The sequence below is a fragment of the Carcharodon carcharias genome, chromosome X (assembly GCF_017639515.1).
Source record: "Carcharodon carcharias isolate sCarCar2 chromosome X, sCarCar2.pri, whole genome shotgun sequence".
In the NCBI taxonomy this organism is placed as follows: domain Eukaryota; kingdom Metazoa; phylum Chordata; class Chondrichthyes; order Lamniformes; family Lamnidae; genus Carcharodon; species Carcharodon carcharias.
Window position 1 is genome coordinate 24,711,766 of NC_054507.1, and position 72,089 is coordinate 24,783,854.

Sequence of the window (72,089 nt, forward strand, 5' to 3'; positions counted from 1 at the left end):
CACTTGTGTTTCCGGGTCATTCGTACACCCGGAAGGCCAAGCCCCTATAGCTTGCTAATTGGTCAAACTACTTGCGATCGCCCATTTCCGGGTGGCTCTTTGTTGCTCCTCCAGAATTTGGATTTTTATGTTTCTCCAGAGATACCTAAAGTTGTTAACAGCGGATTATGGCAGTCTATATTATTGATATCCATCAGTGCTCGCCGCATGTAAAATAAAACTGTCTTTTGGACACGCCGATGGGTTTCTCCATAATAGATACTTGTCTGGCCAAAAAAAGTTTTCAAACCCAAATTATTGAGACATTTGCGCGGGTAAATTTTGTATTTGATTTATTATAAATTGCACAATCCACTTGAAGGTTCATGCTAACCTTAAGTACGTCCAAGGAGCTGAGGTATTTTCTGGCAGAGCCTAGTCTTGGGGACCCTCACCCCAAGAACTACTGGAGCTTTAACTAGGTAAAAACTGCAATTTATCACCTCACAGCACTGGTATACTTCTCACTTTTTGTTCAGCCAAGACCACCCTGGTGGGGTGTTGGGGCACTAGGGTAGTTATTTGGAGCATCCAGATCCGATTGATAGATCTGTCTCTCCAAGCTATCTAGTAAGTCCTGGCTAATAAGAAGTTTGACACCATCCAGGACAAAGCAACCCACTCGATTGGCACCCCACCCACAAACATTCACTGCCTCCACCACCAACACACATTGGTAACATTGTGTGCAAAGTACAATATGCACTGCAGGAACTCACCAACCCTCCTTTAACAGCGCCTTCCAAACCATGACTGCTACCACCTAGAAGGACAAGGGCAGCAGGCAGATCGGAACACCACCACCTGCAAGTTCCCCTCCAAGCCATTCACCATCCTGACTTGGAAATATATTGCCATTCCTTCACTGTCGCTGGGTCAAAATCCTGGAACTCCCTCCCTAACAGTACTGTGGGTGCACCTACACTACATGGACTGCAGCGGTTCAAGAAGGCATCTCACCACCACCTTCTCAAGGGCAATTGAGGATGGACAATAAATGCTGGCCGAGCCAACAATGCCCACATCTCATAAATAAATTTTTTTAAAGTGCTCAGGAGTACTGCAGACCTGACTAGATCAGGTATCAGACTACAGAATCTGCCGTAAAAGACAGCAGCAATAGTGATGTAATTAATCAGTGACCCAAGTCCAATCTACAATTAATGTACTTATTTCTGAAGAATAATGTTTGTAAGAGACATAAAAATGATAGATTGATGACTCAAGTCTATGCTAATTTTTTTTCTAATTTCTTCAGAATCGTGTCATTTGCTTTTCAGCACAACTTAGCTGCAAGTTGCAGAGCAACTTGGTGGAATACTGGGAAATGGTTCCACCTTTATTCTGGACTGGGTGACCAAACAACAGTAAGGAAGATAGAATTAGAAATACAGTGAATCATTGATTATGATAAATGGCTGTACACTCAAGGTCTATAATTTAAATCTTTTCCCTGCCTGTATATCAACAATCACTGCCCTTCACATTTCCCTCCAGAATCTCTGTTCATTCATGAACAATGCCCTTGCCATCCATGACCTCAGTGCAGATGACTGCTTGGACATTAACACACAGCTTATTTTCACCTACTCACACCTTTTAACAATCACCAATTTACTATACTTCCGAGTCCATTTTGTGAATAATCATTTTTTTTTACTCATTCATGGGATGTGGGTGTTGCTGGCTAGGCCAGTATTTATTGCCCATCCCTAATTGCCTTTGAGAAAGTGGTGGTGAGCTACCTTCTTGAACCACTACAGTCCATGACATAGTGCATGTTGTCAATCTGCTTCACATTTTGGGGAAGGATGCCATCACAGCCAATACAATTAATGGCAATTTTATATTGTGGACTCACACTTACCAGTTATTGGGTTGAACCAACCCAATTATTTTCACAGAGAGGAGACTTTCATATTACTAGTCTGGAATTTAAAACCAGCACTTAGAAGTGAAAGAAAAATGTGCCACCCATTCCTCCAGGGAAAATCTGAGATTACATTGGTATACTGGGAAATATGTTTTAATATACTTATGATTAAGTTATATGCATCAGCACTATGGGTATACCCACACCATATGGACTGCAGTGGTTCAAGAAAGTGGTTCACCACCGCCATTTCAAGTGCAATTAGGGATGGGCAAGAAATTCTGGCCTTGCCCACATCCCATAAAACAGGCCAACATAACCACTATTGTATAGATAGGTCTGTCATACTGGGTGGGAAAAGGAACTCCTTCTCCATCTGGTGGTTTAATTACTTGAATGTGCATCATGTGAATGTATTTTTCTTCCCAACTGTGTCTCCAGATCATACACTATGCAAACAGGCTGGAGTCTGGTTGCTCCCATATCACATCAGAATTGAAGCATCTGCTAGGCAATCTCAGAACTCTCGATCACAGGCATGGGAAAGTTCCCAGCTCAGATCACTGCATCAACTAAATGGAGAAGAATGATTGTCAGTGAGCATCCTGTAAGGGAAGAATATCTAAACTATCTGCTACCTTAGCTGAGTTCAGCCAGTTAGCAAATATTGAAAATCAAAACTTCAATCTTCCTCACCTACGTGGCTCAGTACCAAATTGCACACTACCTCTGAACTATCAAACAAATCAGTTAGAACATTTAATATTAAGCTCTTCAGGCCACAAGATCAGAATCCATTTGATTTAAATGCTGAACTTCCCTTCTTATTAAGGACTTTTTAAAATTTCGGATCATTGTTTTTACAGCAGCTCTTAACAGAAATATATTTTTGACCAGGATAAATCATAATTATGAGATTTACATCACATTAGTTTGGACTGGTTTCGAACCCAGCAAAAGAGTGTAATGGCAGTCTACCATCTCACTGATTGCACAAGCATTATCTAATGAGACAGTAATATACTGAATTGCTGTACTTTGAAATGCATTGTAATATGTATATGGTTAAATTACAGTTGTATTTGCAACAGGCCGACACGGCCACTATTGTACCCATGGATGTGTCATTCTCCATCAAATTGCAGCAAGAACAAGCAGTGACAGATTTGTATAAATTCCCATAATGTCAGCACTATAGCTGGGCAAACACAATGTGTGGAAATCAGCACTGTCATCATGAGGAATCAAACATATTAAAGGGCTATTGTAGTCAGGAATGTTTGGATCCCAAGACAGAATTTCCTAACTGCATTATTTAAAAGGCAGTGGACAAGAAGATTGAATGCTTTAATGTTTGGGATACATTGGCTACTAGTAGGCTATTGATAAGAGTTTGCTGTTAGGGAGAGAATTGGCACCAATCTTAGCCTCACGTGTAATTGCTTTCGCTAGCATTGCTCCAAACTGAATATGCTAAGTCTTGCCTCACCGAGGGAAACAGTGGTCATTACATCTCTCCTAATATTTACTCATAAATGTATGTCTCCTATTCATGGGGTACCTGTCCAAATATAACTTGTATATTGTGGTTGCTATTGTTTTGCTGAGTTGACAGAGGGTTGATTTATGCATAAATGTGGTTGCTATTGTTTTGCTGAGTTGACAGAGAGCTGATTTATGCATAAAAAGACAAATTGACTGTAGATCTTAAGGTAAACCTACATTTCACTAGGAAATTGAACAGTTAATTTTGTTCTGACCCAATGCCTCACTGTTTTTCTTGAAGATACTGACTCTGATAGATATGGTTCCATGGGCACCAACTGCCCTCTAGTGTCTTGCCCAAACAGCCATTCATCATGTGTGCACTTCGATAGTGAATAAGGGCACATATTTATATTTTGGCTCTCTAGCACATGATTTATTGGTCAAATTCTTTTAAAGAAACTTGGCCTTCCTCTTCCACAGTACACGCTTCATTTCCAGCTACACACTTTCATATCCCCTCAACAACACTCGATTGTTTTTAAAGTCCCAAGTTTATCAACAATTTCAATGCTGCTCTTATATTCAGAGATGCTGGTTAACACCTTGCTCCTGGACAGGAGAAATAAAGTTTCTGTCTGACAGGTGATCTCTCTCTCTTCAAAGCAACCTTTCTTTTATCTCTGCAGAATTTTGCTCCTTTGCTACTCTTAAGCTTCAAATACGCTATTTATGTCCTTCCTTGGGCAAACGAAGTGCAGCTGAGTGGGGGGGGGGGGGGGGGGGGGATGTTTGTTTCCTCTTTCTTATGTCATAGAAATTGGTTCTTGCTCTACCATAGGGATACTCTTTGGTGAGTATCTGGTAAGTGGGTAAGTTCTTATTCAATCCCTAAAGTTTAAAAGATGTAGGGGACAGTATAGTAAGGGGGATTGATACTGTTCTCTGTAGCAAAGAGCAGGAGTCCAGATGGCTTTGTTGCCTGCCTGGTGCCTGGTTCAGTACATCTGTTCAGGGCTGGAGAGGAACTTGCAGTGGGAGGGGGAGGATCTGGTGGTTGTGGTCTGTGTAGGTACCAATGACATAGGCAGAATGAGGAAGAAGGCTCTGCATCGATAGTATGATGAGCTAGGTACTAAATTAAGAAGCAGAATGTCAAAGGTAATAATTTCTGGATTATTACCTGAGCCACATGCAAATTGGCATAGGACAAATAAGGTTAGAGAACTGAATGCATAGCTTAAAGACTAGTGTGGGAGAAGTGGGTTCTAGTTTGTGGGGCACTGGCATCCAGTACTGGGGAAAGTGGAATCTGTATTGTTGGGATGGTCTACACCTGAACCATACTGGGGCTGGTGTCCTCACAAGATGCCTAACTAGGGATATAGAGAGGGTTTTGAACTGAATAGTGGGGGCAAGGATCAAATTTGGGAAGATATGGTAAACCAAAGAGAAGATACAAGGCAAGAAAGACAGGTATTAATATGGGAAACGATAGACTCATGGATGTTTACTGCACAGAAAGAGGCCATTTGGCCCATTGTGTCCATGCCAGTGAACAAAGATCTGACTACACTAATCCCATTTTCTAGTCCTTGGACCATAGCCCTGGAGACTATGGCAGCACAAGTGAATATCTAAATACTACTTCAATTTTATGAGGGTTTCTGACTTAACCGCCCTTTCAGGCAGTGAGTTCCAGACTCCCACCACCCTCTGGGTGAAAAAATTTCTCCTCAACTCCCCTCTTAGCCTTCTACCTCTTACCTTAAATCTACGACCCCTGGATAAACAGACTGACAAGAAGGGGCAGAGTACAAATCTAAGAGTAAATCAGCAGACAAGACTAGATGCTATAAAAATAAAAATTCTGCATCCCAAGTGCATGTAGCATTTGAAATGAAACAAATGAACTGATGGCGCGAATAGAAATAAGTATGATCTGATTGTCATCCTGTAGCCACGTCTCTCTAATGGCTTTGATTAGGACCTGACTATTGAAGGGTATGTGACATTTAGGAAGTACAGGGAGTTGGGGAAAAGGTGGAGGTGTGGCTCTGTTAATTAATGATGGTAATTGCATATTAGAGAAGGATGACTTAAGTTCAGGAAACCAGGATGTAGAAGTGGTTTAGGCTGAGATGAGGAATGATAAAGGCAAGAAGTCAGTTCTAGGAGTGGTGTATAGGGCCCCCTAATTGTAACTACACAGTAGGACTGAGTATAAAAGAAGAGATAATGGGAGCTTGTCAGAATCCTACAACAATAATCATGGGGGATTTTAAGCTACAAAGGCTGAAAAAATCAGATGGGCAAAGGTAGTGTAGATGAGGAGTTCATAGAATGTTTTTGGGATAGTTTCTTAGAACAGCACATTCTGGAGCCAACCAGAGAGCAGACTATACTAGACCTGGTATTGAGCAAAGAGATAGAATTAATTGTTAACCCCCTAGTGAAGGCACCCCTAGGTAGCAGTGATCATAATATGATTGAATTTTGCATTCATTTTGAGGGAGAAATGAGTGTATCCATGACTAGTATTTTAAACTTAAATAAGGGCAATTATGAAGACATGAAAGCAGAGCTAGCCAAAAGTGAACTGGCAAATGAGGTTAAGGGATATGTCAACAGAAGTTCAGTGGCAGACACTTAAAGGGATATTTCAGAATACACATAATATATATTCCAATGAGAAATTCCAAGGGGCCCACCATCTGTGGTTAACCAAAAAAGATAAAGACCGTATCAAACTTAAAGAAAAAGCATATCATTACACAAAGACACATGGCAGGTCAGAAGATTGGAAAGAATGTGAGAGTAGCAAACGATGACAAAGATTCATGAGAAGGAAAAAATTAAAATATGAAAGAAAGCTAGCTAGTAATATAAAGACAGATAGTAAGAGCTTCAATAAATATTTAAATAAGAAGACTTAACAAAGTGAGTTGACGTTTCGAGTCCTCATGACCCTTCAGCAGAGGACTCGAAACGTCAACTCTTTTCTTCTCCGCCGATGCTGCCAGACCTGCTGAGTTTTTCCAGGTAATTCTGTTTTTGTTTTGGATTTCCAGCATCCGCAGTTTTTTGTTTTTATATATTTTTTAACAAAGTGAGTGTTGGTCCTATAGAGTGTCAGGGGAAATAATAATGGAAAGTAGGGAGATGGAGGATGAGTTAAACAGGTATTTTACGTTCGTCTTCACAATAGAGGACACAAGTAACATCCTGGAAATAGCTGTGAGGCAGGAACTCATGGAAAATGACAATCACCAGTGAAGTGGTATTGAGAAAATTGTTGGGGCCGTGGGCTGACAAATCCCTAGGTCTGGATGGACTTCACCCCGAGGTCTTGAAAGAAGTGGCTAGTGAGGTAGTTGATGCACTGGTTTTAATTTTCCAAAATTCCATAGATTTGGGGAAGGTTCCATTAGATTGGAAAATAGCAATTATAACTCTTTAGTCGAGAGGGACAGAAAGTAGGAAACTATAGGCCAATTAGTGTAACATCTGTTATAATAGAAGCAAAGATGTTATAGCAGGGCACTTAAAAAATTCAAGGCAATCGGACAGTCAATATAGTTTTGTGAAAGGGAAATCATGTTTATTGGGATTTAAGGAGTCACATGTGCTGTGGATAAAGGGGAACCAGTGGACGTACTGTACTTGATTTTCAGAAGGCATTTGATAAAGTGCCACATCAAAGGTTATTACAGTAAATAAAATCTTATGCTGTAGAGGGTAATAGGGGGTAACATATTGGTATGGACAGAAGATTGGCTAGCTAACAGGAAGCAGAGTTGGCATAAATGGGTCTTTTCAGGTTGGCAGGATGTGACTAGTGGTGTGCCACAGGGATCAGTGCTAGGACCTCAATTTCTTGCAATTTATATAAATGACTTGGATGAAGGGACTGAAGAAATGGTTGCTAAATTTGCTGACAACACAAAGAAAGGTAGGAAAGTAAATTGTGAAGAGGATGTAAGGAGGCTGCTAAGTGAGTGGGCAAAGATCTGGCAAATATGAAATTATTCATTTTGGCAGGAAGAATAAAAAAGCTTATTATCTAAATGGTGAGAGATTGCAGAGCTGAGATTGAGGGAATTGGGTGTCCTAGTGCATGATTCACATGGTTAGTCTGCATGTAAATCAGTTAATTAGCAAAGCTAATAGAATATTATCATTTATTGTGAGGAAAATTTGATTACAAAAGTAGGGAGGTTATGCTTCAGTTGTACAGGGCGTTAGTGAGACCACATCTGGAGTATTATGTACAGTACTGGTCTCCTTTAAAGAAAGATCTAAATATGTTAGCAGTTCAGAGAAAGTTTACTAGACTAATACCAGGAATAGGTGGGTTGTGTTATGAGGAAAGGCTGGACAGGTTAGGCTTGTATCTACTGGAACTTAGAGCAAGAGATGACTTGATTGAAACTTTTAAGATCCTGAGGGGTCTTGACAGGGTGGATGTAGAAAGGATGTCTCCCTCTTGTGGGAGAATCTAGAACTAGGGAGTCCCTGTTTAAAAATAAGTGGTTGCTCATTTAAGACAGATGAGAAATTTTGAGTATTGAGTGTCTTTGGCACTCTTCCTCAAAAGGTGATGGAAGCAGAGTCTTTGAACATTAAGACAGAGCTAGATAGATTCCGTGATTAACAAGGGGGTTAGGTTATCAGGAGTAGGCAGGAGTGTGGGGTTAAGGTTACAATCGGATCAGCCATGATCTTATTGAATGGCTGAGTAGGCTCGAGGGGCCAACTGGCCTGCTCTTAATTCATATGTTCCTGCAGCTTCACTGTGCTTGAACCCAAGTTTCACTGTAGCATCTGCTCTTGCTCATTCTTTCCCATTAACTCAATATTGTGGAATCCTTTTCCTCCTTTTTCTACAATCTACATTTAAAAACCCAAGCAAGATGTTAGCTATTTCCTTCGTTCCCCTAATCTTTCAATTTGATGGCGTCTTGCACTATGGAGCTTGAATAACTTTACTAGACAACTGGGAAATCTGAGACTGCAAGTCTGAGGCTAATTTGGGTACTAGTAGAGATCAAATCAAAATTCTACTTGAACCATAAAAGTTTTTTTTCTCTTTTATTCATTCACAGGATGTGGCTTCACTGGCTGGGCCAACATTTATTGCCCATCCCTAGTTGCCCGTGAGGTGGTGGTGGTGAGCTGCCGCCTTGAGCTGCTGCAGTCCATGTGGTGTAGGTACATCCACAGTGCTGTTAGGGAGCGAGTTCCAGGATTTTGACTGTGACAAATGAAGGAACAATATATTTTCCACTCAGGATGGTGAGTGACTTGGAGGTGAACTTCCAGGTGATGGTGTTCCCATCTATCTGCTACCCTTGTCCTTCTAGATGATGATGGTGGGTTTGGAAGGTGCTAAGAAGCCCTGGTGAATTCCTGCAGTGCATCTTGTAGGAGGTACACACTGCTGCTACTGTGCATCAGTGGAGGGAATGAGTGTTTGTGGATGTGGTGCCAATCAAGTGGGTTGCTTTGTCCTGGATGGTGTCAAGCTTGTGTTGTTGGAGTTGCAATCATGTAGGCAAGTGGAGAGTATTCCATCACACTCCTGACTTGTGCCTTGTCCATCATCAGGAGTGTGATGGAATACTCTCCACTTGTCTGGATGAGTGCAGCTCCAACAACACAAGAAGCTTGACACTGACCAGTGTCCAATGCCCATTTTCTAAAGCTTTTAAGAGGCTCACAAGCACACATTAAAGGCAGCAATATTTCATGTAATTTCTCATTTAAGAGATGCCTGAACAAAGTCTGTGGTATGTCACAGTAAAGACCACTTGACTGTATTTGGAAGCAGAAATTGCTTTCACAAGATTTATTGCACACTTGGGAAGGCTACTGCTGCGCCATAACCAATTAATCTCAGACTCAAGTTTCTATAGTTTTCTCAGTAAAGCAGTTCTTCATTCAGTTTTAAACACTGCCACAGAAACTGGGCTTCAAAGTGTGATAAATATGGATCATTCCATAGATCTTGGATTCTGTCACTGGTAACCTGTGTATTGGCTGTCAATCAGCTGACCTATTAACACAAAATACTGTGGATCCTGCATATCTGAAATAAACACAATTATGGAAAAACTCAAGATCTGACAGCATCTGTGGAGAGAGAAACAAAGTTAACATTTCAAGTCCATATGACTCTTCAGAGCAGTGGAGGCTAAGGAGATTGACAAATACATCATGCACAAAAAGGCAGAGTTAATGGCAGTAGTAAGGGCTAAAGAAGGTGCTGATTTTGGCATAAAGGTAAGAAAACAATGTGTGAATAGCAGAACAAGGGTCAGTACTCTGTGAAAGATCAACTTGGAACAAGTAACAGCCCTTTTTTTTGGGGGGGGGAGAGGATAGAAAAAGGGATAAATGAATAAAAATAAGTAGATAAAAAATAAAAATACATTTAAGGGGCAGAAGATAGAGACATGGTCTGAAGTTGTTGAACTCCATGTTTGAGTCCAAAGGCTGTAAAGTGCCAAATCAGAAGATGAGGTGCTGTTCCTCCAGTTTGCGTTGGGCTTCACTGGAACATTGCAGCAGGCCAAGGATCAACATGAGAGCAGGATGGTGTTAAAATGGCAAGCGATGGGAAGGTGTGGGTCATGCTTGTGGCCAGACTGAAGGGATTCCACAAAGTAGTCTGCCTTTTGGTAGCCCCAGTGTGGAGGAGGCTGCATTGGGAGCAGCAAACGCGGTAGATCAAATTGAAGAGGGTGCAAGTGAAGTGCTCCTTCACCTGAAAGGAGTGTTTGGGGCCTTGAAGCTCTGAAGGTCATATGGACTCAAAACATTAACTTTTTCTCTCCACAGATGCTGTCAGACCTGTGTTTTTCCAGCATTTTCTGTTTTTATATTATATAAGCTAACCGATGAAAGTGTGTAAAATTATTTCATTCTGAATAATTATTTTTCAAAGTCCTGCACTAACATGATTCTGTGACACCCCTCTCCCTTGTCCCATGATTGAATGTAAATCCTGGACGACCATACCTACCTTAACTATATTTAGAATAGTTTCAAGAACAAAAAAAATCACTGGAAAAACTGTCATGAAGATAATAATGTATGTTACTTGAAAATTATTTTATTAGGGTTTATTTGTAGTAGGGTCTGTCTGTGGGTGAGTGTCTTAATTGGATTAGAGCCAGCTAGTCTGGTTGCTTTGATGTATGGTAAGTTTAGAGATGTTAAACAGCAAAGTATAGGGTATATTTGCATTTTGTTAAAAAAACCAAATGAGGACTAGGGGTGAAATCTTGCACCTAGCGAAGAGACATTTATATTACTAATAAAACTGGTACTATGAAACTGGTTTTATTGTTAGAGGTGGAGTTCAAAAGGCCTGGTGATGCAATGAGAACTTACATTCAAAGGGAAGGCTAGGTATATACAGAAAAAGGGTTGCGTTCGAGTCAGGTATATAATATCAAAGGTTCTGTCGAAGGGTCATGAGGACTCGAAACGTCAACTCTTTTCTTCTCCGCCGATGCTGCCAGACCTGCTGAGTTTTTCCAGGTAATTCTGTTTTTGTTATGTAATATCGAAACAGCCTGTAAACCTTAGTACTGGCTGTGAAGGACCAAATTGAAAGCAACCTCATTTTGAATTCATAAGATAAAATGTGCCTTGCCTGGTGTCTAAGTCTATGGGTTATCGTTGCCTTCAGGAAGATTACCTGGGAGTGATTTGGGGAATTGTTTAAAAGTTACTATGGTAGTAATTTGTAGCCATGTGTTTAAATTTGTTGTAAATAAATTTTTAATAAAAAAAAACCTCACGGCTTGGTGGTTTCAATTCTGAACTCAGAGCTGCATCGCAAACATACAAATTGAAAAAATAGGTTATGACAGCTGTTTAAAGTTTCCCTCTGCAGTATTAAATAACTCAGGCTTTACCAACTGCTGTCATAACAATCAGGGGTTTGTCCAGGATAATATTTCTAATTCCTTGATTGGTGAATTTTGAGGTTGAGTACAAGAAGCACTTTGAGTTCAGGAGTTGGTGAGATTTTTGGAAGTGGTGAGACTGCAAAATGGTTTTGGCAACTGCTAAGACATGTCTGGGAGTAGAAGATATAACTCTGGGTTACAAAAAATAACCAAGAGTAAGTTGAGAGTTAGCAGATACTAAAATTTGGGTTACCTGCAAGGGTGGGGGGGGCAGGGGGCGCGGTAAGAAAGCAGCTAGAAGTATAGCGCAGCATTTGAAGTTGGAAATGATACCTGACACTTGTGTGTTCAGCTGGAGGTAGTGAGACTTCAGTTTGAAATGAAGAAGCTTGAACTTGACCAAGCAAAGGAACTGAAAACTTGAATTCGAAGCAAAGAAATTGCTTTTAAGAGGGAGCAAGTAAAGGCAGGAGAAAGAAAGGAAGCTGGAACTGGAATTTCAAGCAGAGAAAACTTCCAGCCTTTTAAGCAGGAATTCTAAAAAAGATCTTTGATTCGGAGGAGAGTTCTGATGATGAAAAAACGTTTAAAGAAACCCAGTGGGGAGATGTTTAGATTTATACAAACTCTTCCAAAGTTTGAGGAAAAAGATGTTAAGTGTTCTTTCCTTTGAGAAGATAGTTAAACAGATGAAATGGCTACAGGAAAACTGGACATTATTATTAGTCTTAAGTTGCTGGGTAGGGCATAAGAAGTATATGCTTTGTCTGAAGAGGTATTGGTGAATTATGATGTGGTGAAAAAGGCTATTTTGAGTGCATGAGTGCATACAACAAAAGAAGAAGTTGAGATTTCTGGGCAAGAGTGGGTTTTAATGGAAATTTGTACTAAATTTTAGCAGTGTGGTTGTTCCACTGATTGAACTAAGTCTTTTAAAAAACAAGAAGTTTCAATGGACACTGGAGTGTCAGAAGTCATTTGATAGTTTGAAAACTGTATTAACTACACCATCAGTTTTGGCAGTACCCAATAATGCCAAGTAATTCAAGTTCGCTTGTTGACACAAGCAATATAGACATTGGGGCTGTGTATTGTTACAAGAAAACTGGAATTGAAAAACCAATAGGATATTTTTAATGGAAGTTGAATGTACAACAGAATATTCAATATCAAAAGAGACCTTGGGTTTGGTGTTAGCATTGCAGTATTTTGAAATTTGTTGCCAACAATTCATAAAACAATTATTTTATACAGACCACAATCCTTTGAAGCTTTTGGACAAATTGAGACAAAAGTGCAAGACTTTCCAGGTGGAATCTATTACAACCATTTAATCTACGGATTATACATGTTGCTGGTACAAATAATCTGTTCACGGATGCATTATCAAGAGTTTGAAACTTAAAAGAAAATTGGATGTTTTAAAAACCTGGACACTGAACTGAGTTTCTGTTGATAGAAAGGACTTGTGTATATGTATCTGATAGTGAGACAGGTTATTAAAAAATGAAGCCATCTTTTTGAATTGGTGGTTCATTTTTCAATAGGGAGGGGATGTCAAAGATATTAAAGTATATAATATTGTAAATTATTTTAAATTGGACTTATAATAGGGCCTGTGGGTGAGTGTGCATTAATTAGATTAGATCAAAGCCAGCTAGTTTGGACGCTTTGATTGTATAATAGTTTTGAGATGTTAAATAGTAAGATATAGGGTACATTTGCATTTTGTTGAATAAACCATTCAAAGACTGGGGGTGAAAGCTTGTACCTAGCCAGGAGACACCAAGCAATATGTTTATATTACTAATAAAATTGGTACTATGAAAGGGGCTTTATTGGTAGAGGTGGAGTTCAAAGGCCTGGTGATACAATGAGAATTTACATTCAAAGGGAAGGCTAGGTATATATAGAAAAAAGGTTGTGTCTGAATCAGGTATGTAATATTGAAGCAGCCTGTAAACCTTAGTACTGGCTGTGAAGGACCAAATTGAAAGGAACCTCATTTTGAATTCATAAGATAAAACGTGCCTTGCCTGGTGTCTAAGTCTATGGGTTATTGTTGCCTTGGAGATTATCTGGGAGTGATTTAATTTGGGGAATTGTTTAAAAGTTATTATGGTAGTGATAGACATGTGTATGTGTTTAAATTTGTTAAATTTTATTTAATTTATATTAAACTTCTGGAGGCTTGGTAATTTCATTTCTGAATTCAGAGCTGCATCTCAAACATACCAATTGAAAATATAAGTTATGACAGTTGTTTAAAGTTTCCCTCTGGCATTTTAAATAACTCAGCCTTTACCAACTGCTGTGTCATAACACAGGTAGCATCATCAACTTGAAACATTGGCTCTGTTTCTCTCCACATATGCTGCCTGACCCAGTTTTTGCAACATATTTTGTTCTCGTTTCAGGATTTCCAGCATCTGCAGCATTTTAGTTTTGTTTAGTCTCCTTTACCATGTACTGAATGCCACCTTTTCAGTTTAATGAGCCTCCAAACTAGATTGCAACCAAAAAGCCCAATGCAAAATAAGTAATCAAAAACTAGCTTATGCAGAATAAAAATAGGTCCTTGTTGAATAGATATGCTGCCTGACATTAGCTGGCAATAGACACTGCAGGTATCTGTTCAATGGACTGCCTGATTGTTCAAGCAAAATGACCTTGCAGTTTTGCAAAGTACACATTTTCAGTCAGTCTCTGGACACTTCACCGTTGACCCTCAATGTTTCTTTTTTCCAATTTTGCACCCCAGCTCTTGAAGATGCTGATTCTGACTGGGGTATGGGTCCACATGCCAGTAGTTCTCCAGTCCTTTGCCCAAGTGGCTATTCTTCATGCACAAGCATAAAAACATTGAGGTATAAGGGAACATAATGTTGTAAATGAGGAACAGTTAATTTAATACAAGTTTTTTAAAAAAATGCACAAAATAATGGGACACTAGATAAATCTCCAGAAACTAATTATTTCCACTCAATATGTATTAAAAGAAACAGGTGGGGATATAAACAGAAGGACACTACGGCAGATGGAATTCAAGATGGGGAAATGTGAGGTTATCCACTTTGGATCTGAGAAAAGCAAATTAGAATATTTTCTTTATGGTGAGAGACAGGGAGGTGTGGCCAAGAGAAGGCCGAGAGGAGATTTGAGGTATTCAAAATCATGAGGGGGTCTGGACAGTAAATAGAGAGAATCCATTGGTGGATGGACTGAGCCAGAGGGTACTGATTTAAGCTAATTGACAGAAGCAGCAATGGTGACAAGGAAATTTTTTTAAAATGGAGTGCTTAGTTAACATCTAGCAGAGGCAGATTCAATCATGACATTCAAAAAGGAATAACTGGATCATTATCTGAAACGTGGTCAAACTTGCAGGGTTATGGGGAAAAAGATGGAGTAGTATTAGGTGAATCAGTCTACAAGAGTGCCAGCACAGACATGAAGGGCCAAATGGTCACCACCTATGCTGTAATGAAGCTGTAGTTTGGGTGTCCAGGTTCACAAATCACTAAGTACATAGTACGAAAGGCAATCAAAAGAGGCTAATGGAATGTTAGCCTTTATCTCAAGGGTACTGGAATTCAAAAGTGAGGAAGAGATGCTGTAGTTTACAGAGCCTTGGCAAGACTCCACCTTCAGTGCTGTGTTCAGTTTTGGGCACTGGAACCTTAGAGGAGATATTGGCCTTGGAAAGAGTACATCACATTCACCAAAATTATACCAGCACTTAAAGGGTGGCATAAACTTGCCTTGTATTACCTTTGGTTTGGAAGGATGAATGGTGATCTAATAAAGCTATTTAAAATCATTAAAGGTTTCCATAGAATAGATACAGAGAAAGATTGATTGATATTTAGTTAGGCAAGGCTATCAAGTGATTTAGAGCAAAGGCAGGCAAATGGAGTTGAGCCACGACACAAATGAAGTTGGAACAGGCTCAAGAGGCTGATTGTCCTATGTCTCCAAGGGGGTTCCACCCTTCCCATACAGCCAGCCCAGAATAACATCATGACATAGGAGTTAAGGGTAGTGGCTGGATGTTAAAGGAACAGCTTGGGGAGTGGAGAAGAAACAATGCAGGCATTCTCTGACGTTTGGAGAATAGTGAGCTGTACTGCTGCCCCATTTGAGATACTTGAGTCAGCAAAGGTCAAGGATCAAATCTGGGACCTTACTGTCTCCATGTCTCAATACCTTGGCAAGTACATTTACCAATTGAGTCATTAGGAGAACTCAGCATTTCCAACACAATTTTAAAAGCTGATGGGTAGGTCGAGTCAATGTAAAATAAAACCTACTGCTAGGTTTACATCAAGGGAAGAAAATGAAGATTGATAGTAAAACAAAAATCAACAAATAACTGGTTAGTTAATTTATAGATTAAATAGTCTCCAATGACATTGCTAATGACCAAAACCCTCTCTTTTCAGGCTTCTCTCTGGACTTACTCTTGAATCCCTGGTTCCCCAGGGTCCTTGGCTTGACCTCCACCTTAATTACAAAATTCATGCCTACAATTTAATTATAGTTTCAGTTAGACACACAACTGTTGAAATATTTGTTACTTCAGATTGGTTAAATTTTGTTTGAACTTTTAAATGCTTTTAACCTGCTTCACCTTAAACATTTCGGGTGTCATTTTTGCCTCGCATTTGTTGTGAGGTGTGACTTGTGATCTAATTGATCCTGATTAACCACAAGGCAAGCAGGAATCCATAAGAAAAATAAAAGGGATCTTAGAGACAAAGTAACACAATGTATGTATATATATATATATATATATATATATATATATATATATAGCTGCTATTAGATACAAAATGATTACACAAAAACCTCAGGTAGGAAGTCTGAAACAAGTATTCCACTGGCTTTCTCAGTTGAAGGCTATTCAGAGCTGATAAAATGCAATTTGGTATACCATGAAGAACATTTAAATCTTCACTGCAGCTACGGAAGTGAAGTCCAGAAGGCAGTCACTGGTTCCAGGTTTTACAATCAGATGATGCAAGACAACATACGCCAAAATGCCTTTGGAAAAAGGAACCCACTCATTGCCGACATCAAAAATCTCCTCCTCTATCTGGAAAAAATATATAAATGCTTAAACAATGAATCAAGCAGGCCCCTTAAATGAAAGTGGCAGATACACCAATTTTCTCATTTCTGGCTGTGTTTTTTTGAAAAGAATCCTCCATGTCATGCCCTATTCCCCAACCAAATTCTGAAAATTCTCCCAATTTGCACTTGCCTCTTGAACTGCCCTGCTTCCCCTCTCATAGCTACCTTATGGGAAATGACTTCTTGCTCAGATATCAGCACTTGCATTGGCTCCAGGGCTTAGGCGTGAAGTTGCAGTACTGAGCAGTGAACTGCACTGTGTGTAGGACCGAATGGCCTACCCCTGCTCCTATTTCTTATTACCTTATGAAACTGAATACTGAAGAGAAAGAGTGTGACACAGAATGCAGTGCATATGGATGAATAAATTCCTTTAAATTTCTCTGCACCCAGATTAAAGAAAAGAAGCCTTCTGGGGCCGATCAAGATTTTTGAACAGTTTATAGAAAAAATAGATGTCATGTTCAGTATTCTGACAGTGTTGTACGTGTTGGGGATCCATTCTTTGGAGATGATGTTAAGCCACCTCTCGCCCACTCCCTCTAATTTCTCTTCTGCCTCCTCAAGAATTGTCAAGACTTTTAATGCCACCCTGAAGAGCAGGGGGCTGTCCCAAGTATCTTGGCCAACATTGCTCCCTCAGCCAATACCATCTAAATAGATTGACCAGCCATTCATCTCTGTTGCTGGGGGGACACTGCAGGTCCAGAATGACTGACGTTTGCCTACATAATAGCCACTTCAGCCCAAAAGCAATTAATTTGGTGAGCACTATCAAATGTTGATTTTAAGTGTATTTCATTTTTTTCATAATTCAGGAAGGGCTTAAACCTCTAGTCCGTCACTTCACAAGCAATATTTTTCTGAATTCCAAGTACAAGACAAGAATTCAAATATGAAAAAAAACGCAGCTCAAGCACATCTTCACTCTTGACTTCTAGACTTAACTCAAAGCAAACTTATGGTTCAACTCTAAAATAGAAACATTCCAAATTAAAAAAAAACCAGAAGATTCCCAGTAAAAACAATGGTCCTTTCCAGGAAAAACTTACTAGACCTGCATTGGCTTTTTCAAAGCTCCACATTTTGGCAAGTTCATGCTATAACATTTTTTGTAAAATATCCCGAATGATACTCACCACTCTGTTTCAGTAGCTGTCCTTTTCGTGACTGCTCCATTTTCTCTATAAACTGTTCAAAAATCTTGATCGGCCCCAGAAGGCTTGTTTTCTTATAATCTGAGTGCAGAGAAATTTAAAGAAATTTGTTCACCCATATGCACTGCATTCCATCGCATACAATTTCTCTTCAGTTTCATAAGATAATAAGAAATAGGAGCAGGAGTAGGCCATTGAGACATTCGCGCCTGCTCAGTCATTCAACAAGAGCATGGCTGATCTGATTGTAACCATTACTCCACTTTCCTGCCTGCCTGCCCCCCCCCCCCCCCCCCCCCCCCCCCCCCCGCACCCCCCCACCCTCTCTCTCAAATGACCCTCAAAAGAAATTGCCCCTCATCTCCATCTTAAATGGGAGACCCCTTATTCTGAAACTGCGGCCCCTAGTTCTAGATACTTCCACAAGGGGAAGACATCCTCTCAGCATCTACCCCATCAAACCCCTTCAGAATCTTATACTTTTCAATAAGGTCACCCCCTTTCTTCTAAACTCCAATCAGTTATCAGTCGAACCTGATTAACCTTTCCTCATAAGACATCCCAGGAATCAGTCGAATGAACCTTTGCTGAACTGCTCCCAATGCAATTATATCCCTCCGTAAGTAAGGAGACCAAAACTGTACACAGTATTTCAGATGACATAATCACATGCTAGTTACCCCTTGGAATGAGGCCCCAGCAGAAATCAGGACCTTCAGGGCAGAAAGATGGGTAATGAATGGTTTTAGGAGAAGTGATTGGATGATATATTAGACCCGCAGCACTAAAGGAGTGCTCTCACACAAGAGACAGCATCATAATGATTCTGTCACTGGACTAGTAATCCAAACGCCCAGGCTAATAACATGGGTTCAAATCCCACCATGGCAGCTGGTGGAATTTAAATTCAAATTAATAAATGCAAATTAATTTTTAAAAATCTGCAATTGAAAGCTTGTCTCAGTTGTGGTGACCATGAAACCATTGATTGTAAAAATCCATCTGGTTTACTAATGTCCTTTAGTGAAGGAAATCTACCCTTATGTGGTCTCTGTATGACTCCAGACCCACGGCAACACAGTTGATTCTTAACAAGGGCAATTGGGTTTGGGCAACAAATACTGGCCTCGTCAGCAACACCCATGAAAGAATAAAAGAAAGAATACTCATGACTGTGCGTAAACATTTACCTCTGGTGCGACGCTTCATGTCTGGTTCCTCACCACTCTCAGCACTTGTATTCTCCTGCTCTTCCTTAGTTTTCCTATCAAGTTCCTTGCAAAGAGAACTGAAAGACAACACAGAGTCAAGGGTTTATCCTGCTGTAAATTACAGCAGAACGCACTGTCCCTCAACTTTCTTCCCATTCCCCTGAGAGCCATTATTAGGTTACATGGATGGCGGGTGCCTTTGGACACCCAACCAGTTACTCATGCAAGTTAAGATAGATTGTGCCAGCATGCTGTCTCATGGTGAAGGCCATCATAGCTGAGCACAATGCTGCCCTCAACGTTGTTCCCCCTAACTTCTGCTTGCTGTGCGCTTGTTGTGCTGTGCAATTCCTTTAATATTGATGCGCAGCCATGCATGCACACATCTTGAAGGGAACGTTGCTCATGGGCAGACTGTTTGCTCCCTGCATATCATGTTTGTTCCTAATTGCTGCATGGCCACACACTCGCACAGTTTAGACGGAACATTAGTCACCCACCATCCAAAGATGCTATGCTTCCAATAAGGCGGCTGGTACTGCAACCAGGCAGAAACTTTAGATAATTTTCCTCGCCCCTTAAATGCCAGCCTGGATTTTTTTTTCATTCATTTAGAGGATGTGGGCGTCGCTGGCTGGGTCAGCATTTATTGCCCATCCCTAGTTACCCCTGAGAAGGCGGTGGTGAGCTACCTTCTTGAACCACTGCAGTCCATGTGGTGTAGGTACACCCACAGTGCTGGTGGTGGTGTTCCCATCTATCTGCTGCCCTTGTCCTTCTAGATGGTAGCAGCCGTGGGTTTGGAAGGTGCTGCCTAAGGAGCCTTGGTGAATTCCTGCGGTGCATCTTGTAGATGGTACACACTGCTGCTACTGTGTGTCAGTGGTGGAAGGAGTGAAAGTTTGTGGATGTGGTGCCAATCAAACAGGCTGCTTTGTCCTGGACGGTGTCAAGCTTTCTGAGTGTTTTGGGAGTTGCACTCATCCAGGCAAGTGGAGAGTACTCCATCACACTCCCAACTTGTGTCTTGTAGATGATGGACAGTCTTTGGGGAAATCAGGAGGTCAGTTACTCGTCGCACTATTCCTAGCCTCTTGACCTGCTCTAACCACAGTATTTATAATGGCTAGTCCAGTTCAGTTTCTGGTCAATGGTAACCCCCAGGATGTTGATAGTGGGGGATTTAGTGATGGTAATGCCATTGAACATCAAGGGGCAATGGTTGGATTCTCTCTTATTGGAAATGGTCATTGCCTGACACTTGTGTGGCGCGAATGTTACTTGCCACTTGTCAGCCCAAGCCTGGATATTGTCCAGGTTTTGCTGCATTTGGACATGGACTGCTTCAGTATCTGAGGAGTCGCAAACAGTGAACATTATCATCAGCGAACATCCCCACTTCTGCCCTTATCACATAAGGTAGGTCATTGATGAAGCAGCTGAAGATGGTTGGGCCGAGGACACTACCCTGAGGAACTACTGCAGTGATGTCCTGGACCTGAGATGGATGGCCTCTAACGACCAAAACCATCTTCCTTTGTGCTGACTCAAACCAGTGGAGAGCTCCCCCCCCGGCCGCCGATTTCCATTGACTCCAGTTTTGTGAAGGCTCCTTGATGCCACACTCCATCAAATGCTGCCTTGATGTCAAGGACAGTCACTCTCACCTCACCTAAGGTCTCCCAAAGGAATAGACTCCTTGCTGGGCTATAGTTCCGTGGGGCCACGTCAGCTTCTCATACTTTGCCCAACTGACCATTGTCCACATGGGAGTTTTGACATGGGATCTTGTGGGCTTTTCAACCACATGGAGCATCATGACAGAGCCCAATCCTGTCCTCACCCATCACTGACATACATGTTCTTCCAGCAGGGCTTGCTAGACAGCAATCTGGAGCAGAAGCCCTGGCAATTTCTCCTTCCTTAAAACAACGATGCTCCGACCAGTTAATGGCACCTCCCCAACACAACGATTGGGGCGTCACTGTGAGAGGTATTATGCTGTAAACTAGCCTCAGTATGCTTGGCAAGGGATGACGAGATGAAAAGCAAATGCAAGTAAGCGTAGCTCCATTCAATACCTCCCAGAAATGTGTTATGGTGCCAGACAAGCACCAGTTGGGATGCTCCCTCACAGCTTCCAAAGAACTAGTCTGACGACACTCTGACTACTGGCTGAACAATGGGCTACCTTCAAGGAGGTAGCATTGCAAGCAAAATCAACGTATATTCCCTTGATAGGGAAAACGTAGGACAGATAAGTCTAGAACACCCTGGATGACGAGAGAGATAGAGGTGAAGATGAAAAGAAAGAAGTTCATGTATGACAGATGTCAGATAGAAAATACAATGGAGAATCAAGCTAAATATAGAAGGACCAGAGGGGAAGTGAAAAAACTAATCAGAAAAGCAAGGAGGGAGCATGAAAAGAGACTAACAGCAAAAGGGAATCCCAAGGTCTTCTATAAGCATATAAATAATAAAAGGGTGGTAAAGAGAAAGGGTAGGGCCAATTAGAGATAAAAGGGAAGACTTGCATGCGGAGGCAGAAGAAATAACAGAGGTATTAAATGAGTACTTTGCATCTGTCTTTACAAAGGAAGAGGATGCTACCCAGGCTGAGATGAGAGAGGAGTTAACTGGTAGACTCGAGGAATTAGGGCTGGATGAGATGCATCTGAGGATACAGAGGGAGGTGAAAGTGGAAATTTCAGAGGCGCTGGTGATAATCTTCCAGTCTTCCTTAGACACAGGGGTGGTGCCTGAGGACTGGAGAATTGTGAATGTTCAAAAAGGGTTGCAAGGATAAAGCTGGCAACTACAGACCAGTCAGTTTGACTCCATGGTAGGGAATCCTCTAGAAACTATAGTTGGGGACAAGAATTAAGACACTTAGACAGGAGTGGGATAATTAAATAAAACCAGCATGGATTCATTAAGGGAAAATCATGTTTAACTAACTTGGAGTTTTTTTTGAGGAGGTAACAGAGAAGGTTGATAAGGGCAATGTTGTTGATTTTCAAAAGGCATTTGATACAGTGCCACACAATAGACTTGTGAGCAATAAAAGGGAAAGTAGCCAATTTCTTATCCAAGTGCCTGAGTGACAGGAAACAGAAAGTAGTGATAAATGGTTGTTTTTCAGATTGGAGGAAGGTCTGTAGTGGAGTCCCCCAGCGATCAGTGTTGGGACCCTTGCACTTCTTGAGATATATTAATGACCTAGACTGTGATGTGCAGGGCATGATTTCAAAATTTGCAAATGACACAAAGATTGGAAGCATTGTCAACTGTGATGAAGATAGTCTTGAACTTCAAAAGGACATAGCCATTTTGCTGGATTAAGCAGACAACTGGCAGATGAAGTTCAATGCAGGGAACTGTGAAGTGATTCATTTTGGCAGGAACAATATGGACAGACAATATAAAATAAACAGAGAAACTCTAAAGGAGGTGCAGGAACAAAGGGACCTCAGTGTAGATGTTCATAAGTAATTGAAGGTGGCAGGGCAAGTTGAGAGAGCAGTTAATAAAGCATATGATATCCCATGTTTTATTGATAGGGGCATTGAGTACAAGAGTAAGGTGGTCATGTTGAACTTGTATAAGACACTAGTTATGCCTCATCTGGAGTAGTGTGTCCAGTTCTGCTCACCACACTTGAGGAAGGATGTGAAGGCAGTGGAGAGAGTACAGAGGAAATTCACAAGAATGATCTCAGTGATAAATAACCGTAGCTATGAGGATAGATTTGAGAGATTGGGTCTGTTTTCCTTGCAGAAAAGACGGCTGAGAGACTTGATAGAAGTATTCAAGATCCTGAGGGGTATGGACAGAGTAAATAGTGAGAAACTGTTCCTACTCAAGAGTACATCAAGAACTAGAGGGCACAGATTCAAAATAATGGGCAAAAGGAGAAGAAGCGATGTGAGGGCGGTTGGAATCTGGAATGAACTTCCTGAGAGGGTGGTGGAGGCAGGTTTGATTGAGGTATTCAAAAAGGAATTGGATTACTATCTGAAAAGAAAGAAAGAATGTGCGAGCTTATGGGGATAAGGCAGGGGAGTGGGACTATGTGGAATGCATTTTCAGCAAGCCAGTGCAGACTTAATGGGCTGAATGGCCTCCTTCTGCACTGTAAAGATTCCGTGACTACAGATACTGAAAAAAAACACTTTTTTTTGCTCTTGCATTTCTCCATTTTTGTTCAAAAGGCACTTGTCTGGGCAGGAAACCCTCTATAGAATGTGAAATTCAAACAGGCTGTACCAACATTTAGTTGGCATTGTAGTGCAATATTCACAAGGTACATGAAAATAAGTTAGGGATAAATTAAGTAAAATGGAAATTTTTTAATATTTTGGGATCAATTTTTTGACATCTTATGGAACCCTAGCCAATGCACTAAATTAAATTTACAAATACCTGGACACTCATGTTTCAATGTCATTCTATGGAGTTCCTCCCCTGCCTTATCTAGGCTTTAAAGAACCCTGATGCATGGCACCAACATAGTAAAATAGAGAAAAAAATCACATGGTTGAGTCGCTTTCTACATATGTAAAAAATCATCAATGCCAATGTCCTTCCTACCTACCTTATTGTAGGGACACTAAAGGGATCAAACTTATCCAAATTCTTCACATCCATAGGCACTGAAATGCGACCTAGAACAGCAACAGACATGATGAGCAGAATATAATACTTGCACGCAGAAAACTTGCAATCAATGACAATGGCGCTCAACAAAAATTATGTAGCAACACTATAAAACACTCGTGACAGAACAATTTTTGATACAGCCTTTAATATAAAAAAAAGGGGGCTGAGGGAACAACTTTTATTTATATAGTGTTTTTAATGCAGCAAAATGCCCATGGTCTTCACAGAAGACTCTTAAAGGAGGAGAGGGGTTTAGGGAGGGAATTCCAAAGCTTAGGGCCCAGGCAGCTGAAGACACAGCCACAAATGGCGGAGCATTTAAGATAGGTGATCCTCAAGCAGTCAGAATCAGAGTACAGAGATCTAAGGGGCAAGGCTGTGGAGGGATTTGAAAATAAGAATGAGAATTAAGATGAACAGCTTTGATGCATTGTCATTTTACGAGGCCTAGAGTTCAAATCTAGCCCCGAATGGATAAAAGTCTTTGCTTTTCCAGTCTCAAAGGAACCTTGCAAGATGAATTTGGGATGCTTCAAACCAAATCTCTATGTCTGAGCTCACAAAACAGCCAATGATGACAGGAATCAACTCCGAATGACTACAAGGGTAAAATGAGAGTGGTAGCAGTAGAGGGCACTCAAGGTTGACGCTAAGGCACATTGCTGAGGGATAGGAGAGGGAGCTTCATTTAACTCTAGATCTCACTTATGCTATATCAGTTTTGGGAGTAATTGATACTGGATGACAAAAGGAGCAAGCGTTTCAGCATCCAGGGCTAACAATCTCGACATTTAAACACAAAAGGCTATAAAGTTAAAACAAAATTAAATACTTGCGCACAGATTTATTCAAAATCCAAAACAAACAAGCTATCAACTTCAGCTGCGGGGTCGGGAGGGAAGGAGGCGCCCAAGAGACCAGATGTTTCACCATAGGGAAGATTAAAATAAAATGTACTTATTCACCTATAAGCTGAAAAGTAGCTATAGACCTAGAATTATGTCTCCTAACTACTTGTTGACCTGGATTGGTGCAAAGCACAGTCAACATTTGGGAGGAAAGGAAATAAAAGACAATACCTGTTTTGGGATGGACAGAAAAGGGGCTTTTCAGCAGATGGTTGATGCCTTTACTGACATTCACGTCCAAACGAGGATAGCAGTACTGCAGCTTAATCTCTGCTAAATGGTTGGCGTTCACACTTCTGGTCAACTGTGGAAAACCATTTAATAAATGACAAATTCTGTTCCAAAGACAACATAAGCAGCTTGTGCATCGTATGTCCAGCAGACTTCCAAGTCTCTTCAACTGTTATTTCAATAGCAAAACTGACAATGTCCATCAATGTTTTGAACAAAACCATCAACTAATTTTCAAGACTTAAAATGCTCAAGCATTCACTCATGCAACTAAGTTTCAGCTATTTGCGACAAATAAAACCCACTATTTTTCTTAGAATCCTATTAACCATCATTAAGCAAGCCTTGGAAATTTATAAACACATTGGCCACATAAAACCCATTATGTGACTATGAAAAGTATGAGACCACATTACATTCCATACTACCTAGCTTTTCATTCCCCTAATAAGGCACTGATTCATACAAGAGTACAGTTACCACAGACATGGGCAGTTTGAGAGTGACTCATGAGCTAGTGGGAGTAAGTGTGAAATGACGAGACACAGCTGAGCCTCATCTGACATTCAAATGCACAAACTCCAAAACTGTAGCATCAATACAATACTCGAGGTTGATCAGAGGACCAATTCCTTGTAACTCACTCATTTGTGGTCTAACGTTGAGATGGATTAAAAATCCATCGGGACTAAGCCATACTCACCAGAACCAGATTCAATTGTTAGTTTGTGTGGAGCTGGCTATTCTCAGCCAAGGTGGCAAAGGAGCACAGTAGAGGGTGGTTATGTGAGGGCAGGTTAAGGTCTGCAGTAATGTACTGCTTTCGAATAACCGGTTGACACTTGTCTTGGCACATACACGAATGATAATTTGGATGAGGAACCCAAGGTTTCCAATACCATTCCAGAACTGTACTCTAGCACAGCAGTGCTGTATGAGGGGAAAGTGGGAAATATTGAAAGATTCAATGCATCAGTTTAATGTTGCTATCCCATTTCCTCAATCACACCATTCGTTTGAATCACTCCTCAGGTATGCTATGTCTAATTAAGATTGGATTGTGAGACCACTTACAGTGCGTTGTATCAATTTCCAGCGTTCAGCTGAATTTCGCATTTTGACAAAATCTATTTGCAATCCCTCTCGAAACTGTGCACCGCTGTTAAAGAAGATACCCCCATCGTCTCATGTAAATATTTGAACAGATTTTAACCACAGCATGGAAGTTTAAAGGAAAGAAACAAATCTTATCACGAGATCAATTCTCGTAAAGAAGTTAACATTCTGCTCCTTTGCAATTTTAAGAACAGAGCACTTATGTAATACTAACCTAAGAAGTTGCTTAACATTAACTGGGTCAATGTGTCCCAGCATTTTACAGCAGGAACCTCTGTTGCATTTTTGCATCATGTGTGGTTACACTGTAAAATCTGGGCATCAGTCAAAACACTGTGTATTTACATGCTTTCTAAATACTTATTTGGTTATTGAAACAGCAACGATAAAACAAGGGTCAATTTACAGAAAGCAGAATTTTGAAAAAAAAATCAATTCATTCTCTGGATGTGAGATTCAATGAAGCCAGTGATAAAAACAAAAAACTGCAGATGCTGGAAATCCAAAACAAAAACAGAATTACCTGGAAAAACTCAGCAGGTCTGGCAGCATCGGCGGAGAAGAAAAGAGTTGACGTTTCAAGTCCTCAAGACCCTTCAACAGAACTGACTGAATATTAGGAAAGGGGTGAAATATAAGCTGGTTTAAGGTGGGTGGGGGGGGGGGGGCGCGTGCGCGCACCGCGGCACGGGGGAGAGAAGGGGGGTTGGTGGGGGGGTTGTAGGGACAAGGAAGCAGTGATAGGAGCAGATAATCAAAAGATGTCACAGACAAAGGAACAAAAGAACACAGGTGTTGAAGGTGGTGATATTATCTAAACGGATGTGCTAATTAAGAATGAATGGCAGGGAACTCAAGGTACAGCTCTAGTGGGGAGCTTGGCCTAAATAGCCAAGTGGTTATGGTACTGGGCTTGTAACCCCAAGATCAAGAGTTCAAATCTCACAATGGCAAAACTATGAAACAATGTAACTTCATCTGAAAAACAGATGGAAACGTGTTTGTACTCGAAAGAGGTACAGTTCTAGTGGGGAGCTTGGCCTAAATAGCCAAGTGGTTATGGTACTGGGCTTGTAACCCCAAGATCAAGAGTTCAAATCTCACAATGGCAAAACTATGAAACAATGTAACTTCATCTGAAAAACAGATGGAAACATGTTTGTACTCGAAAGAGTTACAGCTCTAGTAGGGGTGGGGTGGAAAGAGTAGCAGGGCATACAAGACTTAAAAATAATGGAAATACTTGGGAAAAGAAAAATCTATATAAAGTATTGGAAAAAACAAAAGGAAGGGGGAAGAAATGGAAAGGGGGTGGGGATGGAGTTCAAGATCTAAAGTTGTTGAATCAATATTCAGTCCGGAAGGCTGTAAAGTGCCTAGTCGGAAGATTAGGTGCTGTTCCTCCAGTTTGCGTTGGGCTTCAATGAAGCCAGTGTTTATTGACCATAATTGCCAGTCCATCTTAAGGCCAGAAGTGGGGATATTCACACGATGTTCAGCACCATTCGTGACTCCTCAGATACCAAGCAGTCTGTGTTCACATGCAGCAAGACCTGGACAATATCCAGGCTTGGGCTGACAAGTGGCAAGTAACATTCACGCCACACAAGTGCCAGGCAATGACCATCTCCAGCAAGAGAGAATCTAATCATCTTCCCTTGGCATTCAATGGTATTAACATTGTTGAATCCCCCACTACCAACATCCTGGGGATTACCATCGACTAGAAACTGAACTGGACCAGCTTTATAAATACTGTGGCTAGAAGTGCAGGTCAGGGGCAAGGAATCCTGTGGCGAGTTACTCAGCTCCTGACTCCCCAAAGCCTGTCCACCATCTACAAGGCACAAGTCAGGAGTGTGATGGAATACTCTCCACTTGCCAGGATGAGTGCAGCACCCACAACACTCAAGAAGCTTGACACCATCCAGGACAAAGCATAGCTTGACTGGCACCACATCCACCACCTTCAACATTCACTCCCTCTACCACTGAGATAGAGTGGCAGCAGTGTATTCCATCTACAAGATGTACTGCAGCAACTCACCAACAATCCTCCTTCAATAGCACCTTTCAAACCCAAGACCTCCACTGCCTAGAAGGACAAGTATATGTTAACGATTTGGGAGGCATGATCAGGAAATTTGCAGCTGACACAAAAATTGGTTGTGTAGTTGATAGTGAAAAGGATAGCTGTTGTCTCCAGAATGATATCAATGGCTTGGTTGAGTGGGCAGCAAAATGCCAGATGGAATTCAATCCAGAGAAGTGTCAGGTTATGCATTTGGGGAGAACAAACAAAGCAAGGGAATACATAATAAATGAGAGGATATTGGGAGGGGTAGAGGAAGGGAGAGACCTTGGTGTGCATATCCACAGGTCCCTGAAGGTGGCAGGGCAGGTGGATAAGGTGGTAAAGAAAGCATATAGAATGCTTTCCTTTATTGGACGAGGTATAGAATACAAAAGCAGGGAAGTAATGATAGGATTGTACTAAACGCTGGTTAGGCCACAGCTGGAATTGTGTACAGTTCTAGTCGCCACATAACAGGAAGGACACAATTGCTCTGGAGAGAGTACAGAGGAGATTTACAAGAATGTTGCCAGGGCTTGAAAATTGTAGCAATGAGGAAAGGCTGTGGTTGTTTACCTTGGAACTGAGGAGTGACCTGATTGAGGTGTACAAGATTATGAGGGCCAAGATGGGGTAGACAGGGATGCCCTGTTTCCCCTAACAGAGAGGTCAATTACCAGGGGGACAGATTTAAGGTGATTGGCGGAAGGGTTAGAGGGGACATGAGGAAAAACTTCTTCACCCAGAGGGCGCTGGTGTCTTGGTATTCGCTGTCTGGTTTGGTGGTGCAGACAGAAGCCCTCAGCTCATTTAAAAGGTACCTGGATTTGCACCTGAAGTGCTGTAACCTGCAAGGCTACAGACCGGGCGCTGGAGGTGGGATTATAATGGGTGGCTATTTTTTCTTTTTCGGCCGCAGCAGACATGATGGGCCGAATGGCCTCTTTCTGTGCCATAACTTTTCTATGGTTCTATGGCAGCTGACACATGGGAACACCGCCACATGGAAGTACCCCTCCAAACAGCCATCCTGACTTGGAAATATATTATCCTTCCTTCACTGTCGCTGGGTCAAAATCCGGGAACTCACTCCCTAACAGCACTGTGGGTGTACCTGCACCATGGGGACTGCAGTGGTTCAAGAAGCAGCTCACCACCACCTTCTCAAGGGGAATTAGGGATGGGCAATAAATACTGGCCTAGCCAGTGACACCCACATCTCATGAAAGATTAAATTTAAAAAAAACTCAGCTTATCAAACTGCTGAGTTGGCTACATTGGGACTGACGTCAAAAATAAGCCAGACCAGGAAATGACAGCAAGTTTCCTTTCCTGAAGGACATGAGTAAATGAATTCGATTTTTCCAACAACTTCATGCTCACTTACGGATACCAAATTTTTATTCCTGATTTTGCTGCCATGGTGGGATTTCAACTCACGTTCCAGCCCTCTAGAGTCCAGTAACACAACCACTGATCCCACATATACAAACCAAAAGTTCCAGAAGATGGAACAATACAGCCAAGGATATAATCTACTAGTTTACTTGAGTGAACAATTACAAAAACAAAACCATCTGGTTGGAAGTTGAGAAGTTCTCCATGGAGATCAGGGTTAACAAAACAGCCAATTCACTTCCCTTCACTCTTACTGCTATTCTCTCTTGGCTGGGGAGAATGCAGTGTACTGCTGAAAAAGTGCAATTACTTTTTGAAGAAACCAAGTAACACAAAAAACAAAAAGGATTTCAAATGTCACGAATAAATTTAAGGAGATTTCTTTCAACCTAGCAAGTGTCAAAATCTGAATTTTTGGGCTTGAGGTGAAGAATGTTTGTGCAGTGGACTAAAATGCTTCCTCACCTCTTGCAACAGTAAGCAAGCCTTGCATAAAGAGCAAATCTAACTTAAAACACAGCTTAATCCCCAGCCTCAAAGACAAGCACCCCATATTGTGACAATGAGGTGTTCCCCACACCAGACAGCACAGATTTAAGGTAACTGGCAAATGAAGCAATGGAGACCTGAGGTCTCTACAGCAAGTGGTTAAGATCTGGAATGCGCTGCCTGAGAGTGTGATGGGGACAAGTTCAATCGAGGCGTTAGCGTCTGGAAAGCGCTGCCTGAGAGTGTGGTGGAGACAGGGTCAATCAAGGCGTTAGGGTCTGGAATGCACTGCCTGAGACTGTGGTGGAGACAGGGTCAATCGAGGCCTTCAAATGGGAACTGGATTATCTGAAATGGAAGAATGCGCAGGGTTATGGGGAGAATGGCATTTGGTGAATTGCTCATTCGGAGAGCCAGTGAACACATAATCGGCCGAACAGTTGTTGCCTGTGCTGTAACAATTCTGTGATTCTGAAAAGGCAATCACTCTTCATATCTAGACTAGATCAAAGTACAGGCACAGGGATAGGACAGCAATATTCAGAGACACTACACCAAGCAATCAATTTCCAATATCAATGGAAAATAGAAATTTAAAAAAAAGTTGCCCACAGATTCACCAAATGTTGCTAATTCCAATGAAAGGATATCATCAGGGACCAAAGCAAGGACTTTCTGCCAGGTTTCTTTACTGCCAAAGATGTCTTGTCCATTCACGGCATAGTCTTCAAAATAGCTATCTATCACAGTGATAGCTTGCCTACAGGTGAATCAAGAGCAATGGTTAGCAATTGGACTGACATGATAAACCCTCATCAACTAATTGCTCTTACTCCACTCTTTAGATCACCACTGCATCACACAAGCAGAAGAATTATTTGCTTAGACCTGGGCTTTAAAAGTGCCAAGGCATCAAATTTAGTATACAAGCTAGCCATCCTAAATCAACTGAGTTACAATTTTGACAAAAATACAAACATAATTGGAGTACGTACCCAATAATACAACCAACAATATCATACAAATGGAATTTCACGTATTCAATCACTAGATCACCAGCATTGATATATTGCATATTATACAGTATACTCTCTGCCTCACTGAACAATGCCACAGGGAATTTGCTCATACTGTATAATATAGAAGGTTTATGTACACGTACACACACACACACACACACACACACGTACACACACAATAGGCAATGCACAGAAAACGCCACAGAACACAAAAGGCTGGAGCCACAATATCTAGTCTAGTGATTGACCCTGGTCTGAATTTTTCCCACGGCGGGCGGGCTCGGTTGCAGAACCGTCCACGATCGGCTCTGCACTGCCATTTTATGCGGGCGGGCCAATTAAGCATAATACGCAAGCGGTAGCTCAGCGCTACCGGTGAGTGGGGGGGGGGGGGGGGGGGGGGGGGGGGAGGAGTTGGGTCCAGCACTTTTGCACATGCGGGCAAAAGAGTGCTTCAATCTCCCTAAGACATGGAGCTGCCTCATGGAGATTGAAGCGTTTTTTAAATAATTAAATAAATGGAATAAAAATTTAATGAAACATGTCCCCTCATGTGACTGTGTCACATGTGATGGGGCTGATTTTTATTTTTTAAAGAAACTTTTTATTTAATTTGTAAAAGCTTTGGGAAACTTCATCCCGTTCGTGGATGAGGTTTCCTAAAAAATGTAAAGGCCACTTGGCCTTTTCGTCTGCCCGCCAACTGTAAGGTTGGACAGGCAGTGTAAAGTTAAGGTTAATTACCTAGTTAATGGCCTTAACAGGCCTTTCAATTATCAGCGGGTGCGCAGCCAACTCTGGCGTGTGCCCGCCAAACGAAATATCACGAGACAGCACGATGACGTTGTGATGCATGCCCAATGTCATCACGCATCATTTTACACGCCGGTGTGTTGGGCCCGCCCCCACACACCAAATGTAAAATCCTGGCCCTTGTCACAAAGTAGGGTTTTTAAATTGGCAACCTTGAATAAATTAACCTTTGAACTCATTCAGTGGTTAATCACCAGACATACTTTTTAAAACTTAAAAAGGCACATACTTTAAGCACAAGACATTGTGTTCGAAATGGTACAATGCTCCTGTCCTTGCACGGCAGTGATCCAAGTACAAATGGATACATTCAGATGTCTTCATAAAGACTTGCATTTCACAACCTCAACATGCAAAGGGGTGCTTCACAGCCAATGAAGTGCTTTTGAAATGTAGTCACTGCTGCAATGCAAGGAAATGCAGAAACCAATTTGTGCACAGCAAGGTCCCACGAACAGCAACGAGGTAACAATCAGATAATCTGTTTTTGTGATGTTTACTTGACCGATAAATATTGGCCAGGACACTGGGGATAACTCCCTTGCTCTTTTTTTGAATGGTACCATCTGATCTTTTACGTCCACTCAAGACGGCAGATTTAATGTTCTCATCTCAAAGATAGAACCTCCAACAATTCAGCCTAGATTGTGCTCAAATCTCTGGAGGGGGGTTTGAACAAATGGCCTAATGGGTCAGAGGAGAGAATGCTACCAATAAAGGCACAGTTGACATTTAAACCACAAAATGAGGTTAGTATCTTATAACCACATTCTGGTAACAAAATATTCTCCAAATAAACATAGATAGAGCTACTTTCTTACTCTAATGCACTCACTGTATAGAAGGATGAATGGGATTAGTCAGATGTACTTTCTTGATTGCATCTGTTCCACCCTGTAAAACAGCCAGTTGCATTTGGCATTACAAACTGATGGTAGAATGGTTACATATTATGTTTTCTCTAAAAGTACAATTAATCGCATGGCTTAGAAGATACATACCTTAACCACACTCAGGTACTCTGCAACAGCAGACCGAGCTGCCTGGGAAAGATTCCGTGCATTTTCATCACAGACCCAGCAATGGACCCCTCTTCGCCCAGAGTATATCCAGAGCCGGTGCTGAAACCCAAAGTCCTCTGTGATGTGAACATAGGAAACCTGCATTATGTCAGGTGCTTCACTTATCTCAGAGCACCTGTGACATTGAATTTCATAAGACAGAGACCACTGCATTTCTGTTATGACAACAATACCAGTGTAATTTAAAAAGGGGTACGCTTACTCCCTCTCTCGTCGTTAAATTTTCCTTCAAGGGCAGTACGGTATATTGGATCCAATCTACTATGCCACAAATTCATTGGATGTGTGTGTGATCCACGTTAAGATGCTGATTATAGAATGTACTGAACAGAAACAGGCCACTCATTCCTGCTGATTATTTGCAATCTCAGCACACAGGGAAGCATAGGGAGGAAGAGATGAGTCACTCCAGCAAACTTCAGAGAGCCCAGGCTGAACGATAGAACACCATGTTCTTATCTCTCAACTTTAGTAAAACGATAAGATAGCAGCCCAATCAAGAGGTCAACCACTTCTGTGGCAGATTAAAGGAGTGTGAATGTGCTTTGATAAATTGAGTACCATTTCAATTTACACCAGTACTTGAAATCAACATCCATTTATAGCTTAGAAACAAAGCATATATCTCCATAAAGTTAAGGTGCCTAGTGTATTGTCGTGCTGACCCAGACAGACTAAACTACCTGCAGGCTCAATCCATGCTCAGGTTGGCTCAGTTCGGCTAGGGCAGCAGTAAGCGTATTACAATTCACCTCAGCACTCCAGGTGGCGAGGGAAGAGGAGAACAGTAAAGAAAGAAAAACAGGAGGGAGTTCATATTTCCAAACATTACCCATGAGCCCCTTCAGAACATGTCTATTAGCTCGCTGACACTCACTCAAGGACAAAGCCACTTGCGTCAAGTATCAAAAAGCTGTAGGCCCCTGTGAAACTGTAGCCCAGAAAGAATCAGCACCTTCAAGAGATGAATTGAGCAAAAAAAAGGCAAGCAGAATTACTAGAGAACGAAAAAGCACAATGCAATTTTACCTCCCAATGCTCTGTCCAGAATCTTGATAGCAATGGTCATTAGTGTCCAGCACTTGTGGCAAATGTCTGCAGAGCTGAAGTATACAAAATAACTTGACAATTCTTCTGAAAGATTTCAAAGCCATTCTATGTCAATATGAACAGTAGTCTTCTATCCACAGGAGACATTAGGAACAGTGAACCATTGCAATCTAATATGAGCCAGTCCCTTCCCCACTCTTTCAAACATCAACCCACAAAAGTTTTTTTTAAAATTATAAACAGTAAAACTCTTCCATGACCCATAAACAAGTTAACCAGTGGAAAATCTAATCCAATCCAAAATCTCTTATTAATTGGAGTTTTGGGTTCCATTTTACTAAACATAAGTGAAGAATAACTACCTAGTCAGTTTTCAAGAATTCCAGATTATTGAAACACACAAACTGCATCCACATCTTTCAATAATTCTCATTATACTTATTTTTCTATCTCCAATTTCTGCTGAAACTATGAGTTAAGTGAAAATTTAACAGTAGCCCTAAAGTTCCTTAGTGAACATAACTGTACGGCACAAAAGAGACATATGTAATTTTATCACTTTACTCATTAACTATGCTGCCCTCGCCATACACCAAGATACTTCAGCATCCTTGGTCGACAGTTCTACTGTTGGCGTAAGGGAGCTGCTTTTAACAGGGCTAATGCAGGGAGTCAGTGCTCTTCTGCAAACCAAACAACAGAAGTGCCAATTGTAAAAGTGACTTTTCACAGATCTGATGACAGGTCATTGATCCAAAACATTAACTCTGTTTTGCTTCCCACAGATGCTGCCAGACCTGATGTTTGTTGCTAGCATTTTCTGTTTTAATTGCAAAAGCACCACAGTTAGCATTGCAAATGCTGGGTCCATGCAAAAAAAAATTAAGCATCAACATACCTGCAACAGGTTCGAACATCATCATAGTCTGTCATATCAATATCAAAGACCAGCTCTTTATACTCAGCATGAAAGGTTCCCGATTTCACAGAGTTATGCTGACTAGGCTACAAAAGAAGAAACACTGAATAGTTATGAAGTGCTGACAAAAACTTTCACTCCACATCACTAATTTTCTCCTCTCTTCACCTGAAAGATTCAACACTTTCGTGAGAACTGACAGTTATTAATAACTGAATCTTCAGAGAATTTACAGTCTTATTGTGCAGTAGCAAAACTGAGCTCGATACACGACAGCCCCACAATTGCATTTAACAATGGTTGCTCGACAGCAATCAAGGTTTCACTGGACAATTTTTCCTCCCTTTACCCAGGGACAATGAATGCTGCTGCAGTTCAAATCCCTACTATTATCCTGGCTGCAACCAGCTAAATTACTCGATAATATGCCAGTCAATTCATCGATCACACATTAAACTTTGGTACACAGTGCCCATGTATCATTTGGAACTTAATATACGTGCCTGCATTACTGGTCACTCCTGTAGGTGGTGCTTTGTTACAATGTTCACCGGTGCTATTAAAGAATATATTACTGAGATTTACTGAGGTCTTGTGGCGCAGTGGGTCCTTACACCTGAGCCAAAAGTTCCAGGTTGAAGCCCTACCCCAGGATTTGATGTTCAAATAAGGAAGGGGTGTTCATAATGCAGCCAATTGGGTTAATTATCAACCTGCAAATCCTTCCAACACATGCCAATGGCAGGCGGTAGGAGCGGGAGAGATTCCTGGTCAGTCAGCTATGTGATGGAAAGAGTATTGGTGCCTCTACCATCACTATCCTAGATCCAGACTACAACATGCATGTAAAAAGTGGATGTTCCCACAGCAACTCAGGCTCCCCAGATTTCACAACCTGGACATTAGGTTCCTGCAAATCACTCAAAAACGTTTTCCAAAAATGCCTTCACTCTGTACATAACACCACAAGTGATCAGCTAGTATGAAATTAACACTGATGAAAGGTCACAGACCTGGAACATTAACTCTTGTTTCTCTCTCCACAGATGCTGCCTGATATGTTGAGTATTTCCAGGGCTTGTCTTTTCTTAAAACTATGTAAAATCAACAATGATGCCTGGAATATCACTTTTATGATGTTTTAAAATTTGTACTTGAAGGTAGTTTTCTATCCATCCTATGAGATTGGAGTCATCTGAAGCATTGCACTCGAATTACCTTATTTGAGTAGACAGCTCCAATGTCAATCTTATAAGGGACCATTTTCTGTATCTCTTTCTCCAATTCATTCTGATTATTAAAGGACAGGTAACGCACATAGATGTCATCTTTCAAGGTGAAGGAAAATTCTCGATTTTGGAAATAGTTCTTGGGGACTGTTGACACAAAGAGAGTAATTATCCAACTGATAACCTTGTGAGTAAAGAGCCTCAGTGTGGTACTGAGCCACCAAGAAGCAGGTCACACTTTGCTAAGAAACATACTACAATGAGTTAATGGTTTATTTAGCATATTGGCACCGATATACTTTCATGTTCTGTAATTGGCTTTTTGTGCAATATTGAGTTCATTTTTAAACTCTTTCATTCACCAGTGGCAGATGTATTTCACCATGTTTATTCAGCTGTGTTCTCTATCCTGTCCCAACCCAAGTTTGGGAGGGGGAAAAACATCTAATTGTAAGGTTAGGTGCTCTTAAACAGCCCTGGTGGACACTTTCAAACATGCACCATTTACACTGCTCAGAAATCCGAGTAACAGATGTGTGTGTGTGTGTGTGTCACAGTGAGAGAGATGCTCACATGGCTGCATTCATTGGCCATCCCTTGTTACCTTGGCTGTTTCCTTAAAACAACTAAGTGGTTTAAACCACTTTAAAAAGCATTAGTCAACCTGGAGTCACACATAGGCCAAGCCAGGTAGGAAAAGTAGGTTCCCTTCCCTGCAGGGCATCTGTGAGCTTGTTGGATTTTTAACAATAATCCAGAAGCTTTTCATGTCAGTTTTTCCTGCTGCCAACCTACAACATAGATTAGCTGACAAAGTTACATTTTGAACAGTGAAAATGGTGCTCCAAATCAGCTCTGAAGCTTCAATAGATGCTATTTAGCACACAAAACCAGAACAAATGTTGTGCAAGAGGCAGCAAACTCATGGCATTATCACAGAAGTTACATGGTAGACCTGTAATATTTATGTACTTTTCTGGCAGAAACACTGATTTAAATACAATTCTTGCCAACTCCCTTTCAATAGTTTTGCAATTGGTATAAGTCTGCCTCATAGAAATCTCAACTGTGGATAATTATCTGCCTTGATGGCTAAGAGGTAATTTAAACAGGGAGGGGGAATTGTATGAATTTAGCATAAACATTTGTAGCAATTTACAGTTGTTAACAAAATATAAAATTAAGTTGATGGGTTTTGACATGTCCTAAATCACAGCTATCAAAATGCAGAATTCGTGTATGACTTGACTTTCCTTTTAACTACAGGTTTTTAAAAAATTAACTGGATGTGGCATCGCTGGCTAGGCCTGCATTTATTGCCCATCCTGAATTGCCCTCATTAAGGGGGCATTTAAGAGTCAACCACATTGCTGTGGGTCTGGAGTCACAGGTAAAGATGGCAAATTTCCTTCCCTAAAGGGCATTAGTGAACCAGATGGGTTTTTACAACAATCGGCAATGGTTTCATGATCATCATCAGACATTTAATTTTTTTTAAATTCCGCCCTTGTGGGATTCAAACCCAGGTCCCCAGAGCATTACCCCGGTTCTCTGGATTACTAGTCTGGTGAGAATACCATTATGCAACCACCTCCTCTATTTGTACTTTTAAACATTTGATATTTAACAAAAAGAGAATTACTAAATCGCAATGAAATGCATTTTAAATCGATTTAAATAGGTACAGAGGTACCTTTGAATAGAAAGCAGCCAACACACAAGTTCCTTCCATTTTATCCGAACCCTGGAACAAACCCTTTTGCACAGTAATAAAATAGCAAAAAGTACTCGCAAAGAAAAAATATATTTCCTCCTTACCACCACCATAGTTTAACCACCTGAAGTACTGCGGAAATGGGAAGAGACGTCTGTAATAAATGGGGAGTAAATCTGGTAACTCAGCCGCATCATACTGACTCTCGCTTGACGCCATTTTCTGAGACAAAAAAGGCGCCGAAAGCTGTCAGTTGGAAGCATTCCCCTACACCGGAAATAACCCACCAAGCTTGCTGGTAGTTGTAGTTTGCAGGGCCTGCGTGCATCTTTCTGCCTTCCAAACCTCCAAATCAAGAGTGCATCTTCAGAAAAAGAATGTTTGCCAACCTTTTTTGGCTGCTGTTTTCGATCCCCTTTCCTCCAAATTAAATTATACATTTTTATACCGAAATGTGGCATTATGTCACACTCCTTTAAGCCACACAATTGGACTTGTTGCTAGCTGAAAGCAAAAAACTGCGGATGCTGAAAATCCAAAACAAAAATAAAAATACCTGGAAAAACTCAGCAGATCTGACAGCATCTGCGGAGAGGAGCACAATTAATGTTTCGAGTCCATGTGACTCTTCAACAGAATTAAGGAAAAATAGAAGAGAGGTGAAATATAAGCTGGTTTGGGTGGGGGGGCGGTGTGGGACAAGAAGAGATGGATAGAGGGCCAGTGATAGGTGGAGATAACCAAAAGATGTCACAGACAAAAGGACAAAGAGGTGTTGAAGGTGGTGATATTATCTAAGGAATGTGCTAATAGGTGACATTAAGGGTAGAAAGCAGGACGAGCAAGGTACAGATAGCCCTAGGGGGGTGGGGTGGGGTGGGGTGGGGGAAGGGATCGAAATAGGTGAAAAGGTAGAGATAAAACAAGGGATGGAAATACATTTAAAAATAATGGAAATAGGTGGGAAAAGAAAAATCTATATAAATTTTTGGAAAAAAGGGGGATCGGAAAGGGGGCGGGGATGGAGGAGAGAGTTCATGATCTAAAATTGTTTAACTCAATATTCAGTCCAGAAGGCTGTAAAGTGCCTAGTCGGAAGATGAGGTGCTGTTCCTCCAGTTTGCGTTGAGCTTCACTGGAACATTGCAGCAGGCCAAGGACAGACATGTCAGCAAGAGAGCAGCGTGGAGTGTTGAAATGGCAAGCGACAGGGAGGTCTGGGTCATGCTTACAGACAGACCGAAGGTGTTCCACAAAGCGGTCACCCAGTCTGCGTTTGGTCTCTCCAACGTAGAGGAAACCGCATTGGGAGCAGCAAATGCAGTCGACTAAATTGAGGGAAGTGCAAATGAAATGCTGCTTTACTTGAAAGGAGTGTTTGGGCCATTGGACGGTGAGAGGGGCAGGTGTTGCACCTTCTGCAGTTGCAAGGGAAGGTGCCGTGGGAGGGGGTTGAGGTGCAGGGGGTGATGGAGGAGTGGACCAGGGTGTCCCGGAGGGAACAATTCCTGCGGAATGCCACCAGGGGAGGTGAAGGGAAGATGTGTTTGGTGGTGGCATCATGCTGGAGTTGGCGGAAATGGCAGAGGATGATCTTTTGAACGTGGAGGCTGGTGGGATGATAAGTGAGGACAAGGGGGACCCTATCATGGTTCTGGGAGGGAGAGGAAGGTGTGAGGGAAGATGTGTGGGAGATGGGCCAGACACGGTTGAGGGCCCTTTCGACCACAATGGGTGGAAAACCTCGGTTAGCGAAGAAGGAAGACATGTCAGAGGAACTGTTTTTGAAAGTATCATCAGAACAGATGCGACGGAGGCGAGGGAACTGAGAGAATGGGATGGAGTCCTTACAGGAAGCGGGGTGTGAGGAGTTGTAGTCGAGGTAGCTGTGGGAGTCTGTAGGCTTGTAATGAATATTGTTTCTAGCTGAGGCAAGCATCACCACATATTATGATAGGGACTGCATGGTATTTGTTCTATGCTCAAAGACCACAGTCTTTCTGGTGTGATGTCTTTAATAAAATGAATGTAACATGGCTACCCCAAGACATTCCCTCATGGCAGCAGTCACGTAACTATGGCAAGTTAGGTAGGACACTTAGTAATGATTGCATTTCAAAACCCAAACATCCTCCTTTCCATAACAAACAACAGGCAACTTTGCATGCACTATCACGTGTGACTGTGAGTTACCCACTACACCACAACTGTTCTCATGCATTCAAAACTGTTTGTTATTCTCGTCAGTCTCTACACATGCATTGCACACACAAAATCGTGCAGGTTTCTTAATGGTACGTGTGCACATTGTCATTGGCTGTTTGTCTGGATGATGTTCCATCTCCAGGAAGTGTCGTGACCGTGGCATTTGTTGCTATGGTAACTATTGTTGTTGTTCCATTTCCATTGTTGAGTACCGGTGGATCTCTAGAAGTGATGGTTGTTCTGTGCTCAGTACAGCTTGTGAGATCCCATCTTCCTGACCAGCCGACTGCTGTGAAGGAACAGCTTCTCTAGTTGTTCATATATGCCTGTGGTTCTGCCGGTAAATTTGGTCATTCACTTCCATTGCATACGATCAAGGTGACAACTGCTCCATGCATGTCCCAAGTTGCCACATGGGCTGACTCCTGTTGAGAGCATTAAAGGCTTGCACCCTGACAGACTCTCCAATGCTCAACTCTGGCAAGAGTTTGGCAGTCTTGTCAAAATGAAATTTGGCTTTCTGCTGTTTCACCTTGATTGTTTCACTCACACCTGTTACTATTTCTGAATTCAGTAGCTTTTTTGCTATTAGAAGGTTAGTTTGGGTGTGACTACTTTCCATGCCTTCAGTTGCTGTGTTTCTCCACTCAAGGATTGCCTTGTATACATCTGTGCTAGATTTGCTCAATTTCTTGATGATTTCTTTGGCGATTTTCACTGTCACCTCAGCCTTTCCATCCAACTGGGAATAGTGCAGAGATGATGTATAGTGCTAAATTTCCCAATCCTTCACAAAGAAGCTGAATTCTTCACTCATGAATCGAGGGCAATTGTCACATCACAATGTCTGGAATGCTGTATAGACTGAAGTGTGCTTTCAAGCATTCTGCTATCTCTCCTGTTATCATTGATCTACCTCCCAGCTGATCTACCTCCCAGTAGTCAGAACAGTAGTCTACAATGACAAGATAATCAGTTCCTGCTATAGCGAAGAGGTCTACTTCCAGCTTCATCCATGGTCTGTCTAGGATATCATGCATCATCAATGGCTCTCTAGCTTGTTTAGCTTGGTACTCATTACAAGCACCTCACTGGCTGATATGGTCTTTAATTTCATTGCTCATGTTTGGCCAGTAGAGCACTTCTCTCGAAACGTCAACTCTTTTCTTCTCCGCCGATGCTGCCAGACCTGCTGAGTTTTTCCAGGTAATTCTGTTTTTGTTTTTGTTTTGGATTTCCAGCATCCGCAGTTTTTTTGTTTTTATATTTGAGCACTTCTCTTGCCTTCCTCAGACTCAATTTAATTCCTTTATGGCTTGCATAGATGCGCTTCAGCATCTCTCCTCTCGTCTCCTTAGGGTTGATGACTCTATTTCCTTTGTGCACGGTGTCATCTTGTCAATTCATCTCTGTATCCCCAATATGCTCTTGTGACCACAGGTGTATCCTTGATACTCTCAGGCCATCTTTTCATCATTTCTTCTTGCAGCACTTGGAGAGCTGCATCTTGTTGGGTAGTTCTCTTGATTTGAGCAAGGCGCTTGTCTGTCAGATTCAATGTCTCTGCTGGGTTGATGACTTCCAGTCGAGCTGCAACTACACGTTGGATCTGGAAGATTTCACGTTCTGTTGTAGCATCCTCAACTTTCTTCATGAGGAGTGCTGCTCTTGACAGCATGTCAGCGCTATATATCTGTTTTCCTTGCTTGAATGTCACATCCTGGTGATAACTCCGTAAACAAAGTAACATTCTTTGCAGATGCTTTGGAACAGATAGTAGCGGTTTCAGAAAAATGCTTTGAAGTGGCTTGTGGTTGGACTCCACTGTTATTTGTTATTTTGTCTTTCCCAAGCAGGTATTGATGAAAATTCTCACAAGCAAAAAAAATAGCCAGGCTCGCTTTCTCGATCTGAGTGCAGCATCGTTCAGTTTGCATTAATGCCCTGGATGCAAATGCGACTGGTTGTCCTTGCTACATTAGGATTGCTCCAAGACCAGTCTTGCCGATGTTACACCACAAGGTGGCTTTATCATTCACATCATAGTACTTCAGCACTGGCATTGTCGTCACTAGTTATTTGATTTTAGTGAACGCTGCTTCTTGTTCTGTGCCCCAATACCACTGCACATCCCAGGCAATAAGCTTGCATAAGAGTTCACACTCTGATGACAAATTAGGCATTTTGCTAAATAGTTCCTGAATCCAACAAATCATTGCATTGCTTTAACACCTGTTGATCGTTGCTACAGCTCTCACCTAGTCAGAATCCAGGCGAAGACATTTTGTTGTCAGTATATGACCTATGTACTTGACTTCAGGCATCTTCAATTGAAATTTTTTCTTGTTCAACTTGAGCTTCATCTGGCAAGCTCTCTCTAGCAGTTGTATTAAATTCTGATCACAGTCAGCTATGGCTTCTTCCATTGTGTCTCCACATCCATTAACTAGCACTATGGCTTCCACTCCAGGAAGATCACTATCTCATGCTGTCTGCATTGGTACTCTTCTGGAGCCATGGAAATGCGTAACCATCTGTATCTCCCAAATGGCATCCAGAATGTAGTTAGAAAACTTTCAGCCAGCTTCATTTGCTAGTAACCATCCTTTGCATCTAGGGTAGTAAAGATCTTTGCCTTGGCAAGTTGCGGCAAAATTCCTACGATGGTTGGCATGGGGCAGTGAGATCTCTTCAGCACTTTGGGTTGAAGCATACTCTCAGCTTTCCAGGTTGTTTCACTGCTACCATGCTGCTAATTGAGTCTGTAAGAGCTGTCACTTTCTTGATTACTCCCTTCTTTCCCAGCTCTTCTATCTTGTCTTTTAGACTTGACTTGAAGGCAGCTGGAACTCTTCTCAGCAGATGCTTAATTGGTCCTACACTCTCATCCACTTTGAGATGATATTCTCCAGGTAGACATCCAAACCCTGTAAATATGTCTTTGTACTCCTCTAGGATCTGTTCAGCGGTCAATGGTTGTGTGTGCTGTGACACACTATAAATCTCTGTTAGCACATTTAGGGTTATCAGTCCAAGCTTTAGACTTGCTCCAGCTGAAATGAGTGGCTACTGCATACTGTCTGTGATCTGGAACTCTAGATCTTCATTCTTGCCATTCTATTGGGCTCTCGAAACTAATATGTCCTCTTGGTATGAATATCAAGCCATCATATAGCTTCAACTTTACTTTTGACAGCTTCATTTTTGGATCGCCATGTTGAGCCGCTTCGCACAGGTCTGTGAAGGTCATGATGTTGCATGACACACCAGTGTCTATCGGACACTTCTTGTTCACTTGATGCTCTCCTTCTGTGGTCAACATTCTAAGTCACAAACCATTTATTACCGATTGACTTGACGGAACCAACCTGTTGTATCATCAGACTCTTTGGCTGATATCTCTCCAATGGCCATCTGTATAGGCTTGTTTTGCTTCTTTCTGGTCAAACACTTGTGCACAAAATGATTCAGCTTCTTGCAGTTAAAACACTGCTTTCCCCACTCTGAACAATCCTTCTTTTCCTTTGTGTGATATCCTCCACAGTATTTGCATCCTGTCCTTTGTCTGTGATTGTTCTGCTCTTTCAGCCTGGAATGTCATTCAGCATAATGTATTTCCTGGTCTGTTCTGCCATACACGTGGTCTAGCTGATATTTTATAACCTCTGCATTTCTACACGTCTATTGCTTTCTTGAGAATAAGTTTCCCCTCTCCCAGTAGACTTGCTCTCACTGTTGGATCTCTTACGCCTAAGACAATTCTATCTTTAATGAGATAATCTTTTAATTGCCCAAATTCACATGATTCTTCAAGCTGTGTTACTGCAGTCACATACTGATCTATGGACTCTTTTTCACCTTGCGTCCTAATGCTGAACACGTATTGTTCATAAGTTACATTCACTTGGGGTTCAAAGCATGCCTTCAAGGCTTTCAGAATTTCTGCAGTTTGTTTTTTCTGTTCTTTGGATAGATTTGGGGTGGAATACAATTTGTAGCAGTCTCTCCCCAGAAGTGTTAAAAGGCTTGTTAATTAAATCTGTTAAAATTTCATAGTTTTGCTATTGCAAGTGGAAAAATTGCAGGTCTGCCACATATCTCCTTTCATTTCAACAGGAGCTGGGAGTGGAAAATTTACAGCCATTTTTGTCTCACCTAGTATTTTACTTGCAGCATTCAGTTTGTGTTAGCTTTTCCTTCTGTTTTTTTTGCTTCAGCAGCTTTTAGCATGTTGGAACATTTCAGTGTTCCTCTTTCAGTAGCTGTGGCTTCTCTTCCAGTTTTTCAAAATTCAATCTCAACTCCAATTCTGACAACATGTTATGAGCTCAAAGACTACAGTCTTTCTAGTGTAATGGCTTTATTGAATTGAATGTAACATGGTTGGCAGAGGTCACATGACTATGGCAAGCCAGATAGGACACTTAATAGTGATTGCATTTTAAAACCCAAACAGCATTTGACGCAAGGTGGTCTCTTGGACTAGTTTTGATTGCCTAAAGGGATAGGAGAGAATATTTCCAGATTTTTTTCCCCCGAACTGGCCTGGATTTTTATCTATCCTGACCCTGAGCTGATCTTCCAATTTTCTGCATTACAAGATCCCTAGTTTCACCTCTATCACTCTTGCATTTGTGCATCGGCTGCCAAAACCCTCATTCGCACCCTTGTTACCTCCAAACTCAACTATTCCAGTGCTCTCCATCTGACCAGTGTCTCATCTTCCACCCTTTGTAAACTTGAGCTCACCCAAAACTGCTGCCTGTATCTTACTTTGTACCTAGTCCTGTTCATCCATCTGTGTTCACTGACCTACAATGGCTCTGGAAATGCTTTAATTTCCCCCCTCCCCCCCACCCCTCCCCCCAATCCCTCCATGGCCTCACCCCTCCCTACCTCTGTAACCTCCTACATCCCTACAACTCTCCAAAATCTCTGCACTCCTCCAATTATGGCATCTTGGGCATTTCTGATTTTCATTGCCCACCATTGGCAGGCCAGGCTATGCCTTCAGCCATATGAGCCCTAGGCTTTGGAATTCCTTCTATAAAGCTCTCTGACTTTGTAAGATGCTCCTTAAAACCTACCTCTTTGACCAAACTCCTTTAGCTTGATATCAATGCTTGTCTTAATATCCCAATGTGCTTCACATGAATGTGTTTTGCTGTGTCAACAGTGCTATCTAAATGTAAGTTGTTATTGTTTTAATTTTAAAGCAACAAAGAACTATAAAAATTAGTTGACAAATGTTTGGGATTGAAATGCAATCATGTACTAAGGGTCCTACCTGGCTTGCCAATGTACAAGGCAATCCTTGAGTGGAGAAACACACCAACTGAAGGCATTGAAAGTAGTCCAGTCCAAAGACTAATGTCATGCCACACCCAAACTATTCTTCCAGTAGCAAAAAGGCTACTGAAGCCAGTGGTAGTAACAGGCATGAGTGGAAAAAAAGTGAAAAGAGTCTATCGATCAGTATGATCATTCTTAGACTGCAATAACACAGCTCACAGAATCCTGTGAATTGGGGCAACTAAAAGATGATCTCATTAAAGATAGGATTGTCTTAGGCATAAGAAATCCTGCAGTGTGTGCAATTCTACTAAGAGAGGAGAGGCTTACTCTCAAGAAAGCGATAGACATGTGCAGAAGTGGAGAGGTTGTAAAATGTCAGCTAGAGCTTATGTATGGCAGAACAGACCAGGCTTTGCATTATGCTGATAGATATTCCAAGCCAAAAGAGCAAAATGATCACGGACAAAGGGCAGGATGCAAATACTGCAGAGAGCATTACACAGACAAACAGCCAATGACAACACGCACACATACTATTAAGAGACCTGCATGATTTAATGACTATGTATGCAATGCATGTGCAGAGACTGACAAGAATAATGAACAGTTTTGTTAATGCATGAGAACAGTGGGTGTATAGTGGATAACTTGGGTAACTCAGTTACACATGATAGTGCATGCAAATGTCTTTTGCTCATTATGAAAAGGGGGATGTTTGGAATTGAATTACAATCATGTACTAAAGGTCCTATCTGGCCTGCCATAGTCATGTGACCTGTCATGAGGCACAAGCTGGGGGCATCCACGAGACATTCAGTTCTCATAAAGACACTGTACTAGAAGCAATGTGCTCTGAGCTCAGAATTACAAAAAATGCTAATTTGTTTTAATTCATTCTTAGAATATGGGCATGACTGACAAAGCGTTCATTTATTGCTCAACCCTAGTTGCCCCAAGAAGGTGCTGAGCCTTCTTCAAAATGTTGACACTGCTCCAATAAAGCTGTTGTAGTGATGGACCTTCTTCATGAACCACTACAATCTGTTAAGTGAGTTGTTCTTTGGCTACAACTGCCCTCTCCACCTCAGAGTCAACTACTTTGCTTTAAAGTATATATTTATCTCTTAAAATGTAGAGCAATTGTTGACAATTTTGGTACAAATTTCAGAACATCAAGAATATTAACATGAAAAGGTTGGAGTTGACCAACAATCCAGATCCCAGGCCTTCCTATGTTTGTTTATTTACCAAACTTAGAAATGATTATCATCAGACTTTACTAACACTTCTACACCATGGTTGAATATCCAAGTGCAAACTTTACAGAACTCTTGTATCCATTTGCTCTTGGGATGAAAAATCAATCTTAAATGTATCCATATTTTGGCTTTTAGAACAGCTATTTAACAAACACTAAACTAGAGGCATAGAAAACAATTAGGCAAATTATTTAACAAATAATACCGGTAACTAGAATTGATATTTAATTTTGAATGGTCTTGGTATTAAATATGTCAACTCTTACCATTTAAGATGCTAATCACATTATTGGTTTGTCATGTGCCTAAATTTATCCTAAAGTTCATTATTCAACCAAACATTTTATAAGTTTAGATACAAAGGACTGATGTCTGCTATGCTGACAGAAATGCTCAGTTAAAGAGTCTGTTTCAGGATCTAGCCATGAAACTCATCTGCAGAGCAAATCAGGTGCCAGACTGACTCCACTCAGCATTACCAGTTCTACAAACTGGCCTAAAAGAGAAAAAAACTCATTGAAGGGACTGCAGGAGGTTGCCATCAAAATGTAATTTGTTCATGCTCATCTCCAAAAGAACCATTGCCAACTTATGCTTGCCCACCCATCACCACAGAAGGCCACCAACTGAGGCAAGCAGTTCAAAATTGGAGTAGGCCATGGGTGAGCTGCCTTCAGCACAACAGGCTCCAGCGGTTTGCTGATTATTATAGTGAGGTTTGAGGACTAATTTAGGACAATCCTTGTGCCTGCCAGTTTGGGGATGCACTGGAAGCCACCAGCAGTTATACACCAAAATATGAGCCCCCAGATTAGTGTGTTCTGTAAATTTCAGCAATTGAATTTTACTGATTATGCAGTTGGCTACATTAGTGATAAGGCAGTGCCCAAGATAATTAATTAAGATTTTGTACTCTGCTGTAAAAAGGAACAGGAGTAGGTAATTTCAGCTCCACAAGTCTGCTTCACCATTTTTGTTAGCAATAGCATGACATCAGCTACCTTTTAAAGCTTAATTCCTTATACTTTCTCCATATTTGTTAATACCCTTGCTTTCCAAGTAACTGTAAGTACCTATCACCATATTAAAGGGTCAATTGACATGGTATCTGTGACCTTCAGGAACAATGGATTCTACATTTTCACACCCTTTTGTGTCATGAAGTGACATCTGCTGGTTATAATGTTGATCAACTATTTTCTTATTCAATTCAGGTTTAATACCATGTGAGCATTTTTCATTAAAAAAAAAGTTAAATGGATGGAGAGCAACATTATAAATTGCTCCGCAAATCTTACTTTTGCAATTCAGCATGATCTTTTCTGCACAGTCACTTTATACGTGAAAGCAGTCTGAAAGTCTATCACTTTTTAAACAACCACTGCTAATGTAGCACATATTTCATAAGATTGGCATCACTTCTGCCCATTAGAGAAATTGAAGTATAGTTACTTGGCCAAGGGCTTACAAGATATGCAAGTTTATTTGCAACTATAATGATCATTTGTTATTCAATCAGGTATGCTGGTTGGATTAATTTTTTTTGCCATGTAATATAGAACTGATTATAGAAGGTAATTTAAGAATAAACAGAAGTGAAATTGATGTAGGGCAGTAATGTAAAATGGACGATAGTAAATCAGAAGCCTGTTTCATGCATTGCACGAGTTTCTTTTCCACTGACCTCAATGAAAAGAAAATCGAGCGAAGTGTAAAATGGGCTGTCAATACTGCCTGTTTTAAACCACTAGCCAAGACCAATTTCACTCCTATATATTTTATGCTGTAGATTCTCAGTTTCTGGGCTCAGACTGATTTCATGTGGTATCTTTATTGCCAACAAACAGAGGGGTGTAGAGTGGAAAAAAAATACTCAGCTGGGATTTCTTATATATTTTATTATGATCTTTATACATGAAAAATCCATATTAGCAATGAGTTAGTTGTCACTGTCTTCAATCTACAAAAAGCAGAAGAAAACCAATATTAACCAGAGAACAAATATCAAAAAGTCACAATAAATAAACAATGAAAAAGTCTATATAGCTGAGAATTCATGAATGCCAAGAGATACAAAATCAAAATGAAATGTCACTTGCTTCCCCTGTCTATTTTTATTCTCTCAAGACTCCACCCATGCCACACATCATACCAGCTGAGGGCAGATAGAGAAATGCTTCTCCCAGTACCACACTAATGAGTTGATGTTATGTATATGTGTATGAGAGCAGTGTGGGTTGATTCACCCCTTATCTTTCATTCCCTGGCTAATGAGGGATCTGTTTAATTTGTTAGTTCATCCTTGTGAAGAAACTCAGGAGAAGAGACTTTTGAGCAAAAAAAAACAATGACCTACTACTCCACGGAACTGGTGCACCCACACACTTCAGGGTACTACCTAATTATAACTGATCCGCAGTCTCACCATGTAATTTGAGAGAGAGAAAATAAATTACTCTGTACCAAGCAACTTGGTTGCAGCACCCAAGTAAGCTCTTAAATAAAACAAAAAGTCCACCTCAATGATCACAACTGGGACATAAATCTGTTATCACTTACGTTTATTTTTGATTCTGTGTGTTCCAGCCAGTTCACTGAGCTCTGCAATTTCATGTTCCAGTGTTGCAATTTCTGCATCTTTCTCCTTCAGGCTAAAAGCAAGAGAATGGTATAGAGAAAGCAAGAGAAGAGTCATAGTATAAAGCTCACCTTGTTTCTTGTTCGAGGCAGAAAGCTTGTAAAATGGCGTACAAATGTGATGTCAATCAAATGCAATAAATCATTGCATGTGTGTGCGCTTGGAATTTCAACCAAAGTGCCAATCTATCAAAAATGGTATCATGATCTTCTAATGAACAAGAAGAACAGCCACTAGAAAGAACAGCGAGAGAAAAAAAAGAGAGGGCAGCTGCTTAAACCAACAATCCTCCACCACCAAACTACGTCCTCACTGTTTATCAGGATTCAGGCCACATGGTGAAGTCAAAACTAAGACACAGAGCCTTTCCTTGCTGATAAAGAGTTTGACTTTGTCCGATGCCAACACTCTTCAACACCCAATGTTCCAGCTATCCCCTATTTATAAGTGTTCAAATACACATCACCTATTTCCCTTAATGTAATTGATAAGACATTGACACTCACTGTGGGAGAGCCTGCAAGGCTAAGATAGAGCTCATAAGCCATCTGTAAACCCACAGCCAACATGGAAATGTCATTTCCACCAAGTTATATACAAGGAAGAATCATGTGATTCTTGATACGAGGAATTGCAAATGATGATGTGTGCCTATTTTTGACTAGATGATGTTTTCTTGATATGTCTCAAACTTAAGGGACCAAAGCTACCACTTCCCAGATGGCTCAGTGGGTAAAGTTTCCAGGTTCAATCTCTGGTCTGCTGAATGAACCGATTTCAGTTGGAGCTGCAGAATGGAAATTCAACTGGCTTCAGTGTCCCAGGACACAGGGTTTTGGGGGGTGGGTTGGAAGGAAAAATCATTCAGTGTTCCCATGTTGAACACTATCCAGTCACCTCTGCTAGAAAGTCCTTTTATGTAGATGCATAGGCTGTGAACAAAATCAAAGCTCAGCTATGGTACCCCCAGCAGTTGAATAGCCCACTAATATTCATATTAGAGGAATAGCCACTTGATTGAAATACAAGAAGTGTGACAGGAACTGCACCCTAGGAAGAATTACCACCTTCTGGGGAGGATGATATAAAATTGGGGGAAACTTGTTTTTATAGTTACTCATGGATTAAGGTTTATACAAATGATCAACTAGCACAACAAACATTATTATAAAAGTGGCTGATGGATTAAAATGAAGAGCATCATTAGTTATTCATTTAACAGCTCAAAGCACATTACAGGGATTTACAGCTTAAGGCTTTAACCTATATGTTATGGTCGATCAAGATTTATTGATCAGCCCGGGCTACAGCCTTGAAAGGAGGCATATGAGAGGGGACCCTAGTGAGCTACATAAGATAGTAAGTGGAATAGAAAATGTTAATTGAGTGCTATTTCAGGTTAAACTGTAATCGTAGGACAAAGGAGATATATAGGCACAGACTGGTAAAAGTCAAGTTCAGGATGAATTTCTACAGTGATCTGTGGCTCCAGAATAGTTAGTGGAGATGAAAAAATCTAGATTTATTCAAGAAGCAGTTCGATGCTGTGATGAGAGACCTTAGATGAGAAGTGTAAATTACAGAGAGGAAAACAGAAAGTGCTGGAAAAACTCAGCAGGCCTCTCCACAGATGCTGTCAGACCTGCTGAGTTTTTCCAGCATTTTCCATTTTTCTTTCAGATTTCCAGCATCTGCAGTATTTTGCTTTTATCTTAATGTGAATTACAAGTAGATCTAGATTTGATAGGGGAATGAGCCCTCATCTACCAGGTGTCATTTAATATATTTTAGCGTTATGCACATGGGTACAAGCATGTTTAAGTGGCAGAGTTGCATTCTCAAGGCTATTGAGTGAGAGAAGGATTTATGTGTCACAGTGTATGAACCTCTGAAGGTTTGTGACCAGTGCTGCAGGACTATTGCAAATAGAATGTTGGGATGTATTGCTAGAAGGATTATAAACATCACTAAAACAGATGAGACAAAGTAATAAAAGAATCAAATTAACCAGAGAACAAATACTCAAAGATCACAACAAGTAAAAAACGAAAAGCAATGTATATGCAGCCGGACATTCATGAATGCCAGAGATATAAAAGCAAAATTAAATGTTACTAGTTCCTTCTGTGTATTTCTATCCCCTCAAGACTCCCCTGTGCCATACATCATACCCGCCGAGAGGGTGGATGAATAAATTTTCAGGCCTCTCCCGGTACCACTAACTGTTAGTGCTGCATGTATGAAAGCAGTGTGGGTTGATTCACCCTTTGATCCTTCCTTTCCTTGCTAAGGAGGAGTTTGTTTCATTTGTCACCTCACCCTGATAGCTTACCTCAGAGATGGAACTCCCCAGTGAAACTGCTCATGATGATTTGGGTGATATTGTGCAGAGATATATAGTTAAAACTTGGGGGCTATGAGATTAGTTCTTTAGATCAAGGTAGCTTTACAAACCATGCAATCAGAAACATGATTTTCACAGTGGTTTACTTTACCTGTTTTCCAGTTGTTCTACTGCTTCTAATTTGGTGAGCTAGAATAATGGGGAAAAAAAATCAAAATGGTGGAAAGAGAAAATGCCATTTATCTTGATCATCAATTGCCTTTTTAGGGCCGATATGGCAATTTGTCATCTATTTTTTACCTTATGCCAATGCCCTCTACTCCCTGATCAAATTAGTAAGCTGGTTAACACCTTTTCAGGATTTTGTGCCATGCATCAGTCCATAACTTAGCTCAGTGTGAACAAGTTACTCCTTATACTTAACTGCCTCTACCACTATATCTTGGATTAAATATTTGCTGGTTTCTTAATGAACCTGGAGTAACTAAGTGAGGCGATGCCTATATCATTACTGAGGAGATGCCTGCATCATTACTGATGAACCACCCTACAGAATTCCTCAAGCTTTTTAAGAAAATTCCAAAGGAACCTAGGTTGAATTTTCTAATTTCCTCTTCTCTCTGTTGGAAAGCATTGGTCTCTATTTTGACACACCCACTTTGTCAGCATGGTTAAGTTCAGATCATCTCCATGAGGATATAGTCCATTGTACAACATGTCATTACACCAAAGTGTTGTGCTGTTCCAATGCTTGCTGTGATAGTATTGTAAGGATATTCAGATTTAGTATCGTCTTGGAGGGGTGGCATGGTGGCACAGTGGTTAGCACTGCTGCCTCAGCTCCATGGGCCTGGGTTCGATTCTGACCTTGGGTGTCTGTGGAGTTTGCATGTTCTCCCAGTGTCCATGTGGGTTCCCACTGGGTGCTCCAGTTTTCTCCCACCGTCCAAAGACGTGCTGGTTAGGTGTATTGGCTATGGTTAAATTGTTCCGTAGTGTGTGTCTGTGTATGTGCACGCAAGAGTGTGCAGCCTGTGATGGACTGGCGTCCCGTTCTGGGTGTACCCTGCCCAGCGCCCATTGTCTGTCGGCTCCAACTCCCTGCGACCCTGAATTGGATAAAGCGGTTCTGGAAAAGTAAGTACAGTCTTGGACCATAGAGCTGATTCTACAGTGGTGCACTTGGTGAGTGCTTCTGGCCTGTGGTGTTAATTCCAATAAATATACGTTGAGGAAGGATGAATCTGAAGCTAGCCTGTACCTTAATACAGGTTTATTTCCAAGACAACAAAGCAAAGTCACAGACTCTCCCAGTTCCTCCCAGACACCCAGAGTGAACTGGTTTATATACTCTTGCAATGATTCTTTAATCCTTCCCCAAGTGTGCTTAATTACCAACTGCATGTATTCTATTGCAGGACATAATTTCAACATTAACAATTCCCTTATTTTTGTAAAGCAAAAAAATGCTTTTCCAGAAAGATAAAAAAAGTAGAAAAATAAATCACCTATTTTCAAAATAAAAAAACTCACATCCTGACTTCTAATACCCCAACAATTTTTCACTACAGGCATTTCTTTTAGTTAAAAAAAAGTCTAATAACTGATTGCTTGTACCCATTGGAGCTTAGATTTCCTTTTTCTCCACCATTTGTTTCAGACTTGCAATATCAATTCATAACCTTTTTGGACTCACTCTTTGTGGAGTGTACGTTATCCCAAAGGATCGTTTGTCAATATAATATTCTATTGGGACATTTCCTTCATTTCTACATCCCCCCACCGCCCCCCCCCCATCCAATGTAGTATTTCCCCCAACGTTTTAAATTAAAAGAAGGCCGTGTCAACCGCCTCTACTAGTGCGAGAATCTCTGCAGCCAGGGTGCTTTTTACTCCTTGCTATTTTCCTGGCTTCCCAAGCCAAGGGAAACCACTTCCAATTTTCACCCACAAGGAATATTGTAAAATCTGCTACACTTGAGAACCCATCAGCAAGGTTTGTGAGAGAGGCATCACTGAACACAATCAATTTTATATATTTTTAGGGTCACCCAAAGATGGAAACTTGAGTACACATTTCTCCATCTTTAACTTTAATGTTTTGTTCATCTGTAAGATATCGTGGACCTTGGGATGTTTCATTGTAGTCCTCAGTTCAAGAAATTCAAAACTTGCATCTGGCTTTGTCTGAGTGCCCAGCCAATTTAACTGTCCAATCAGACTTCACAGCTGCTGTCTCATCCTTGGAATCATCAGCATCTTTTTGCTAACACCTAACCCGACTGACTGCAATAGGGCTAACACTTTCTAAATACGATTACTAATGCAAAGTAACCTCAGACCTATATTTTGTTTCATTTCTAATCCAATAATTTTAAAATGGCCCCATTAGCCAGACTCCCAACCTTAAAAGTCTGTACTAAACTTGTCAATAACTCTTTGAAACTCACTAGTGCCACCCCATAGCAAGTCATCAACATGCACCAAGAAGATATCTGCCAGTTTCCCACCATGGTACCATTAAAACATGGCAGGATCTGCTTTCATTTGGAGACAACCCAACTTTAACAACACCTGATCGAGCTGAAAAGTACCATGCTCTAGAAGCATCATTTAAACCATATGTGCATTTATTCAATTTCCATAGTTTTCCCTCCACCTCTGGTGCGTCCTTAGGAAGTTAGAGAAACACTTCCCTCTGGAGGTGATTCTCCTGCAGAAATGAAGCTCTTAAATCTATCAACTTGTTTAAACGTCACCAAAAGAACCAAAATTTTATTTCAAAATTACCTTCCTGCCGTGGGTGAATCCACTCTCATTTCTTTATCTGCTAAGCATTCTTCAAATCTCTGGGCCACTAACCTGCCCTTGGCCTTTAGTACCATCCAGTTGGACCTTTTCTGTGCAGATCATCCCACCTATGTGATAACATTGACTGACCCCTATTTGGGACTTCTGAATACACACCATACTCTGTCCAACTGTCCAACTCCCTCATTTTAGCCTCCCATATGGTTTTATCCGCTAACTTGTCAGCTGTTACAAAAACCTCAGTCGTGCCAGTTCCTACTTCTGCTACCTTGTAGTAATAATTCAGCATTCTCCACTCAATGTCGTCCAGTTCGGCCACGATCCCAACTTGCCTGTGTAAAACTTTCCGGGCTACTGTCAGAACCCCTGCACATCCCATCAGAGGCCCTTTCCACTGTACATGAACATTTCCTCACCTGGGATTCATCTCCTGACCCATTACTGCAACTTGGGCTACGCTTCCATATTTTTCCATTCTCTTACTCAGGTTTTTCCAGTCCATGGCCTGCACTACTTGTCCATTATCCTGGACATTCAGCCAATTCTTATATTTTCCAGTAAATTTTCCTGCCCGTCCCACTATTGTTGCATCCCTCCGTTTATCTGATTCTTCTGTACAGTACAATACATGGGAACCCACTTTAACCTCTGGACAAAATAGCCTCTGTTTATCACAATCCGATTTTCTACTAATATCTAATTCCTGATTCATTTTATTTTGTCCCTCTGGCTCTGCCCTTTACCCCACAAAATATGAGTATGCAATGCATATGGTGCTTTGTTATCTATCACCTTGTTAGTATTTGCAAATTCATAATTCATTCTGATGACTGGTGAAGAATTGACTTTCATTGTTTGATTCCAATGTTGAATAAGCACAGATTTTCCTTCACACCCTATAATTTTCCCTGGGCCTTTCCATTCCTTTTGATCCTCTTTCTTATAATAAACTAGATCACCTGAACTAAATGTTACCTCAGATGGTCTTATACTGTGTTGCAATGCTCTCCTAATTCTTTTGGAAACCTCCGCCTAGATGAAAGCTTTCCTGCCTGCATGCAAAGCATTTAAGTGGGCAGGGAAAAAAAAAAAAGAGCTAATGGTAGTTCCTTCAAGAGCAGGGGAGCATCCAATAGCACTGAAGGCAACTTTGGATTCCTCCTGTATAACAACTGGTACGGGTTATACACGACCCCCCCCCCCAACCATTTGTAAAGAATAATTTGCATGCATTGCCTATGCCAACACTGTATGCAACTTGCAATCTGGTTGTTCAGCCAGAATCTTACGCAACAGGTCATCTACCACTGCATGATTCCCCTCGCATAAACCATTGCTGAACAGGCTCTCAGCCGCAGTATGCATAACTATGATATTCAAATTTTCACGTCACGAAATTCCTCATTTGCAAATTTCCCTCCATTATCCGTCAGGAATTTTGTCGGTGTTCCTAATCTGGTACCCATTCATTTCTCTATCACGTTATTGCGTTATTGACAATGGTCCATTTGTCCTTACTATGTATTACCGTGGATAGGCTAAATCTAGTCGCCATACCTACAAAATGTAACTAAAAAAAAACCCACGATCTTTGTCTCATACTTTTAAGTCCATTGCCACCACATCATTAAATCCCCTGGCCAGTGGTAGAGTTACAACAGGACGTGGCAGTATCTGATATTTAACAGAAATGTCACATTGAGCTGTGATTTGCTCAATAAAGGCTGTCATATTTTTTATCAACCACTCTAGCATCCCACAGTAGATCTTTTAGTTTTTGTGCTGCTAGATGTGAAAATTGTCTATGCACCTTCCAAATAATTTTGTCCACCAAACTTATATCCCCAGAAGTTAACAAGGCTGCGTGAACTCTTTAACAAGAAAGATCTGGCTTCCTTAATGGCAGGCAGTAATGGCCTGACTGAGTAAAATGTAGATCCACATTTTCCTGAACACAATCACTGTCATTCTCCATGTCTAGCTTCATCTGTACTTTTTTCATCAAAGATCTGTTCAACAATAGAGGTATCTCGCTGGAGACCACATCAGTACTGAAGAAGAGACTGATCCCAGCTATCTTGTAAGGGAGGACTACTCTCCTGGATTGTATTATCATCCCCAAACCTGAAGCACATAGAACTTTTATACTCCTTAACCTTCCGCTGATCTGCCTCATCGAGTGATTCCAGGTAGCAATTAAGCCAATCCACCCCACATACTGTGGAAGTACAACCGCTATCTAAAACTGCGCAGTTGAAGGAATCAGCCATCAAAATACTCATCACCAGGTTCAAACTTCCAGTGACCAACACAATTCCTTCATGACAGTCACCATCATTTTCAGCCTCAGAATTATCTGTTTCATGCGTTATTTCGAAAACGCAATTCTTTCACTGCAGGAAAATCATTGCTTAAATGATACTTAGGATCATACTGATTAACTATTCCCCGTGCATTTTTTGGGTTCAAGCACCTACAGTCATGTTCCCAGACCCGCTTTTTGACTCTACTCTCAAATTAGCTACAAGTGTGACCATCTTCAGACCACCCATCAGCAACCCAGTCTGTGTACTGGAATCTGCGTTTAATATCTTGTTGATCTTGAAATTCGGCCACCATGGAATCCTCCATCCTTTGCTTTACTGCAGAATTGCCTGTATTTGATAGGAAAGTAGCTGGAAATACTGTTTTCCCAAAAAACTTTAGGACAGCAGCCATTTGGTCTAAGAGAGAGTCTTTCCCATGGAATTGAACTCCTGTCAATACCAAAAGTCTATTGTGCATGCATTTCTTATGTCAATCAAGTATCTTAAATGCCAATACAAACTCCAGGATTTCAAGGTTAAACTTTTTCAGTCTCTTATACCACTTAAAGTCCATAATATATTCCTCCATGGACTGATCATCTGTTTTCTTAAATCGACCAGAGGTTGACCATGCTTCATATGCTTTCAACAAATCATCCTTTTTGTAAAACTTATCCAAAAACTGTAACAGAAGGGTCAATTCCTCTTCAGTATCCAATTCATTCACGTCCAATTCTGAAATAATACTTTACTCCTAATCTTACTTTTTGCTGGTAATGACAAAGCCAAAGCCATACCTTGCTTCTTTTGGGGTAACGAAGTAACTAGTGTCCACATCTCGAATTCATTTTTCCATTGCTGATATGGCTCCGCCTCCGGGAAAAAAAAAAATTGGTGGACAGTCAAAGCCTGAGATTTTGCAACATCCTTCTTCCATTCTGTAACTGAGCTTGTCAGCAGCAGTATGTTTTTTCTCTCAGAGGATAGAGACAAAAAAACTTCTCATTCAGCAACCAATCACCAAAACTTAATGTTCATCCTTGTTAATTCCAATAATTGTATGTTGAGGAAGAATAAGTCTGAAGCTAGCCTGTACCTTAAAAACCAGGTTTATTTCCAAGACAACAAAATAGAGTCACAGACTCTCCCAGTTCCTCCCAGACACCGAGAGAACTAGTTTATATAATCTTGCAATGATTCTCTAATCCTTCCTCAATTGGGGACAGTTGTGCTTAATTACCAACTTAAAGCATGTATTCTATTGCAGCACAATTTCAACATTCACACGCAGAACCGAAAAAATTAACCTCAGCACAGTATTCCCAATTCTGAAGGAGAAAATTGTTTATTTTTTGAGGCAATAGAGGTTAAAGATCCCATGGCACTATCTGAATTAGAACAGATTTCTCCTGGCTGCCTAAACAACATCTGTCCCTCAAACAACATCTAAAACAGACTAACTGGTCATTCATCTCATTGCGGTCCATATAAAACAGCTACTGCACCTTCACTACAAAAGTAATTAATTGTGTGAAACGCTTAATGTTTCAACTTGATTAGACACTATTCAAAAGCAAGTATAATATTTAACATAGCATTAATTGGGTGGGTTGTGGCAGGCAATAATGCAAGATCCGTCATGGTGGATCTCTCCCCACTTTTGTGCCCACCCATTTACAGCTTTTGTTTCCAGTGGTTGGCAGAAGCATCAACCTTAAACAGTCATAAAGAAAATTTAAATATTAATTTCAAGTGGTAACATTCTGCATTCCATTTCCTGCTGCTCTTCTGTGCAGGAGGTCAGATATAAATTACACCCTGAAAATTGTGCTTGCAGGGTAGCTAGCTGACAGTATTTATGTGGAAAGTCATGGAAAGGGTGCAACATAATGTTAAAGTAAAATAATTTCAATAATTTCTCAACCAATTTTTAAGCCTCTGTGCCAACTGTCATTTATTTTTTACCTCCAACGCCATTACCAGCATCCAGAGATTTCCCAATGGGAATCTCCCTATCTAAGGTGTTTAGAAGAAGTAAAGGACCAACAAAGGGATGCCAGGCAGGTCAGGATGCTTGAGGGATGCCATTTGTCCACCTACCAGGTCCAACATCCCCGCATCAGTAAAAAGACACAATTTGTGCCACCTGATGAAAGCAACATCCAAAGCTTGCCAAGAACAACTTCAATGTAACTGCAATTTGAGTGAAACCTCATCCATGTGTGTGCCTAGTTCTTTTTATCACTATGCTTTCCCTTGATACACTGGATAAAGAATGTGCTTATAACCCTAAGTGCTACCTCAGGAGCTAAAATGTATGTATTGCTTTTTGGAGTCTCTTCAGATTGAGGTAGCCCTCATCTCACAGCAGCCAAGAACCAAGATGAAGCACCACAAACTACAACTCTTGTCCTGCGGCATGAACAGGCTTCCTGGAGTCCTTCTGGCCACGTGTAGAAATGGGAGACTGGGGTGAAAGCACACATCTGCTGCTATCTAGAGAGACAGTACCATCAAGACATCCATTTTGGATATCCCAAAAGTAGTGGCCACCAATCTGTCAAAAAGCACACCCAATGGTACCGGTGAAGCTCAATATGGTGCTACCATCTGCTGCAACCCAGCTCAATCTTCCAGAGGCCATAAGAGACCATCCTTTCTAATGACCTGCAGTGTTGCAAAGTCATTCAGCATTATATGTCACATGCAGGTACAGAATTCAATTTGTCCCATAAAGAACATTGCCTGACATGGCCCCAGTATCTTCTACATCTATTCATACTTTACCAGCATCCTTTTAAAAACAGGAACTGTGAGATATTGATCCCAGGCTCTTTAGTCATTGGGCGATGTATCAAGTCAGCTTCATCTTCCTCGTGTCCAACTAACAGCTCTTTCTGCTCACTTATGCTTTGTGTCTCACCCAGTGCACCTCCCTCTGGATCTCTTTCTAATTCCCCTGTGGTGAATATCTCTGGGCTTGTGCTTGTGAGGGAAGGAGTAAGTGACAGCATATGCTTTGAGTGCTGAGAGGGCTGGGTGCACTGGGGCCTGGCTCATCTTCTTAAGGCACATCTAGACAAAGAAATGAGGAAGAGAAGTTAGAATTGGTTGTTGAGAAGTAGAGTTGTCATGTCACTTTCATTTGGAGTGACATTAGGGTTTTATGATATAGTTTGCTGTCAGCTAGTGTGGGATATAATAGGATGAGAAGGGAGAGAAGCAGCCTGGAGCTGGCATCTGCCCTTCCACTTCCCCATATCCAGCACTCTATGGCCTCCCTCCCCAGGCTTTAGAAAGCTTCCTCTCAAGGTGGAGCAGGAGTAATTGATCAAAAGGCTTGGAGATCCACCAATTGTTGTAGCTCTCTTGTGTTATGGGCTGCTTTGTTGAAAAAGAATGCAAAATTTGGTTATCATGCAGTGTAGCAAAATCCATCTGTCAGTGTGCAGCCATTCGTTTTACTAGATAAGAAATCACATGGAGGTGTGAAATTTCCTGGTATGCACTCCTGGCAAAGCAGAAAATGCCCCAATAATTTTCAAACATCTGCATGTTCAGAGCAGGCTCAAAGGGCTGAATGGCCGACTCCTGCTTCCAAGTCCTTTGTTCCTATAATGAGTGCGATGACAGGTGTATACAAAAGCAACTACATTCCATGACAGGCTTTTCGGAAGGATGCAAATAAGGCTTCGAGTGAAGGAACAGGTTTAGGTAAAGGCTAGGATTTAAAGGGAACTGTGCTGCCTCGTGGGTGCCAACGATAAGTAATTCAAACACTTCAACAGAGAATGAGGGAACTGTCACTATAAAATGGCAGATGTGTCATACTTAAGGGCAAAGGTCAGTTACTCTTACCCTGTCTGACCTGATATAGCAATCCCTACCTACAAAACAACATCAGTACATGATCATGACTTTTGCTAAAAATGCAATGACCATTGTGCAGCTCTGTTGCTCCTGACAGCCTCTTATCTTTTTAGGACCTTCAAGGGGAATCCAAGCAACACTCAGGATGAGCAGCTACATGAACTAAAGTCTTCAACTTGGTCTCCAACTAGACCCACTTCACCACCTTATCAATGCATCTTCATATTGTAAGGATCAGCTCAGGGACACCGACTTGAGGGGGATTATTTTGTCAGAAGAAGTAAGGATCACATGGTGAAGCACAGAAGTGGCACAGAGGGTACAGATTAGGAACCAGTCATTGCTTTTGGGAGATGCCAGTCCTCAGATGGTGGAGTCCACTAACCGCATCTGTTGTACCATAATAGATATGTGCACAGTCTTGCAGCTGAAGCAGAGCAATCTCCTCTCAACAGAGGATCAAAAGTCAATAATAGCTTCCTAAATAGCAGCTTCAACTGCTACTGTAGATGAATTGAACATACGAATCAGGAGTGGGCCATTCAGCCCCTCGAGCCTGCTCCACCATTCAACAAGATCATGGTTGACCTGATTGTGGCCTCAACTCCACATTCCAGCCTAACTCCCGATATCCTTTAACTCCCTTGTTAGTCAAGAATTTACCTACCTCTGCCTTAAAAATATTCAATGACCCTGCCTCTACCACTCTCTGGGGAAAAGAGTTCCAAGGACTAATGACCCTCAGAAAAAAATTCTCATCTCAGTTTTGAATGGGAGACCCTGTATTTTTAAACAGTGTCCCCTGGTTCTAGTTTCTCCCACAAGAAGATGATTTTTTCAGCATCCACCTTGTCAAGTCTCCTCAGAATCTGTAGTCTCAATATGATCAACTCTCATTCTTCTAAACTCCAATGGATACAGGCCCAACCTGTTCAACCTTTCCTCATAAGATAACCGCTCCCCCCACCACCAATCCCAGGTATCAGTCGAGTGAACCTTCTCTGAACTGCTTCTAACACATTTATATCCTTTCTTAGCATCCTAACTTTGTTATTCATGTACCAATACACCCCAGATCCCTCTGTACCGTGTTTTGCAATCGCACTCCATTTAAATAGTATACTGTTATTCTATTTTTCCTGCCAAAATGGACGAATTCACATTTTCCCACATTATTTTCCATCTTCCAAATCTTTGCCCATTCACAACCTGTGTATATCCCTTTGCAGACTCTCTACTTTCTCTTGACAACTCACTTTCCTACCTATTATGGTGTCATTGGCAAAATTAGCTAGCATACATTTCGGTCCCTTCGCCCAAGTCATTGATATCAATTGTAAATAGTTGAGGCCCCAGTGCCAATCTCTATGGCACTCCACTAGTTACAGCTTGCCAATCTGAAAAAGGTCCATTTATTCCTACTCTGCTTCCTGTTAGCTAACCAATTCTTTATCCATGCTAATATGTTACACCTAAACCATGTGATCTCAGCTTGTGTAGTAACCTTTGATGTGGACCTTATCAAATGTCTTCTCTTCGTACACCACATCTACAGGCTCCCCTTTGCTTGCTACTTCCTCAAAACACTAAAATTAGTTAAACATGATTTCCCTTTCACAAAGCCATGTTGACCTTGCCTAATCAAATTATAATTTTCTAAGTATTCTGCTATAACCTCCTTAATAATGGATTCTATCAATTACCCTATGACAGATGCTAGGCTAACTGGCCTTTAGTTTCCTGCTTTTTGTCTCCCTCCTTTCTTGAATAAAGGTGTTACATATGCTATTTTCCAATCCACTGGGATCCTTCCAGAATCTAAGGCATTTTGGAGGATTATAACCAATGCATCTACCATCTCTGCAGCCATTTCTTTTCAGACCCTTGGATGCAGGCCATCTGGTCCTGGGGACTTGTCAGCCTTTAGTTCTAATAGTTTTCCAAGCATATTTTCCTCAAGTGATGGTGATTGTTTAAGTTCCTCCCTCCCATTCACCTCTTGATTTTCAAGTATCTTTGAGAAGTTTTCCAAAGTCTTCTATAGTGGAGACAGACACAAAATACCTGTTCAACGTCTCTGCCATTTCCTTGTTTTCCATTATCAAATCTTCAGACTCACTGTGGAGGACCAACACTAGCTTTTATTTACTCTTTTCCTATTTAAATACTTGTAGAAACTCTTACTATCTCTGCTATTATATTAATAGCTAGTTCTCTCATACTCTACTTTCTCCCTTTATTTTTTTAGTCATTCTTTGCTGATTCTTAAAATCTGACTAATCTTCTGACCTACCACTAATCTTTGCTGATTTGTACAGTGTTTCTTTCAATTTGATGCTATCCTTGACTTCCTTATTCAGCCAAGGGCGATGCATCCTTCTCAAAGGGCAGAATTTTACGGCCCAGTTTTAGCGGGGACGGGGCCATAAAATGCAGCGAGCCATTATAAATCCCATTGACGGCAGCGGGAACAGTAAAATCCTGCTGCAGTAAAATTCTGCCCAAAGAGTCTTTCTCACTGGGATAAGTCTTTGCTGAGAGTTACTAAGTATCTTTTTAAAAGTCTGCCACTGCATCTCTACTGTCCTACCTTTTAACCTAGTTTCCCAATTCACTTTAGCTAGATCTGCTTTCATACCCTTAGAAACACCTTTATTCAGGTTTAAAACACAAGTCTTAGACTCAGAATTTCATGTTCAGTTTGACAGGGAGAAATCTATCGCTGTTGCCTAGAGGATCCTTTACCATAAGGTTATTGATTAGTCCTGTCTCATTGCTCATTACCAGATCCAGAATAGCCTGCTCCCTGGTTGGCTCTAGAACTTACTGCTTGTCCCAAATACACGATGAACTAATTTTTCAGGTTACCTTTGCCAATCTTATTTGCCCAATCTATATGTAGGTTAAAGTCATGATTATTGCAATAACATCTATTACACACCCCATTTATTCCTTCCTGTACACTATTGTTAAGGGTTTACAAACTACTCCCACAAGTGACTGCTTTCCTATTTCTTATCTCTACCTAAACTGATTCTACATCCTGCTTTTTTAAGCTAAGCTCATCTCTCACTACTGTGCTAATGACATCCTTAATTAACAGAGCTACCACACCATCGTTCCCTAGCTTCCTATCTTTTCAAAATGTTAAATACCCTTCAATATTCAGGTCCCAGCCTTGGTCACCCTACAACCATGTCTCTGTGATGGCTCTCAGGTCATACATATTTATTTTTCTGTCCTAAAAATTCATTACGAATGTTGTACATATTCAGATACAGAGCCTTTAACTTTTTTTTTACCATTTTTGCAATCCCTGGCCTTATTGGCTGGTGCACTCTTAAGCTTATACTCTGTCCCTTCCTGCCACACCGATTATCATTACCCAATTGCTACCCCACTCTATTACCTCATTGTTTCCCTTTGATTTACTACATCTCCTCTCACATAATCTCTACTCCCATTATTTAGTTTAAAGCCCTCTATTCCATCCTAGTTATACAACCCTCTAGAACCTGAACGCTGCTGGGGCCAGTGCGAAGACCATCTCAACAGTACAGCTCTCACTTTCCCCAGTACTGATGCCAGTGCCCCATGAATCAAAACCCATTTCTCCCACACCAGTCTTTGAGCCTTGCATTCATTTCTCTAATCTTATTTACCCTACGCCAATTTGCTCGTGGCTGCTGTAATAACCTAGAGATTATTACCTTGAAGTTCTGCTTTTTAATTTAGCCCCTAGTTATTCATAATCCCCGAGCAGAACCTCTTTCCTAGTTCTATCTAGGTTATTGGTATCCATGTGGAACATGACAACTGGATTCTTCCCCCAGATGCAGATAGTAGCCCTTGACACAGAGTAACTGCCTTGGGCCTATGAGCAATTAAATGAATTTGGACCACCATAAACACAGTAATCATGACAGCTTCTCATATAGCAAGCACTTACATGCATAATTATGTGCTTAGCATCACACACCAGCTTCAGATTAAAGGAATGAAATATTTCATGTTGGCAAAAGTTAATTGCATTCTGGGAAGTGGCACATATGGTGAAGCAAGTCCAATTAAGGGCCTTTCAGACCTAAGGAGTCAGCAAGTCTGTAAAACTTTCATATGCCACTGTGCCAAGACCACTGGGAATGATGTAACTGGGCAACTTGTACAAACAAGGCTTGGTGCAGTAGTGGAGAGCTGGTTGGTCTGAAGTGGATTATAACCTTAACCCCTTTTTGGAGCCATCTCAGATCAGGAACACTCCCTTAAATCATCTCCTTCACTTGAGCCATTTCTTGCAGAGACTTCTTTTGGGTCAAAGCAAGTAAACTACCTCTCCCTCAAGGAAGATAACCATCAAGAGACATTATCTTCTTCCAGGTAGCCATTTTAATGATTATCAGCAATTATAATGACCCAGATATTGTAAGGGTCCAGGGATCTCTCTTCAAAAAATACTCATTTTGGAGTGTACAAGACAGGGGGCGGGGTTCTTAAAACTGCATACAGAATACATGAGACATTATATTTTACTAACTTATTTACAAATTTATTAAAGAACCATAACTTGCAATACATTAAGTAGATTAATACAGCACAACATTAAAGATTATAGAAAGATAGAAAACAATCTTAGTTCTAACATAGAATCCAGTAAAAGATACTTTAAAAATTAATGCCACAGGCTAAAAACTCTCTTAGGATATCTATCAAATATTTAAAGCAAAGTGTTACCTTGAATCCCCAAGCATTTTAGCTATCTGATGAGCTAGACACTCCAGAGCTTCAACTCACTTTAAAATGTCCAGCTCCTCAGCAGCCCAAGAAGCACTGACCTAAAGATTTCTGTTCAAAACCTCTGTTTTAACTGACAAAAATCTATTGTATTACATCATCTTTAGCAGTTGTGGGTGTTATCTCTTTGTGTAAACTTCTCCCCCTTTTTATAAGGCTATATTATTATCTATGAATGATAATTATTTAATTGTTGAGGATTGCCTTATTATGTGAAGATCGTGAGCATTTATCTGGCCAATAGCTGTTGGTAATATCTTCCAATGCCTATAATGACTTTTACTTGTCCCTTATTTTCATAATTTGTATTTTATAAAAAAAAAGGATTTAAACAAACTTTTACTGCATGGTCAGCTTAAGATTCCTTTGTCCATGATGAGGTCACCCAATGGTCAAAGCCTCTTTTTTTTCCTTAAGATCAACAAAAGTTGAATCTTGTAAGAGTAATGTACAATATTCCAATTAAGTTGATTAATGATTTTAAATTAGTTGATAATGATTTAAGGTGGTGTTCTGTACCATCTAAAGCCAATGTGCGATGAATCATTCTTTTAAGATACAAACACATCAGTGTGCCCTTTTGCAAACAAAGTTGACCCTGGTATACATTCCTTTAATCTTTATTTTCTTTAAAAAAAATCACTTAGAATGTGAAATAGGGCTCAAAATATTCTGTTTTTTTTTTCTGGAATATTCCTGTGCTGTGATATCTATGTCCTTTGTAACCTTTTGTAACAGTCTGTACCAGTATGTTTATATCAAAGGCTTTGGAAAAGTTCCATCTGATAGAGACATTTTTGAATCTGCTATATGTGTGTGCAAAGGCTTCTGGATAAGCTCTGTCTGCCATATTTAACAAAGTTAACCCTTTATTCAATTCTAAAGTATAATTTCTTAATTATATATGAATTCTACTTATTATCTATATTTCACCTAACTAATCTATGTTTTCATGACACATTAATATGACATGTCAAAAATGCTTCCTTAAAGAAACCTGTGGAGTATAAGTGGCACTATTATTTTCATGGCCATTGATAATGTGGTGCCTCTGGTCAATATGGGTTCTACATCACAGAATCACAGATTGTCACAGCGCAGAAGGTGGCCTTTCGACCCATCGTGTCTGCACTGGCTCTTCGAATGATCAATTAGCTTAGTGCCATTCTTCTATCTTCTCTCCATCGCCCTGCACATTCTTCCTTTTCCGATAACCGTGCAATTCCCTTTAGAATGCTTCGATTGAACCAGCACACTCTCAGGCAGTACATTCCAGACCTTAACCACTCACTGTGTGAAAAAGTATTTTCTCATATCACTTTTGCTTCTTTTGCCAATTACTTTAAATCTGTGACTCTCATTCTCAATCCTATCACAAGTGGGAACAGATTTTCCCTATCTACTCTGTCCTCACCCCTCATAATTTTGAATATCTCTATCAAATCTCTCAGCCTTCTCTTCTTCAAGGAAAACAGTCCTAACTTCTTCAATCTATCTTCATAACTAGGAACCATTCTCATTAACCTTTTCTTCACTCTCCCCAGTGCCTCCACATCCTTCCTAAAAGAGTGGCGGCCAGAACGGGACACAATATTCCAGCTGAGGCTGAACTAGTTTCTTATACAAGTTCAACATAACCTCCTTGCTGTTGTACTCTATGCCCTATTAATAAAGCCTAGGATACAGTTACCTCTTCAAAAAACTACAGCAAGTTAGTTAAACATAATTTTTCCTTGAGCAATCCATGCTGGCTTTCTTTAATTAACCTGAATTTCTCAATGTGACTATTAGTTGTATCCCAAATTATTGTTTCTAGAGGTTTCCCCACCACTGAAGTTAAACTGACAGGCCTGTAGTTGCCAGGCTTATATTTGCAGCCTTTTTTGAACAAATGTGCAACATTTGCAATTATCCAGTCCTATGACACTACCCCTGAGTCTAAGGAAGACTAGAAAATGATGGCCAGTGCTTCCGCAATTTCCACTCTCACTTCCCTCAGTATCCTTGGATGCATCTCATCCAGTCCTGGTGCCTTACCAACTTTAAGCACAGACAGCCTATCCAGTAGCTTATCCTTATCAATTTTAACCCTTCTAGTGTCTGAATTACCTTCCCTGTCTTTATCTAGGAAATGGCGAAAGATGCAAAGTATTCATTTATTACCTCAGTCATGCCCTCTACCTCCATGTGTAAATCATCTTTTTGGTCTTGAATCAGCCCTACTTCTTTTACTGCCCTTTTACTATTTATACAGCTAAAAAAGACTTTGGGATTCCCTTTTATTTTGGCTGCCAGTCCCTTTTCATACTCCCTCTTTGTTTCTCTTATTTGCTTTATCGCCTCCTCTCTGGACCTTCTATATTCAGCCTGGTTCTCAAATGTATTTTCTACCTGACATTTGTCATAAGAACACATTTTCTTCTTTATCTTAATTTCTATCTTTTTTTTTCCATCCAGGGAGCTCTGTATTTTTTGCCCTGCCTTTCCCTTTCAAGGAAATATACCCTGACTGTGCCTAAACTCTCTCTTCTTTGAAGGTAGCCCATTGGTCAGCTACCATTTCTCCTGCCAACCTCTGACTCCAATTTATTTGACCCAGATCAGTTCTTACCCCACTGGCTTTTCCTGGTTAATCATTCTTACTCTGGATTGTTCTTTGTCCTTTTCCATAGCCAGGATAAGCTGCTGGGATGAGTCTGTTATTGCCTTTCATGAGAAGCACAGCTTTCTGAAGCATTGGCTAGTCATCAGCTTCAGACAAGGGCACCTGGGTTTACAGACATGGTGGCATCAGTATCTGCAGTTGGGAGCTTGGCATCCCTGAGCTCTTCTATTCCAATCTTCCTCTTCTTTCTCCTCAAAACAGAAGTAGAGGGGAATGCCACAGGGAAAGGGCACAGTAGTGGCTTGGATGGAATGGTTGGTGGTTTAAAAAAAAAAGTACAGGATTAAATCCCTGGGGCAGTGCTCCAGCTATCTCAGAAAATTCTAGAAGACCTAGAAGTAGGGATTCAAAGAATGGCCTCTCAATCCCATTTCCTCTACTATCCCAAATCTGCCACAAAATGTGGGAAAATCTAACCTTAGCTTTCAACATAACTTTTGAGCTGTGCTCCAAATTTTCCCATGTGCCTGTCCTGTTTAGCTGCAGGAAGCCTTTAAAATATGTAGCTGCTAATTCTTATCCCAGTGGGTCAGCTCTGAATCGGCGGTGTTCATGATGTTTGGAGTTCATAGCAAATACTTTAATTCAGTTGACCATGGAGGCTACGGTGGGGCTCAGCCCATTTTATTTTGGGTGCATGAGAATTGTGCCTCAATCTACTTTCGCTCAGAAATTTGACTTAGAAGAGATTCTAGGCTCATGATTAGTGAGGCTCCCACAGTGTCGTAAGGGGGGAAATATTCTAACAGATTACTTTATACATTGCTATCTACCTTCAAGAATCTTGCCTTTATTTTGAGGTGCTTCTTTTCTTTCTCGGTTTCCTATATATTAAAGTAAACCAATGGAACCAAAATTACTTTGGACAATAATACAAATAAAATTATTTATAAAATGGTTTGTAATATAAACAAAGAAGCCCATGGTGGCTGAAGGGCAAAGAATAAATGGTTCTTGTCTACCTCTGGAAGTGATGGAGAAATTTGGCAGAGTTCTCCCTCATACATTTAAACAATTAGAGAACAATCTATGAGAGAGTATACATGTCTGTGGAAAGAGTAGTCTGAATTAATGGCCTTTTCTTATTCCATAATTTTTTACGTTCTGAAACAAACTGATCCTAATGACATTAATTGTAGGGGAAGCTGTAATCTAAAGGATTCATCCCAGGTCCATCGCTTCATTGCGGCAAATGGAAAAGATCCAAAGATAAAGAGAGGATTACGTAAAAGTAAGTACTTGCCATTTAAAAGTTTTGGAGTAGAAATTTGTGTCGAGTGATGGTTATATACAGCGCCTGATATTCAGTTTACTTAGCCACAATGAAACTGAATACTAAATGCTGCATCTAATGGGTGGCTGGTCCAATATCTCCCATTTTGCACTACCACCAGAGACAAATTTCCATTCCTTTATCTCCAAAATTGCCTTTCTGTGCAAGCAAATGGTAACACCTGAAGTACTGGGATTAAAATGTTTCGTCCTCTAAACATCAAGATCCAGGCACTGGGTGGTGCAATGGGTCAGCATACAGTGCTTTCAGCTCAGATTTGAATCTCCTCTCTGTAAGATTTCCATGCAAAATGATTTTGAAGGAACGTCAACTCATTTCCCTGTAGTTATGGGTTCACAATTCCAGGTCTTAATGATGGTTGGTGTGGAAAATGGAAAATGTTTATGCTGATTCTGTAGGGAGTGCTTGTGAGGTTGACACAAGAGTACAGAGAAACTATATCTGGCCTGGTAGTATTTGGTGCAGACCCTTGGCCTAGAAATTAGAAATGGTTGTGTGCGATCAGTGTATGCCTGAATTGAGAAGCCCAAGGATCGATAGAAATTATTGTTCAAGCTTCATCAATATACTTAGTGACAGCTGCCAGCACTCCAATCCAAATACAGCTCGCCCAAGCAAAGACATCAATGTTGGGCCACCTGTCTCACTAACAGCAGGTGGAAAAAGTGTTCTGGGAGGGATGATTGGAGCAGGCTTGGGCAGGGGCTTGGGTCTCCACTCCTGCTCCACAGAATATTTTATAATTATGAATTAAAATAAAACAATAAAAACTTACCTGCAGTTGGTAGCCACTGAAGAATCCCCAAGTGGAGCAGGCCCAATGACCGTCTTACTCTGCCAACTGATTTATCAATGGAGCCCTTCAATAAGGGATAGGCTCCTAATTTATAATCTTAAGGAGCCTAACACTAGTTTTAGGCTTTGCCTGGGTATATTGCATGCCAATTTCTACCCTGGGAGCTAGAATGGATAAACTTTCCCTGACCTATGTATTTGACCTTAATTAACACAAAAAAGTGCAAAATTAGAAGCTGCAACAATATAGATTGCAATGCTTTATTGGGACTATGCTAAAGAAGATAATTGCCTGCAGCTGAGCAAAGACATTGAACTATCTAAGCTTTCTCCAACTTAAAAATGTGACAAAAGTATTTTCCAAGTGATTAAATATGAAACATAATCTGCAATCACTCACATCGTTTTTGCTTTTTTGCATTTCAAACATTTCATTCAGCTGCATAATTTCTTGTTCCAATGTTGAAATTTGTGCATCTTTCTCCCTCAGCCTAAGGAAAAGAGAATGGTTTGTATAATCACACCGAGTAGGGGTCAGTGTGTAAGTTTTCAAATTTGGTTGTAATTTAGCATACAAAGCCAAAAAATGATCATGCAATCTCAGATTCTAACTCATTCCCAGGAACTCAAAGTTGTGGAACTCCTCACTTCCCTCTGTCTTTCTTTTCTCCTACAATCTTCAGGTTTTAAACACAAGCTTGGTATCACCCAGTCACTGCTCTTGAATTGTCTTGTATTCTCTCCTAAGGAACAATTATGCAACTCCATGTGCTAATGGGACTAGAACACAATTTTGTGCAAGAAACAGAAAGAGCTGTGTCTGCATGGTTTTGCAAGGTCCACTCATTTCAGTAATTATTAAATGATCTCTGCACAGATAGGCAGCTGTGCAAGAAGCATGCTAAATGTGTGGGCAGAATATCAGTTTTTTCAGTAGCTGATAAAGGGCTGCTCCTTGCAGTAAACGTAGAGCTGAACAGTGAAAAATCTGGAAGTTTGCTGCTAGCACCTGAAGGTGAAAGCAAGGAGAGACAAGGACAGGACAATTTTTAAGTATGCTGCTCTGGAGGTCTTACCCCAAAAGATGCTGCAAAGTAGGGCTGTCCTCTTTGGAGCCGAGGGATGCCCTCCTCAGAAGTACAGTTAGAAATGCCTGGTGGAACTAGATGAATGAGTAAATCAAGTCTCCCAAGTCCATAAGTCAAGGGAGCAGATGCGGAAACAAAATTATGGACTCGCTGGCCCAGAACCTCCATTCCCCCAGGGGGTTGTCCCTGGGAGCTACCCCAGAAGATGCTTGGGGAACCCAGCCACCACCATCACCAACCCCCGCCCCCTCCCCACCCACCCACTCCCACCCTTGCACCCACCCACCACCCACGCACCCCCCATCCACTACCAGAAGTCCAGTAATTGCCCGGGAAATTCAAACTTCCATTCAGCAATTACCCTGCACTGGGAACCATACGAAACTCCAATTTAAATCGAAGACTTCAGATGGTTCCGGCTGTTTTAGCAGAATAATTACCCAGGGACAATTAGAAGGATTAAAGCCACTTCTAACTCCTATATTAGTGACCCTCCACCTCCCACGACTACCCTCGCAACTCCCCGACTAAAACCCCCCCCATCCATCCAACTACCCCTGAATACACCCCCCCCCTCCCCTCGACCCATCCAAATCCCTCTGACCCATCCTCCCGCCCACAGCCCATCTGTTAATGTTGGAATCATGCTGCAATGGAGTGCATGCTTTAAGTTTGTAATTGAAAGCAGCTGCCACCAACTAGGGGGAGATTAGGGAAATTATTGTGTATATGAAAAAAAATAGTTCACACTGGGTGTAGAGGAACCAAGAAGAACCTTTGCCTTTACTTAGTCTTGGGAATAAACCTGGATTAAGGAAAAAAAACTGGCTTCAGATTCATTCTTTCTTCAATGTACAATGACTTCAACACATCCTCCCACCCCCAGCTCATGCCATCCCACCCCTAATCCATCCCATCCCCAACTGCCCCCCTGGCACCCCACCAACTCCCTCACTCACCTACCTCACATACTTACCTTCTCCCTGGTTTCTCAAAGTGGCTGGGACCTTTAAACTTATCTGGCTTATGGCAGCCAGTGCTGGAAAAAACGGGGGAGCATGGCTTCATTTCCCCCGACGCTGCTGCCCTGCACAGAAGTGTGCCAGGAGCCATACACTGCACATTTCTTAGCAGTCCCGAGTTTGAAGGTTCGATGAGAACTATGCTCCCGACTAAGGTGAGTAAAAAGGAACAGATTGGCAATCTG

The 72,089-nt window shown here is 41.0% G+C and overlaps 2 protein-coding genes across 14 annotated transcripts in view; both read right to left on the reverse strand.

Moving 5' to 3' along the window:
- naca (nascent polypeptide associated complex subunit alpha) overlaps positions 1–17 on the reverse strand; it is a 20,862-nt gene extending 20,845 nt beyond the window's left edge. For 5 of the 11 annotated variants that reach the window (XM_041180217.1, XM_041180215.1, XM_041180220.1 and 2 more), the window contains exon 1: positions 1–17. This exon is cut by the window's left edge and continues 74 nt beyond it. The gene's annotated coding sequence lies outside the window, so the exon portion shown is untranslated. The other 6 variants (XM_041180224.1, XM_041180223.1, XM_041180221.1 and 3 more) reach the window with 5 other exon arrangements.
- Positions 18–12,434: 12,417 nt separating this feature from the next.
- prim1 (DNA primase subunit 1) lies at positions 12,435–37,744 on the reverse strand. Of its 3 annotated transcripts, none has more exons than XR_005941981.1 (14): positions 37,626–37,744; positions 35,797–35,954; positions 34,558–34,664; positions 33,639–33,712; positions 32,529–32,665; positions 32,363–32,421; positions 30,346–30,455; positions 25,693–25,769; positions 24,559–24,691; positions 23,415–23,484; positions 18,797–18,894; positions 17,589–17,687; positions 16,250–16,411; positions 12,435–14,150 (listed from the first exon to the last, which is right to left on the reverse strand). XR_005941981.1 is itself a non-coding variant. In XM_041180493.1 (13 exons), exons 1-13 carry the CDS (start codon positions 37,738–37,740, stop codon positions 16,392–16,394), a joined length of 1,257 nt encoding a protein of 418 aa, XP_041036427.1. In that variant the 5' UTR covers positions 37,741–37,744; the 3' UTR covers positions 12,435–16,391. The 3 variants fall into 3 exon arrangements, 1 of the variants encoding a protein (XP_041036427.1); XR_005941980.1 differs by having other exon boundaries at positions 12,435–14,155; XM_041180493.1 differs by having other exon boundaries at positions 12,435–16,411.
- Positions 37,745–72,089: the final 34,345 nt, after the last annotated feature.

Coding starts and splice junctions, on each gene's coding strand:
- prim1 (XM_041180493.1), bottom strand. CDS start 37,740: ATGGCGTCAAGCGAGAGTCAGTATGATGCGGCTGAGTTACCAGATTTA. Junction 23,485..24,558: donor TTCTGTCCATCCCAAAACAG/GTATTGTCTTTT, acceptor TTGCTGTTCTAG/GTCGCATTTCAGTGCCTATG. Junction 16,412..17,588: donor ACAGCTACTGAAACAGAGTG/GTGAGTATCATT, acceptor TATTTTTTCCAG/ATAGAGGAGGAGATTTTTGA.